The sequence below is a fragment of the Equus quagga genome, chromosome 21, assembly GCF_021613505.1.
Source record: "Equus quagga isolate Etosha38 chromosome 21, UCLA_HA_Equagga_1.0, whole genome shotgun sequence".
In the NCBI taxonomy this organism is placed as follows: Eukaryota; Metazoa; Chordata; class Mammalia; order Perissodactyla; family Equidae; genus Equus; species Equus quagga.
The window spans coordinates 36,734,074-36,805,404 of NC_060287.1; the positions used below are offsets into that span (position 1 = coordinate 36,734,074).

At 51.6% G+C, this 71,331-nt stretch overlaps 1 protein-coding gene across 1 annotated transcript; it reads right to left on the minus strand.

Annotated features, from left to right (window-relative positions):
* Positions 1-19,279: 19,279 nt before the first annotated feature.
* On the minus strand, positions 19,280-46,334 carry LOC124231465 (receptor-interacting serine/threonine-protein kinase 4). The gene is made up of 8 exons (XM_046648266.1): positions 46,104-46,334; positions 35,579-35,870; positions 30,318-30,466; positions 28,698-28,747; positions 26,336-26,494; positions 25,107-25,210; positions 23,664-23,925; positions 19,280-21,750 (listed from the first exon to the last, which is right to left on the minus strand). The coding sequence occupies exons 1-8, from the start codon at positions 46,283-46,285 to the stop codon at positions 20,591-20,593; spliced, it is 2,358 nt and encodes a 785-aa protein (XP_046504222.1). The 5' UTR covers positions 46,286-46,334; the 3' UTR covers positions 19,280-20,590.
* Positions 46,335-71,331: the final 24,997 nt, after the last annotated feature.

Below are 71,331 nucleotides of genomic sequence, written 5' to 3' on the forward strand. Positions count from 1 at the left end.
TGGCAGAACTACACTGAATTGTTAATAGCTCTTATCCCCGGCTAGTGGGCTTACAGGCGGTTTTTGTTTTCTTGTTTATATTTTTCTATATTTTCTCCTTTTTTTCAACCAACAGCTACTTCACAGAAAATATCTTAATGATTACAGTAAATAGTTGCTCTCTCCTTGGCACCTCGAGTCGAAAGGGCAGCTTCTGTAGCCATGGGGGAGAGGAGGGAGCGGACTTTGGCAGCTGTGGGTCCTCGGGCCACGTGAATGATTAACCTTGTCAGGGTGCCACTGGGGTCTGATGGGGACCTGGGCGCCCACAGAGATCAGGGCTGTCCCAGCAGCCTCTCTGGGGTCCTGCTCTGACCTCTGGGCTCCCAGGCTTGTGCAAAGTCTGGGTCCCCGGAATGGTCTCTTAGGTGGGGAAGGAATCATAGCTCCCCCATGCCCACCTCAGGTGTCTCTGCACACACTTTCCATGTTGCTGGATATCGGCCAGGCCACCTCCCAGTGTAGTTTGCCCCGCTCCCAACCCCAGAGGTATGTCCCATGATAGGTGATGTCAAGGTCGCCCACGACAGATGGAAACCTGGCCCCTGCCATTTCTATCACCATAGACCCGCTCCCCCCCCCCCCCGCCAGCCACCGGAACTGAGTCCTGGCTGCTCCAGCGGCGTCCCCTCCAGGATGTCCCACGGGGAGTGAGGCCGACGGTCCTCTCCCCAGCACCGGGGTAGGGGGTGCAGAGCCGGTGGGGGCACAAGGTTCTGAAGCCCCCCTGTGCCAGCAACAGCACCCAGCAGAGAAGACCCCAGTACAGTGAGTGGCTGGCCAGTACATCCTCAGCAGCCTCAGGCTCCTTGCCCCAGAATAGAGGCGAATTCCTGCCCACCTACTTCTAGGAGCACCACAGGACCCCACGCCGAGGCCCTGGGTGCTCCATGGAGATCCTGCTCACAGCACCTGTGAGGACATCCCAGGGTCACACGGGGTCAGTGACACCTGGGCTCCCACACAGGAGTTGCTGATGCTGGGGCCTTGGCTCCTAAGGGACCCACGTGGGCAGCACCACCCAAGATGGAGAAGAGCCTCTCTTGGGAGCACGGTGCCCTGCCAAGGTAGCCATTTCTGGGGCATTTGGCACCCACCCCTCCAGAACCGCGGGAGAGGACAGTCCCTCACTGTCTCTCCCAACAAACTCTGGGGCTGATGGAAGAGGAAGGGTGTCTCTCTGAGGAAACTGAGGCACAGAGCGTCTGAGCGGCTTCCCAGGGTCACAGAGCGGGAGAATTAACACAAGGCCCTCTCTCCCCCTGCACTCACCCCTCCCCAGCCCTCTCCTCCCCACCGGTGGCCCCCTTTCCGTTCCCCTCTCCCCCACCTCCCTCTCTCTCTTGCCCCACTCCCTACACTCTCCCCCTGCCCTCCCCTTCCCTCCCTTCTCCCCTTCTCCTCCTCTCTCCCCTGCCCTCTCTCCTTTCCCATCCCTGCCCCCCCACCCCGTCCTTCCAGACGGTGCCAGGAAAAGTCCTGGGGAGGACTGCGAAGACCCCCCACCCACCCAATCCCTGGGGCCCGGGCAGGGAGTGTCCAGTTGATCAGGCCTCTCTCCCTCCTATGTCCACTCCTGAAGAGGGGTCAGCCTTGCCCCATGGGAACCACACAGACCAAATGTGAGTGTGTGTGTATGTGAGTGCATCCATGGGGGAAGGTGATAAAGGCCGTCCAGTGCAGAAACTAGGCCCTCCAGGAAGCCCGTTGGTCCCTTCTTCTTTTTCTTCAAAGTGCCAAAATGTCCAGGAATGGCTGTGTGACTCAGCCTGGCCAGTGAGAAGTAAGATGAGGTCACTGAGGGCCTCTGGACAAAGTAGGACTCTGTGATCAAAGAGTTGTGAGAAGGAAAGGCCTTTTTGCTGCCTGCCCCTCCTTCTTGCACTGGATGTTGTCCTGAGAGGATGTGATGTCTAGAGCCCCTGCAGCCATCTTGTCACTGTGAGGAAAGCCAAGAAAATCTCGCCAACTCAATGCTCTCCCTCGACACCTTATGAGGCAATTGAGAGTATTGCTTTGGCCTCTGAGGGTTAGCAATCCTGCTGTTTACAGCAAAGCTTTCTAACCATGGCATCCAGGACCAGTCATTCTCCTGACAAAGAGCCAGAGACAGTCTCCTGATAGGCAAAGGGCCAGGAGGCCAGCTAGTGTTCCTGCTCTCTGCACGTGGTCATTCTGTGCAGAATTTGGCTCTGAGACCTGGCCGGACACCCTCATTCCAAGGTGCTATAAAGGAAAACTTTGCTCCTCGAGATTTCTCCATCTCCCCCTTCCCACGGGCCACACCTTCTGTTTGTGAAATGATCCTGGTTGCCGTGGAGACCAGGACACCTGCAGTGGAGCTTTTGGTGGGGTCCAAGGTTCAGTCCTGGGGGCAGGGAGTGGGGAGGCCCATTCACCGCTCTTCTCTTTAGTGGCCTAATTATTCACTAAATCTTTCCCTAAGCGAGGAGTGGTGACAGACCTGCCCAGGGTCACTTCCTTGTCTTCACCAGTCCCTTCCTTCTGGCTCCTGGCTGTGCCCCAGCAGAGGGTCTCCAGGCAAATCTGACCCAGGGTCCCCCGGGAAGGAAGCAGATGCTGGCACCACACCCCAGGAGCCTCGGTGGGCCCAAGCAGAAGCCACACGCAGCATTATCCCCCCAGGGCTGCGATGGGACCAGGGCAGCAAGGCCGGAGGGACACAAGTCCTATTTCCAGCCCGCTGACCTCCAGGTGCCGCAGCAGACAAGCAGGTGGGCAGAAGTAGCTGGGAGGCACCCATCCTGCTCCTCTGCAAGGAGATGAAGCTCTTCTAACACCTGCTGGATGGACAAGGGAGCCTGGACCAGGCTCCATCCGGTCACTGGGGTTTCATTCAACACGTGTTTATGGAGCATCTTCCACTCACCGTCTCTCTGCTCTCAGGTGGGGGCTCCTGCGGTGGCAGAATAACACCCCCCCCAGGTGAGGGGGCATCTGCTGCAGCACCGGGGGCCTCCTCCAATGCTCCCTAGTTAGCCAGACAGCATCTTTCCAGGCAGCTGCTGGGTCAACAGCTGCACTAACCGGGCTCACGGTAGCGAGAGGAGCGGGCAAGGTGGCTGTGGAGCTGGTATCAAGCGGCAATGATTTTTTAAATAAAAGTTTCATTAATATATAATTTATATACTATATAAGTCACCCACTGAAAGTGTACACTTCAGCGGGTTCTAGTATTTTCAACGGTATTTAGTATATTTAGTGTGTGCAACCATCACCACAGTCAATTTTAGAATGTTTTCATCACCTCAAAAAGAAACTCCCTACCCTTTATTTTTTTGACGCCATTTTTTTTTTCTTGATGAGGAAGATTGGCCCTGAGCTAGCATCTGTTGCCAATCTTCCTCTTTTGTTTTTTTTTTCCTCCTGAAAGCCCCAGTACATAGTTGTATATCCTTGTCGCAAGTCATTCTGGTTCCTCCATGTGGGATGCCACCACAGTATGGCTTGATTAGTGGTCTGTAGGCCCACGTCCAGGATCCGAACCTGTGAACCCTGGGCCACAGAAGCAGAGCACACGAACTTAACCACTTGGCCATGGGGCCTGTCCCAAAACTCCCTACCCTTTAGCCAGCATCCCAAAATTCCACCACATCCCCCAGCCCCTGGCAACCAAGAATGTCCTCTCTTTCTCTATGGATCTGCCTGTTCTGGACATTTCATATGAGGGGGATCATGTAGGATGTGGTCTTTCGTAAGTGGCTTCTTCACCACGTTTGCAAAGTTTGCCCATGTTGCAGCGTGTCCATACTTAAATTCCTTTTCATGACCAAATAATATTCCACTGTTTGGCTATGCCACCTTGTGTTGATCAGCTTGTCCTTGACAGACATTTGGGTTTTTCGCATCTCTTGCCGATTATGAACACGGCTGCTGTGCTATTCGTGCACGAGCTTTCTGTGGACACAGGTTTTCATTTCTCTTTGGTGTATTCCTGGGGGCTGGATGGCTGAGTCGTATGGTGACTTTATATTTCATCATCTGCAGAACTTCCAGATGGTTTTCCCAAGTGGCTGCACCATTTTCCATCCCTCCAGCCGTGGACGAGCACCCCCGTCTCCCCTCCTCCTCCCCAGCGGACTCTGCTAGGCGTGTAACGGTGTCTCCTGTGGTTTTGGCTTGCGTTTCCCCTCTAATAACGCTGAGCATCTTTTCAGGTGTTCACTGGCCATTTTTGCCTCTTCTTTGGGGAAAGCACCAACCATGGTAAAAATAATCAGCTGGACCTAGAGGCAGCAGGATTTGGGGGAGCAGCTGGGGCTTCAGAGGCTGGAATCCTGGGTTTACATGGATTGTCCCAGCTGGCTGGGCTCTGAGCCAACCAGGCACCTCTCTGAGGTTCCTGGTGAGTAAAATCAGGATAATAACACTAAACTCCCGGGACGTTGAGAGGGTCGAGGTAATGTTAAGTCCAGTCTCTGATGCTTACCAGATGCTTCATAAATGGCTACTATTGTTTATTACTATAAAGCAAATGAGGGCTGGGAGCGCGCTGGCGCTGGCAGGGAAAATGGGCAGCATGGGGAGGCTTCCTGGAGAGAGTGGCTGGGTGGGGCTGCGGGCTGGATGCCCCAGGAGGAGGCGGATGGATGTGCAAGCCAGGCCACTGAATGCTCAGGGGCTGGGACGGAGGTCCAGGATGGTGAGCTGAGAGGCGGCTGGCGACAGGCTGGAGGAGGGGCCTTTAATGGAGGGCCTGCGGAGGCGTCAGGCCTGGGAGCGAGAGGCAAACAGTCCTTTAGAGTCCGCTGGTTGCTGTGGGGAGAGAGGCCCAGAGGGGCGAGATGGAGGGAGGCCTGGGGCCCTGGAGCTTCTCAGAGAGGCTGTCCTGGCCGGTGTCTTGAATTAATCTCAAGAGCTAATTCACGCAAACAGCAGGGAAGAGGCCAAAGCTCCCGCAGGTGGGAAACAGATGCCCTGACCGGGGCCTGAGTGCCCTCTGCAGCCTGACCTTGTCCTTCACACTTTCCCCCCAGAACCACATCTGGCCAACATCCTCGTGCGCTCTGCAGTCTCCTGACCCCCTCCCGTGAGAGGTTCAGTAACTCGCGTGCCTGGGGGAGTCTGGCTGCACCCCCGTGCTTGGCCACATGTCTCTGTCCCAGGGCTCACCCTGGGGCTGGTGGCCTCACAGACTGGGAACGTGTCGCCTCGGGCTCCATCACCCTCGGAGGGCCCCCAAAGTCCTTGGTCCAGAGACGAGAAACCCGTGACTTACCATTTTGAGGAGAAATCCTGTTCCCCTCATTTCGTGTCTCATTTCGCAAATGACAAAGCACGTTGTCTTTGTAATGCACATAATGTAACCTTTGTTAATAGAGTCATGGTGTCTGCGGGTCGCTGTAAAACCTGGAGAGTACACTCCCTCGGGAGAAAATCGAATTCTGGAGCATTTAACAACAAAGTTTTAGACCTTTCAAATAACCAAGCATTGCTGGGAAGATGTCGTATAGGTGGGATTGTCAGATAAAACACAGGGCGCCCAGTTAAATGGGAATTTCAGATAAACAACAAACAATTTTTTAGTATAAGTATTCATAAATAATAAAGTGCAAGTATACATTATAAATAGTCATAAACTATGCATAAACTTATATACATCCCATGCAATATCTAGGATATACTTATGCTTTAAAATTACAAATAATTTTTAATAAACATTTCAAATAAAATGTTAGTTTAATTGAGAATTTTGAATTTTAATAAAAAATGAATAAACTGTATTCTGGACGACGTTTTCGTATAAGTCAGTCTCGTGTGATATTTGAGATGTTGGGGAGCAATGGCTTTTCCTCTATCCAAAGTGGGTTCGTCTGGCTGGAGAACGAATTAAATTCACATGAGACAGAATAGCAAGAGAAAATTAAACAAAGCTTTATGAGGAGCCATGGCCCAGGGCCTTTCTTCCCGAAGGAAGAAAGGGCACCGAAGAAGTGAGGTGCACATAGTGGTTATATACCCCCAAACAGGGTGTTTCACATGTGATTGAAATGTCCCTCCCACAACAGTCGCAAGATTGCCCTGTCAGCACAGCACTTGATGGACACAGCAGGTAGTGGTCTGCTATCTCAGTGGGCGTAGCCGGAGGCAAGTCTATTGTCTGGAGCTGGGTGGTCACAGGTGAGCGCAGCAATCAGTTCCTAGCCTAAGGAAAGGTGCTTAATCCTTAAAGAAATGCCAATGTTGGGAGGGGGAGGGAAGTCAGTTACAGGAGGTTACCAGAGAAGCACAATAAAATGCAAATTTAAGTCCTTGCCTTCCTCATTGATTAAGAGTTTCTAGAGAGAAGGTCATCTCCCCTTCCTCCTGGTACAGAGGGAGATATCTTTACAGACGGAGAGTTCCTTTACAATGTAAATGTCTCTTACAAAGTGTAAGTAAATTCTACTTTTCAGTTTCTTTCCTGTCTGCAAAGTAACTAGCCTCAAATAATCATCATCCCCAAGAGACATATCTTGGGGTGGCCATTTCCAGGTCCCCACAGGACATACTGAAAGTTTCCAGGCTAGTGCTGCCTGATGGGGTCCAGGGTCTCAGTGCCTCCCTGGGCCTCCCCCACCTGCCGTCTCCGTGTCACAAAGCAGATGGGCTGTGAGCAGCTGGGCCAACACCTGCCTCCCCAGAGAGATCTCGCCCTCCAACGGGGGCAAGGCCTTGCCCGCCCAGCAGAGGCAGAGGCTCCTTCCCCATGGGCCGAGAGGCCCACGCCCGAGAGCGGAGAGCCGGGAGCCAGGCCGACCTGCCCGCCTGCGGGCTGCTGGACGGCGGGATAAAATCAATTCTGTAAAATGCTCGGACTGAGGATGGCCCTGCAGCTGGTCCAAGCTCCGTGCTGTCCTCTCTCCTTCCTCCCTCCTTCTTTCTCTTCTTTCTTTTCAAGAGTAACCACAACAAGAAGCACAGTGAAATTCCAGGCTGTTCAGAAGTCCTGGCAGAACGCTGGGCAACCCAGAGAAAGGGGGACTCCTGCTACCAGACCCGTTCTGGGTGATTTCCCGGAGGAACATGGTGGGTGTCCTGAGGGGTGAGTGGCCTTTGCTTTGTTTACGGCAGAGAGGAAGTGAAGGGCACCCCAGGGGTGAATCCCAGGATCAAAGAGGGGAGGTAGGGAAGACCACAGCCGCCAGGACCAGGCGCCCCTCCCCAAGGGCTGGACGGCCACGGGGAGGAGCACAGAGCCCTGAGCCCTGCTGAGGTCTCTCTCCCCAGCTGGAGGACACGAAGGTCACTGGGGTTGTTCCAGGATGTGCTCTAGAGCGGTGGCCAACCGCGGGCTGAGACCTGGCGGGAAGGACAGAGAGCAGAGGGCAAGTTCTAGAAGTTAGGAGGCAGAGAGGCAGGGCTGGGGGGCGAGGAGGGAGACTGCAGTGTCCTGGCCCGGGTGAGGGGGCGCTGGTGCAGCAGTAGAGACTGGAAAGAAAAGGCCGGTGTGAGGGAAGTGGGCGGGGGAGAGTTTACTCTCTGAGTGAGCAGCATCCTGGGGTCCTGGGGGCGGACCCTGCAGGCACAGGACAGGACTCACCCCGGGTCTCCCCAACACCAAGGCCTGGCGCCTCTGACCTTGGGCCTCTGTCGGTGTGCGTCCAGAAGCCAAGGCCCGGGCTCCCACCGCTGCCCCTGCTCCTCGGTGGGGACGGACGAGATGCCCACCTCCTCATCCCCCAGGAGTGACCACATGGGCCTCAGTTTCAAGGAGCAAAGTCAGGGCAAATGGGCCCCCCACTGCGAAGCCCTGGCTTGGGTGAGCTTCCCCCCCCAGGGGGCGGTGGGACCACAGGGAGCCCTTCCCCTGGGCCATGAGGACCATGGGGAGGCCACCTGGAGGGTCGAGGCCCGCCTGCCCCGGAAGGCCGTGCCCAGGGAGGTCGAGGTGATGATTTCCTGTGGCAGGTCCTGACAAGCCACCGCTGGCGTTGATAAATAAAGGAAAAATGTGCCCGGATAAGTAGAAGCGGTTCCTGGTGACTTGGCAACCTCGGCATCGTGTGGTTGTCTGCGTTAACCCTTCTCTCCCAACGTTTCCTCTCCCGATCGGAGGAGCCGGCCAGCCCCTGAATGGTCCCCCATCTGCATCCCTGGAGAAGCCGGCCCCCTCAGTCCCCTGAGTTTACCTGGATGCCAAGTGGGGACAATTATGCTCATCCAACTGAAAGGGGGACTCTGGGCGGGGGGCTGGGTTGAGTAATGTGTGAGCTCGGCTGGGCCATGGTTCCCAGACATTTGGCCCAACATTATTCTGGATGTTACTCTGAAGGTGTTTTGGATGAGATCAACATTTACATCCATGGACTCTGAGCAAAGCAGATTGCCCTCCACAATGGGGGTGGGCCATGTCCAATCAGTTGAAGGACTTAGAACTAAAAGCTGCCCTCCCCAGAAGAAGAGGGAATCCTGGCCAGCAGTCAACCTTCAGACTTGAGCTGCAAAATCAGCTCTTCCCAGGGTCTCCAGCCTGCCGGCCCACCCTGCAGATTTAGGATTTACCAGCCTCCAAAATTGCATGAGCTAATTCCTTACAATAAATCTCTCTATATAGCTCCACATCCTATTGTTCTGTTTCTCTGGAGAGCCCTGTTGAACACGGGGAGCATCAGGCCATCGAGCTGCCCCTGCCCCCTGGCCAGGGAAGAGAAGGCCGAGCCCTGGGTCCGTGTATTGATGACAAGCATCAGACATACTGCTCCCCAGACTGAGCTGGGGCTGACAGAAGCTTTCTGCAGGGGTCACATTTGGGCCAAATAACCCGGCAGACCCCACAGAGCCCCTCTCCCCGCCGCCTGTTCCAGCCCCACCTCTCCATCCTCGACATCGCTGCACCACGTGTGGCGATCATTATTGCCGCTGCTAACAATGCTCTGCCGGGCCCCTGTGCCCGCCAACACAGCACTTCACAGCGCCCAGGGCTTTGCCGTGGATCTCCGCCGCCTTCCCGGGTGTATTTCTGCTCTGCCTTTTCAGAAGTGCTCCCACAGGAGGTGTGGTTTTGGGGACCCACCGCCTGGACCTCCCCTTTTCCCACAAAGACAAAGACATTTCCTTCATGTTGGGACTCCAGTCATGCAGGGGTCCCACTGTGGAGGTCTGCTGGGGAGGGGCCCTGCCAGCCAGGACGGGAAGCGGCAGGAGGATGGGGACCCCTGGAGTCAGGGTTCCTACCCGGCCTCAGCCCACCTCCCCAGCCCGCAGGAGCCTGGTGCTGAGAGCTCGTCCCTTCTGTTGGGAAGAGCCCAGAACAGACCACGACAGCCCCTCCTCATTCGCATGCTGGGGCCACAGGAAGGAGCAGTGTTCTGAGCCACTGCCCACCTGTCTCCAAAAAGTGTCCAGAATTCACTCGAGGAGACCCCAGGCTGCTCCCTGCGTCTCCAAACCCGCCGTTTCTGGCCAGAGTCGATATGACTCCCAGCACACTCATTCTTCCTCCATGGCTTTCCTGAAGGCACCGGCCTCACCCAGGACCGTCACCCAGCGGCCACCGGAGGGCTGACCCCTCAGGCTGGGACCTCTAGGCCTCTTCCCTCTCACTCTCCCAGAGGCCGGCTGCTTCCATCACCCACTGTCCTTCAGAAGGTGGGTAGAGGGACAGAGAAGACAGTGGAAGAAGATAGATGACTGGAGAAATGAATGAATGAATGAATGAATGCTTGAGCCTGACTTCTTCATACGGCACAGCTGGGTTCCATGACTTTAACACACCTATAAAAGCAACAGGGCAGATCATAAAACAAGAAAAAAAATCAATGTGAAAAATGGGGATACTCAATCTGGCTGGATTCCTGGGTGAGCTGCTCACCACCCACCTCGTTGGCGGGACTGGAAGAGGAACACGAGTAAGTGGCCATTTGCTCGTGTTTCTTCGGGTTCTGGCAGCCAGAGCACTTGTTTCTGTGGAGGAGCCAATAACACTGTTTTAAACTCGTTGAGCCGAAATGCACACAACACAAAATTAGCCATTTTGCAGAGAACAGTCAGTGGCACTGAGCACAATCACAATGTTGTGCAAAAACCACCTCCAGCTAGTTCCACATTTCCAGCCCTCAGAGTCAAACCCTCGGCCCATGAAGCAGTCTCCCCCACATTCTCCCCATCGCCCAGCCCTCGGCAACCCCCGGTGCGTCTCTGTGATCTGCCTGTGCTGGAGAGTTCACGTAAACGGCATCACACACCAGGCGACCTTTCATGTCTGTCATCTTCCTCTCAGCATGACTTAGAGATTCATCCACGTTGCAGCACGCATCAGGACTTCACCCCTTGTTATGGCTGAGTAATACTCCACTATATGGAGGGACGTCATTTTGTCCATCCATCCATCCCTTGATGGACATGCGGCTTCTTTCCCCCTTTCGACTGTCGTGAATGATGCTGCTAAGAGCAAGGTGTACGTGTCCTGATTTGAGCCCTTGTTTGCAATTCTGTGGAGTATATACCACCAATGATTTGTCATAAAACTTGGAACCCCCTCAGTTTTCAGGCATTATAACATGACCAAGGGCACCGAGTCAGGAACCGCAGGGCCAGGCCTGGGACCAAGTTCTCCTGATTGTGCGCCGTGCTCTCTTCCTGCAGCCGCCCCCCACGTTGATAAAGGTCCCCGAGGAAGGAAATGGAAAATGTGACCCACTCGCCTGCGTAGGTTGGGCAACACCCACCAGGCCAGGCCTCAAGCAGTGTTGTCAGGCGAGGGGCCCAACCGCCTTCCACCGCCCACCACGGCCACGTGGAATAGCCGGGATGGCCCACCTGCTGGGGCAGCTCCAGGAAATCTGGTTAGGGCCTCGGAGAGGGATCAGGGTTCAAGCCTCGCACGGTCGGAGGCAAGGCCTTTGCTTCCGTGGAGGGTTAATCCAGAGTCTGGGTGGAGCGAGGTGAGCAGGAGGAACGAGCTCCTTAGGGAGGCCCCACCCCGTTACTCAGCGCCAAGTAAACATCAGCTATTCCCACTCGGGGCTAAAGGGATGAAAAGGAAAGTTCCTTGTGGATGCCACCATCCCGAGAGGCCACCGAGAGCCTTTGAGGGTTTCTCTGCGTGGGAAGAGAAATCGGTGTCAGCTGATCAGTTCCAAACCAACGGAGCGGGTCTTTGGGGTCAACGGGGCTCCACGTCACCCAGGACGTCCCCTATGGGCAGCTTCCTGTTCTCCCTCACGGAAGCCGTGACATTCTCCGCACCTGGTCCAGTGGCTGGCGCTTCGGCGAGGCCGGAGAAGGTCTGTTGAATTGAAGTTGAAACTCAAGGCAGATGCCCTAAAAAAGTGAAAGCAGCTGCCCTCGATTCCTGTAATTCGGGATCCCTCAGAGAGAAGGGCCTCCCACCATTGGGTCCTCCCTCGTGCTCATTTCCCGAACCCCATGGCGCTCTCTCGTCAGCAGACACACAAGTGGTAGACGGCATTGTCCATCTCTTTTGTGTTAGTTTGTCTGCTTTTTAATCAAATCAGTAAAAATACACAGTGTAACTCACGACAAGGAAACAGGACACAGCGGTCCCCCGCCACCCCCTGTCCTGCCTCCCAGCCCTCCTGATCCAGCTCTGGCCCGGCGGGGCGGCCATGTCCACCTCGCAGCCTCTCCTTCTGCTGTTCACCATACATCACATGCTGACGCTGCTGTCTGTCTGCGTTTTCCGTTTAAGATTTTAGCTATTCATTTCCGACTGTGGAAGACGACGTGTAACTCTTTCACAACAACCCCAGCCGCACCCACAGCCACCCAGCAAAGTTATGTCATCGTCGTCGGTGAAATCAAATTCACTGCTCATCCATCACTACGACTCATTGATCTTTAGACCCCCCACCCCTCGCCTGTGTGGACCAAACGTGAAAACTTTCCCACTGCTCAGCTAGAAATGCTGCATAAAATGTGAAAATCCTCTTCAATGACTAGCAAAACATCCCAGGAGGAAAGGAAACACCATCTCCAGAAAGAGAAGAGAGACGTGAAGAGCGGCCTGGTGAACGTGGCTGCTCAGGGACCGTGAGACTGTGCCAGTCTCCATCCCCGGGGAGCTGGGGTTGACGTTCCAGAGACAGGAGAGAAGGCTGGGGGCCCACGGGAGGCAGCTGTTCTACGTGGGACCCTTGAAGGGCCCCTCCTGAGGGCAGAAATCCACCCACCAGCAAAGGGAGAGGATCTAAAAGCAAATCCATCTCAGCTCGCGTCGTGGGCGGGAAACAGTCTCTCTGGGAACTTGTGATGATGGGCCTGTCCTCTGCAGGTTTGGGACTCAGATGTGTTCCATCCGCATGGTCCGGGACCCACAGAGACCTGAAAATGCATAAAAGTGATCACAGGCTATACAATACAAACCAGAAGTCCTACAAATACCAAATCTCTCAGGAAAGACGCAGCCTCAGCCCAGGCCCAGGTGGTTCCCACAGGGAGAGCTCTGCTGAAATGAGCTCACAATCCAAAATGATGAACCACGAGCAGCCATCCACCAGCAGACCCAAGAAACGGGGAAATGAGGTCCCTAAGAACCTCAGGGAAGAGGAGTGTCAGAGAGCAGCTTTAAATAGGTATGTTTAAAACGATTATAGACGTAAAACAAGGAACTGAACACAGACACTACTGAGAAAATAAGGCAGATTTAGAAGAAATGAAGTAGAACTTTTAGGAATGAAAAATACAGTGAGTGAAATAAATTTCTCAGCGGGTAAGTTAACCACGGACTAGACGCAGTCTCATCACCAAGTCGGCTCCACTCAGTGACGAGAAGACACGGCTCCTATTTAGAGGTGAATTATGCAGAATTTAGCAGACAGAGATAAAAAGATGGAAATACGAACAGAAAGTTGGGAATTGAAGGAGAAAATTCAAAGGAGATGTAGATTGAAAAATCGCTTTCCTCGGCACGTCGACGGCATTGTTCTCTTGTCTTCTGGCTTCTCCTTTGTTGTCCGGAAGTCTGATGCCAGATGACTTAGAATCCCCCTGACCCCTGAAGCTTTTGGGATCATCTCTCCATCCCCGTTCTGACACTCCAGGGTGCTGCTCTGACGGCTGTCCCCTCTGTCATTGCTCTCAGCACACAGTGGCCTTCTCTGAGATTCGTGTCTTATTTGGGGATGTTTTTTTCTTTCTCTGTTTCTGGAACTCCTATCATTGGGATGCTGGGTCTCCTGGAACGATTCTGACCTTCTTTCCTTCTTTTAACAGTTTTATTTCTCTCATCACGTTTATAATTTTTTCAATTTCTGTTCTGGTTTCCACTTACGTGAAATCTTCTGTTTTCGCTCTGAGATGCTTGTAGATTTTTTTTGTTTTCTCCTGATCCATCCTTTGCCTTCTGATTCTTCTCTCTGCTCGTTGGGCTGGTTGGGAGTAGCATCTTCGGCTTTCTGGTGAGGGGCATTCTTTGTGTCCAGAGGGATCACTGTTTATTTTCCAGACATGAGTTCGTAACAGATGTCTGGAAACCCCGTGTGCACGGGTGGGGCATATCAATGAGAGTGTGTCTCTGTAGGATGATGGGGGCAGGGACCTTGGAGTGTCAGGCTGCAGATCTTTTCCTGCTTGGAGCTGCTGGATGCTGAGGGAAGGGAGAGGCTGGAGGGGTGGGGCGGTGAGGCACTTCTCACCTTCAAGTACACGGATTAGATCTAATTTCCTCCCACTGAGTTCCTTCCCCAAGCCAACTCCACACGCACCAGGAGTCATCGGGTCCAGGCACATCTGGTTCAACCTTGTCCCATCTGATGGAGTGGGGGCAGGGAGGGACCCCTGGCTGTGCGGGGCGAGAGGAGGTCTGCGTCTCCCCGTTACTGGTAAAGAAGAACAACCTTCTTGCGTCCGTCCCACCCTTCTCCTCGGCCTTCACAGTCGGGTGCAATCACCTCTGCAGGCTGACATTATTATTGTTAGATTCAACAGATTTGGTTGACTTTGTTCCTGGAGGCACAAGGAGAGGTCGGGAGGCGAGGGAGAATCCTGCTCTCCCCAGGAGTGGCTGGCCTTCTTGAATCAGCGAGACTTTGCCTGTGGGCAAGCCTCTCTCCCCACAACCACCCGGGAAAGAGAAAGAAAGAGGACGCCCCGTGGCCACAGCCCACAGAGGAGGCCGCTTTCTCCCTGAGCAAGGGCCACCTCCCCACCAAGCCCACTCACAGGGCTCGCCAGGTGCCACCTCACCTCAGTCTCGTTTTTCCGGTGGCACAGCTGGTCCAGGCAGTGACGCGGGAGGAAGGAAGACACCCACAGGGACACCTCATTCTTCTTGGTTGCCACAGAGGGACCAAGGCTTAAGGAGACCTCCAGGCTCCATTCCAGGGGCAGCATCTGACCCAGACGTTGTCATATAAAAAGCGGGGCTCCTCCCCCCGTGCCCTGGATCCCCACTCTCTGGGGCAGCTCTTACTTGGGGGAGCACCTTCTGAAGATCTTCACACAACCCTGTATTTATTCTTGTAACTGCACACGATCCTACATGTGAAATGCTAAGGCAGGGACATCGCCTGCCCTGGAGCCTGCTTGCTTATGTCCCACTGCACTTTTTCTCTTCCTAATCCAGCATCTGAACACTTTTTTTTTTTTTTTATTTGAACTTACTTCTTTTAGTGCAAACATTTTCACTATAGATCTTAGCACTTTCCACCAGCCAGGGAGACTCTGTTTACTCTTCGTTACTCTCTGTTAACCTCTTCATCATCAGGGCCCACGGCAGTTACCTGGGAGGCTCTGGAATGTTCTTTCCCTCCCGTGGAGAGCAGAGGTGGTCAGCCCGAGCAAGGGGGTTGTTCCTACAAGCCTTTCCCCATTATTCGGTGGCTTCATTCCTTCAATTAGGTGGGCTCTCTCTTAGGTCCCACTCGGCTTAGGGACGCTGGGGCGCCCCCACTCTCCTCCGCTGGGATCCTGGCTCTGTGCCTCCCCTTCCAGGCAGAGCTCAGTGGCTGGAGGTGGCTGTCCTCCTCACTCCAGATGTGGTTTGGGGCTTCACTGAGCTCTGGGACCAGGGGTTCTTCCTCCACCTCTGACACAGCTAGCGGGTAGCCCCTCGACTCTCTCTGACCCACCTGCTGTGGCTTTGAAGTCACTGGGTACCGTCTCCATTGCTGGGCTGACAGGTGGTCCTTCCAGAACACCCGCCGCCCTTCTCCCATGGTCCCGAGGGGGGCCGCCGCGGATCAGGGAGCCCCATCTGTATTCCTGAGAAATGCACACACACACACATTCCACGCACCGCTCCAGGTCGTTTGCAGGTTGTCCCAGCTGCTCTGTGGCTCTCCACAGAGGGTCCCCCACGTGAGAACACCTGTGGCTGCAGCTACCCAGGAACGAGTCCACCTTTTCCAGTAAGAGCACCCCTGATTTTCCCTTAGGAAACTACCACCCCCACTTTCAGGGATGAGATCCTCCAGCCTGATCCAGCCTGGTCAACCAGAACATTCTCTTTCCCTGGCTGCCACGATCGCTTTTAGGAACAGATATGGCCAGACAGAGGGGCCACCATATTGCATCAATTCTGAGATGCCATGAATTAGAAAATGTACCACTATCTAAAGCACTTCCAAAAGAGAAAAATGCTGCCAATTTCAATCATAAGATGCCAGCAACTTTCTCAAGTTAAAATTTGGGGATGGGGGGGGAGTCTAAGCATCTATGAATTATGTTTAATTTGGGAGTTAGGAAGCGGGAATTATTGTGAGAAAGAAGCTCTCTTTCTGCTGGAATCCTCGAGCAGAGGCTATTTAAGCTTGGAGATGTCGGGGCCATATTTTTGCAAGGGGCCTGCCCATTAGTGAAGCCAACATCGAGGAAAGGTGACATCATGTGAACGCCTGGATCCAGCCATTCCTGACACTGGTATTTCATAAGGCAGTACATTTTTTTTTGCCAGTGGGGCCTAAAGCACTGACTAGCACCAGTGCATGGAACAGACTGCACATCCTGTGTCTCTCCTCATGCAACAGTCACCATCAGTGCCACTGTCCCTCTGATCATGGATGTGTCCGTGCAGACACAACAGAAGGCTTGAGCTCCAGCACCTGAGAATGTTGGTGCAAGGCCTAGTGTGGTGCAGTTCTGAACTTCTGACTTCATGTGATAATTAATTATAAAGGGAGGGAGGGAAGCAGAAAGGAAGAAGGATGGATGGAAGGAAGGAAAGTGGGGGAGGTGATTGGTGAGGAAATCTTGTCCAGGGTTAAGAGTCTGTGTTTTCAAGAACTAGCCACGACAGTGAAATCTTAGGGGCAAGGATTCTCTCTCCTCTGAATACCGACTTCTGTGAATGCCAGCTCCCTTTCTGCTGCCGTGTCACCCGGAGGCCTTCAGAACACCACCCACCACACCCATGCTTTTGCAATAAGCAGCTAATGCTTGGCACGGTGAAATGCCTCTGGAAGACAAAGGCCCCACAGAACTGGAACCAGGCTCAATGACCTGGAAGAAGATGGTGACTCTTGGCTCATCAGTGCTGTGGAGTGGAGTGGTCGAGGGGTAAGCCAGCTGTTTGCTAAGGAAGCCCTTGGTACACAGGGACGTGGGCCACCAGCCGTCACCATGAGAGCTCCAGGAGGCTGACTGGCTGCCCAGCAGGGACTTCAGAAGGACGCTGCACTGGGGCCCAACATCTCCGAAGATTTGTAGGACACAGTCATGAAACCATGGAACCAGAAGGAATACGCCATTCATGGCCAGGCGGCCAACATGTGCTCTGAGACAGCACAGCTTCAGGCGTGTGTCTGTAAGATCTGCTGACAGACAATAAAGTCGTGGTGCACCTGAGCCCAGCGGGGCCCGGCTCTCAGTTGGCTGGAGGTGAGCAGAGATGGGCATAAGAAGGGTCACATGGACCCGGGTTCTCCGTGCCCGGCAGGGTGGAGGGTGGACAGTGGTGGGACTGACTCCGCGGCTGAGGGTGAGAGCTTTGCTAGTGGTTTGCTGGGTGGCCCCCAAGCTGGGTATCCTGGTCAGTAACTGGGGAATGTTTGGTGCCGACTCCCCCCGGTTCTGACCTCATCCCAGGCTGCTAGGAGGAATGCAGCGAGCAGATCATCTGTGGACCCGGATGTCAGGGCTTGGGGTGATGCCCTGTGGCTCCCCTTGCTCCAGCTCAGGAGAACCACTTCTCTTCTAGAACCTTCCATCTCCATCTCTCAGAGCTGCTGCAGAAAGGCTGGCATGGCTGACAGTGCCCGGGGCTAGGGGCCTGGAGGGACGGGCTGGGGGTGTCCTAAAGGACCCTCAGCCCCAGAGCAACAGCAGAGCACATGTAAGTGAAGACCCACTTTTGCTTCCTTCCAGGAACAAAGGGGCAGTTTTTTCCTAAAGTGGAAGAACTAAGAGAAAAGATCATGCGGTCCTCAAACCAGGGTGAAAAAGCATGGAACAGGGATCAGAGGGAAAAGGGAAAAAAACGTTCAAATTTTCTGAGAAGTGAAGGAAAAATGTAACATTGTTAACCTATCTCAAGACAGGAAGGGAAGTGACGGAGGTACCTAACAGAGAAAAAGCAAAGTTAAGCCAAATGGCAGAGTCTTAGTAAGACAAAGTTCATAGGTCTTGATTCCTGGCACAATAGGAATTTTAAAAGAATTGTCACTCCACAGGCTGGGGAACTTGGCTGGTGCACTGCTGGGCACAAGGCTGGGAGGAACCTGCTGGCTCAGCCTCTGTGAAGGGACATAGGCTGAGGTGGCAGTCAGCATGGCAGAGAGATCCACCACACACTCGGGACCCGGCAAATGTGCACATATGTTGAGGATGATGGGGACCGACCTTCTCCTTGTCAGAAGAAGTAGATGCAACATGGATGAGCTAGAATAAATCCTGGGATGTTCAATTCTAATTGAAGGCATTGTTGCAAAATCATGGTTCTTAAAAAGATGCAGAGATGTGTACGTGTATATATGTGCAACTTATGCACACACAGTTTCCCTACGTCTGTCTGCAGAGAGAGCACAGCCATGACGACACCCCCGGAACAACAAGTACACCTAAGGCCCAGATCTTGGTTTCTAAAGACCATTCTCCACTGAAGAAACTGTAGAAACGGCTGCTTCTGAGGCTGGGCTGGGGGAAGCACAGATGAGCCTGGAACATCTCATGTGTCAGAAAGGAAGATGTGCTCAAAGGACGATGGAGATGCTTCACAGGGACACAAGCGTGACGGCACTCGAACTGGCCAACTCAGGGATAATTTGAACATCAAAATGAGTGATAACAATGGAGTGGAACCTACGGATCAAAGAGGACTCCGTGACTGCACACTGATAGAAATAAAAAATTAAAAGGAAAGCTACACTTCATACACAACAGCCCATCTGTGGTATTTCTGCCCAAAACACACAGCCTAAATTAAATCCTTAGCAGAATTAAGACAAACCTAAACTGAGGACATTCTACAAAATAACTGGGTGTACCTCCCAAAAAGGCAAGGTCATGAAGGACAAGCCTGAGGAGCAGAGGCCTGAAGAGTCAGGATAACCGAATACAGCAGGGGCCCGGCCAGAGGCGGAAGGAAGACCCCCTTCGTTGCTGCTGGTGGTGGTTGTTTTTTCTACAAACAGTTTTGAGACAATCAGAAAATCCTTGAAAAGGATTTATAGATCAGGTGGTAGTATTGTAGCACTGTTAATTTCCTGATTTGGAGGGGCTATATAGGAGAAAGTCCTTGTTTTTAGGAAATACACACTGGAACATTTAGGAGTCCTGGGGCACATTGTCTGCAACCTACCCAAATAGATGGATGGATGGATGGGTAGATGGATAGATAGGTGGATGGATGGACGAGTAGATAAGTGGGTGGGCGGGTTGATGGATAGACGGGTGGATGGGTGGATGGGTGCGAGATGAGAAAGAAAACAGAATGATCAGGCCAATGAGATAAAATGTAAAAAACTGAGAAATCTAGGTGAAGGGTACCCCAGAGTTCTAGGCACTATTCTTATATTCTTTTCTATAATTTGTCATTATTTCAAAACATAAAGTTAACAAATGAAAATAAGAACTATAAACTTAGGAAGAAAAAAAAACCTTGTGTTGGGAGCTTCTTCCACCAAGACTAGGTCAGCTCCCCGCTGGTGCACAGTGTGGAAGCCGGGGTCCAGCCTTCCACCTCCATCGTGCCCCCAGGTCACAGGCAAATTCAGTGCACACGGACCACCCTTACCCAGGGCATCTCCACACCACAGAGGACCGTCTCAAACCGCTGGTTTTCAGAAGTCAGACGACTTGAGCTCATTTATATGAAAAAGCAGTCTCACTGACTTCAAAAAAGTAGAAGAGTACTTTGCTTTATTGACATCAAACAGAACTTTGTTTCTTCTACATGTTCTATATAACAGTAGCACAAGGGAGTTAAAAGCAGGAGGCATATTAAAACATAGCCACTTCTAAGCAGTCTGGATATTTCCTATCATAGAAAAGAAGAACCCTGCCCACAGATTCACATTAACATACACGGTACGTTAACATCAATCTCGGTACCGCACGCCGGGCAACGGGCGTGTGTGCGTGCGGGGTTGCAGGCTGCAGCAAACTCGCGAACAACAGTGTTCGGGGGGCACCACGTGGGACACACGTGACAATGAGGAATGAGGCTAATCTAATCTTTTACAGCCAGGAGTGTGCGGGGGGGGGGGGGGGGGGGGCCGGGGGGGGGGGGGCTCCTGTGTGGTGCGGCCGTCTGTCCGGCAGGTCAGACACGCCCGTGGAGCCCCCACAACAGGGGCGTTCAGCACAGCCAGCCAGCCGACCGAAAATCAGAGCTGGAAAGAAACCGACGAGGAAGGCGGTTCCTCCACCTCGGTAATACTGTTTTTAGTCCAAAACTGAGGTTACTGGCTCTGGAGTTCAAAAAGCATTTTATGCCGTAAGAACGGAATGAGAGCAAGAAGATAGGCATGTGGCCGCCCACGAGGACTGATGGAAGGACACATCTGGAGACATAAGGGCTGGTAAGATCACCGTTTTTTGTTTTAAAAACCAACCTTATTAATTTATACTCATTCCTCACAGACCAGACTATCCAATGATCTGAACATTTTGAACAGGTTTAAAGCAACAGTTGATACTGTGTTCATCTAGCAGAGATATTCTATTAAAACAAGAATCCCACTAAACTTTCTGGAACAGGCTGCGTGCCCTGCGGCCGCACATGAAGACAAAGGGCAGCTCCTCCGGCGTCTGCCTCCCCAGCTGGGGCCCCGAGCAATCATAGGTGGCTCAGCTCAGGACAAGGCAGACCCAATCCTGCCCGCGGTTTTGTCACCGAGGGGCCAAGATCAGGAGCAAGGAGCCCAATGAAATGACTCCGACCCATCGTCCCTCTGACACCAGGCGCACTGAGGGGTGGACGGGTCACACATCCTAACCAACTTCATCCAGGGGGGAACACGCCCAAGCAGACGCCCGGCACGAATCAGGAGTCAGCAACCCCCTGCCTCTTGACAGCCCGCTCGGTCAATGTTCCGCCAGGCCACTGACAAATGAGCGAAGCTGACCAGTGTGGTGTCATTCTGTCCCCTCAGGGGAACATGACGATGGGACAAGAACCCCGCACAGGGCCCCGGTCTCCGTGGGCAGCAGACTAGGTCTTGCTCCGCCGGAGGAGTGTGGCTGAGGGGCTGTGGCTGCCCTGGAACTTGAGGCTCTGCAGGTTGACGTGGGCCCCGTGCTTGAGCAGCGTCTCCACTGTCTTGGCGTGCCGGCCCTGGGCAGCCAGGTGCAGCGCGCTGAGGCCCTGCTCGTCGGCCAGGTTGAGCACGTCAGCGCTGACCAGCTCCTCCACCACCTCCGAGTGCCCGCTGGCGGCGGCCAGGTGCAGCGCCGTCTGGTTCCGGGGCCCCCGGGCCAGCACATCGGCCTTCTCCTCCACGAGCAGCTTGACAGTCGCCAGGTGCCCGTTCCGGGAAGCCAGGTGCAGGGCAGTGCAGCCCTCCGCGGTCACTGCCTCCCTGCTGGCGCCTCGATGCAGGAGCAGCCTGGCGGTGCTCGTGTGCCCCGTCTCCGCGGCGACGTGCAGGGGCGTCTGCGCGAGCAGGTTGCGGACATTGATGTCGGACCGCAGGTCGATGAGGATGCGGGCCACGCGGTAGTGCCCCCGCTGGGCGGCCAGATGCAGGGGCGTCCTCCCGTCCAGCGTCTGGGCGTTCACGCTCACCCCCGGCTGTTTCGCCAGCAGCTTGACAATGGGCAGGTGGCCCTGCCAGGCGGCGTAGTGCAACGGCACCCAGGCGTCCTTCCCCTGCAGGCCCACGTCAACACCTCGGCGCAGCAGGATGCGCACGATGCTCTCCTGCCCGTGCTGGCAGGCCACGTGCATGGGCGTCCGGCCCTCGAAGTCCACCTCATTGATGGAGGCGTTCTTCTCCAGCAGCAGCCGCGTGCTGCACTCGTCCCCATTCTGGGCCGCGAAGTGGAGGGCCGTCCACTGGTCCTCATCTGTGGCGTTGATGCTGATCTTCCGGGACAGCAGGAGCTCGACGACTCCCCGCACCCTCCTCTCCACGGCCAGGTGCAGGGGGGTGGAGCCCTTCCTGTTGGTCAGGTTGGGGTTGGCATTATTGAGGAGAAGCCACTTGACACACTCCTCCTGCCCGGCCTCCACAGCCAGGTGCAGCAGGCTGGCGCCACCGTCCAGGACCAGATCAACGTCCTGGGGCTGCAGGATCTTCATCAGCCTGCTGGTGTCCCCGTTCACGACGGCGTCCACGAGCTTCTTCTTCTGGATGTCTGTAGTGCTGAGATCTGCGGGCAGAGCAGACGCAGGGGTCAGGAGAGGCTGCTCGCCTGCAGGCTCCCCGAGGCCCGGCTGGTGTCCTAACGGGGCCCACACCTCCCCACGGCCGCCACGTCACTTTTCACCTGAAACTGCTTAAGTCTTGTGCTGTCTGCACTGATTTAATCTTGGGTCTAGCGGGGAGGGGGAGAGCTTGGGCAGGTCAGTTAACGTCTCCAAGGTGCTCTTTTGTCAATTTGCAAAACAGAAATCATTCTGGCCATCCTGTAGGGCCGTGATGAGATCAAGAATGTAAAACTCAGGCCCCTGCTGGTGCTCAGAAATGGCAGTGATTACCAACAGGAAGGGAGGGAGAGAGGGAGGGAGGGCACAGACCGGTGCAGCCCCCAGTCCACCCGAGAGCTCGCAGCTCCTACCCCAGCGACACCCCTCCAGGGCCCACCTGCCTGCTCCCAGCCCATCCTCCAAATGGTGGTTCTCGTCCCGGCAACACCACTAGAAAGTTTCCTGCGATAACCCTCAAAGGACTGAGTCTCCGATTTCAGGAGGACCCTTATTCGCCATGAAAAGGGTTTTTAACATAAAAACTCTCCTGCATTGTCTGGAGTCCTGATTCACATTGAACAATATGCCCTCGCAAGAAACACTGCCAAGGGGACTTGCCTGGGAGGGCGGGGTGCGGGGTGGAACTAAGAGAATGCCATCAACCCAGTCTGGACCTGGTGTTTTTACTGTGACTTCTGAGTTGGGCCAGGAATTGATCCTCCCTAAGTAGGAAGACGTCATCCAGACAGAAAGTTCTACATCTTTCTCCGAGGGAGACGGGGTATTTCTTTCCTTTTACCTCATCTTCACGGCTTACCTCCCGTCTGGCTGTCCAGCCAGAGCCTTCCCCATCTCTGTGTCTCCGTCTTTTCTCAACCCTAAATGCCCTCTTTCACCTCAAATTTTCCACTCTGAAAATCCCAGGAGGCCCACAGCATCCGGGAAAAGTGCTCCCTTCCTGGAGGAATTCCTCGATTCGTCAGGAAAAGCAAACATCCCCTCCTCCTGGTGTCTGCACCCCTTCCACGACCCTCCAGCACCGGGCCACCCCTGCAGTGCAGCCCCGAGCGTGAGCATCTGTCCTCCCCTCCCAGGGCTGCAGCCTCCTGAGAGGCAGGACGTGACCACAGCCCATCCTCGCAGGCAGCAGCGAGGGGCTACAGTAAGCACCAGCCCCCACACCCAAGGACCAGCGCTCAGGGCAGGGAAAGGGAAAAAAACACCCTCTAAAAAGAAAACCTATCAAAATTAACATCAGAAGACAGGATGAGCTAACTGAGAAGGGTCCCACCTAACAGGCAGCATAGAGACATATAGATGGGGCCAGGGTCTAATAACCTCCCAGGATAAGTCACCCCTTACAATGCACAGGTGTAGTAGATGGGGACCCCAGAAACGAGAAAGCATGGGGCTATTTACCCAGCACTGTCTGAGAAAGGGGTGCAGGGCTGATATCAACAGAGAGAGATCTCCAGGGTGTGGGGTTCGATTCACCCACTGGGCTCCCTTGATGCAGCTTGGGGTTTTCAAGCTGCAAACCTGAGGTTGAAGCCTGCACTGGGTGTGGGCACAGGTAAGACCCCCCTCCCCCCGCCACGCACAAGCAGGTGCGTGGCACCATTCCCTTACACTTACGTGACACCCCACAGAGCTGCCCAGCCAGTGTCCATCTGTGCTTTGTGCTCAGTGAACTAACTATGCCACTGACCCCCAAAACCAATTAGCGAAGGGAGGGAGAAAACAAAGAATTACTGCGTGGTCAAGAAAGGGGGTGCCTGATCCTTTTTAGTCGCTCACGGACACCATACACCCTGCCCGCGCGCCCCAGCCCCATGATGAAGCTCATTCTTCCCCAGGGTGTGGGGTCCTTGCTCACCGCCCGTCGAAGGCTCCCGCTCAAAGGACAAGGACAGCGACCCTCTGGAGGAAAAGGCGGAGTCGACGGAGGACACCCCTGAAAGCCGCTTGCCGCTGTTGGCCGAGGGCAGCTTGGACTCGGAGGAGCTGCGGCTGAGCTCTTCCGGGCCCTCGAGGGTCTGAGAGATGCCGGAGTCCAGCTGAGACAACAGCTCGGAGAGGCTGCAGTCGGTATCGAAGGTCGGGGCAGAGGCTCGCTTGAGGGGCGCGGGCACGGGCGCCTGCAAGGACGAGCAGAGGGAGGTGGCTGAGACCCCATCCACGACACGAGCGGGGAGGCAGAGGAAGAAGGGTGGATGGGAGGAAGGAAGGGGAACACGTGGGTGCACCGTAAGCCAAGCAGGGGACTCAACTCCCCGTTACCATCCGCGCGGCGCCAGGGAGCCCAAAGACAACGCGCTGGGTCCACCAACGGGAACGACATTGGAAGATAAAGTGGACTTGATAAAAACGGCAAGTCCAGCATCACGCTGCCAGGGCCCCACCTGCCCGGTGGCACGGCACAGAGCGCCATCCAGACAGAAGGCAGAACACAAATAAGCTGCCTAAGCGTGACGCCTGAGTGCTGGGCTGTGTCCGCCCAGCACGGGTCGGCAGGGTGAGAAACAGAGGAGGGAGCTGGGTCCCTGACCACCTGCGAGGCCTCCGTTGAGCCGTGCGAGTCTGGCTTGGGGGCCATGTGGACAAGGACAAGGAGTGGAGCCAGCACACGCCCCTCCATGTTCAGACGCTGAGTGCCCCACAGAGGTTTGCTTAGCTCCCAGCCTAACGCCAATGGCCTGGGACAAACGCCAGCACCAGAGAACATGTCAGGAAGTCAGCTTCTCAGGCTTCACCCAATGAGTCTCGTTACCTTACAGGTATTGGGTTAGGCCTGGCATAATTTCTTATCACATCTTACGTCACCGGTGTGGCACTCAGGGAACAAATCATTTATGAGCAGTTAAAAAGTGCCAGGCCCCCAAGCCATGAGTGCAAAGACCCCCAGACCCCACACCCACTCCCCCAACCGGGCCCAGCAGGGGCCTCCCATCCCCTGCTGCAAAGAGCAGCCAATGGCGGCATCTTAACGCCCAGCACAGGCCTGCACTGTTCATTTGTGACCACAGCCAGGGTGGGGATGGACGCAGTTGGGCAGAAAATGACTCTGGGGCCACCGAGGGTGGCCACAGGGCCTGCCCTCCTGCCACCAAGCACAGGACTCCCAGAACTGGTTCACCAGAGAAGCAAGCACGTGGCCTCCTGGCACAGGATGGAGCTCAGATGGCAGGTCCGAGCCACAGAACAGGGGTGAGGGGTCCAGGCTGGCAGGGGAGTGTGCAGAAAGGAGAGGCCCGAGGTTCGGAAAAGTCAACCCGAGGCCCATGCAGCAAAAAGAACGCCTGCGGGCGATGCCCGTTACCTCGCTCTTGGGCGCAGGCGGCGTTTTCACGTCCAGATCTCGGGTCATCTCTTTCACCTCCTCGTCAGGCTTTTCACACAGGTCCTCGGTTTCAGAAGTAATTTCTTTTGGGGAGAAAACAAGAAAGGGCACGTCACTCAGAAAAGGACTCGTGAGTACAGCTCTACTGAAACGTGCAACCTTGGGGATGGAAGAAGCAACACCCTAAGGGCACACGTCTTGGTGGACTCGGTCTGCACCGCAATTCCCACGCTGCTGGCCCCCCGCTGAACTCACAGACAATCGCCTGGGGCCTCCGAATGGGCCAAACCAGGCCTCCCACCAGCAACCATCTGCAGGGTCAGACTCAAGCAGGAGCCACGCTGTTGCAGTTTCCAAAAATCCTCAGGGAAACATCAGGGGACCATCTGCCAGACCCACCAGCGGGAGTCCCCCTGATGGCTAGGCTGCCAGCACCCAGCACCTCATTCAGGTTGTTTCCCTGAGTATTGCTGTTTTGTTTTGTTTTTTTTGCTGAGGAAGATTCACCCTGAGCTAACATTTGTTGCCAATCTTCCTCTTTTTTTGCTTGAGGAAGATTGGCCCTGAGTTAACATCTTGTGCCCATCTTCCTCTATTTCGTATGTGGGATGCTGCCACAGCTTGACTGATGAGTGGAGTAGGTCCATGCTCAGGATCCAAATTCGTGAACCCGGGCCACCACAGCAGAACATGCAGAACTTTGACCACTTGGACAGGGGCCAGCCCCTTCCCCATGTGTTTTAAATGCAGTGATCATCTTCATTTTCCTAAGGATCATTTTTCTAACCAAACAACACATCTGTTCCATGGGGACAAGACCCCAAGAGAAGTGCAAAGGAAGCCTCAGGCCAGCAGTCACAGCAGTCCCTAAAAGGCACATCGCTGCCTCGGACCCTGAACCACCAAGTATGGGTCCCTCTGGGCAGCAAGCCCAACCCCGGGCGGGGGGTAGGGGTGAGCGGCTGGAGCTGACCACGCAGTTCCTGTCACCCCATCCCAGTCCTGAGGGCTGGAGGGCCTCAGGCAGGTGCCAACCTGTTCGTGCAGGGCTCACCTGGGTGCACATGTCTCTGCACAGCCTTCCCCATCCGGCCTCCTCCCCACCCCATCCTGGTCATCAACTCTGTCCCCTGTGACACCAGCAGAACAATCTAACAGCAACATTCCAGGGAGCCCCGAGGCCGGGACCCCTCGGGTGGAGCGCTCACCTTGGAAGGTGGGCCGTTCGCGCGGATCCCCATGCCAGCATCTCTGCATGAGGCGTATGAGGTTCCCACAGGCGCGCGGCCGGGGTCTGCAGACGGGCGGCAGCTCCGGGCGGTGACCCTTCACCACTTTCACCATAATGTGCAGGATGTTCTTCTCATCTGCAAAGGAAACACGCCCGCGTCAGCACAGCTCTGCGGGGCTGGGGGCCGATTTCTCACCTCCGGGAGGAAAGGACGAGGAGCGCGCAGAGTGAAGCCCTCAATGTTCGTCCCCTGGAGCACTCCCCACCTGCACCCCACCACTGGGAGACCACGTGACTTCCTCTGCAAAGCACAGAGCTTTCTTTCATCCCTAGTCTTACAGGGCACGTGTGTTCTCTATTTTCCAGGTTTTAGCAACTACCTCTGATCTATCAAATGAAATCAGTGCATTGTATCACAGAGCAGATCTTTCTGGGCATGGAACTCAAAGGAAAACCGAGTTCAAAGGAGGAAAACATCGAATGAGACATGTTCCGCAGTGGGCAGTGCCTGCTGAAGGGAGAGGACACTTAGAAATCGTGGAGCCACATCATCCAGCCCCCAAGCGGACCCAAGCTCCCTGCAATGATGGACAAATGCCTGAATTCTGATGCCTACCTCTCCTCAGGGCACACAAATGGGGGCCTTCGCGCCCCACAATTCATAACGTGGGACCCCACCTGTCCTCCTTTCTAAACTCCATCACAAGCACGCCTGGACTCATTATTGCCGTCATCATCATCATCTTGGTCACAGACTGGGGGCGAAGGTGACCCCCGATGGGCCAGATTTCTGCTCTGCTCAGCCTAAAACCACACTGTCCATCAAGCTGCGTCTGAGCTCCTCGTTTCCAGCAGCCGTCCCCAGCCCCATGGTTCCCAGCATGCCCACGCGGGGGACCTCAGCGGGCAGCAGACGCAGAGCAGCAGGTGCGGGAAGTTGGCCCGGAGTCCCCGACGGCTGCCAGGACTGTATTCCCATGTTTTGTTTCACTTTCCCGTTAAACCTTGTGCAATAACCATCTGAGGTATCTACACATTATCTCCATGATAACTCAAGATGTCCAAAACCCAGCACGCCCTCTCAATAAAATCAAAGTAAATCCAACACCTGCAAGGCTTTCTACTGCCGAACACAGATGGAGAGAGTTCACGAGCCTCCTGTTCCTGCACCCTGCACTCCGCTATCTACCAAGCCACAGAGCACGCAGGCCTCGCCTCTTGGCCTTTATATCGTGAACCTGGCCTCGGGTGTTGCATCCGTCAGACAATTTCACGTCGGGCTGGCATGCTGCCACGCGAAAAAGAATTCAGACCACAGACCTCCATGGAGGAGGGCAGGGAGGGAGACGGGGGGTTGCTGGGAAGACAGTAGAGACACAACTCTACGCTGGCCCCAGTCTGCACCTCAACCAGCAATGGCACCCAGACCTGGGGGCCATGCATTTACTCTGATCTGCATTTTTAGGTATTTTTGGTCAAACCAGAAAATATCATGAGTAGCCCAGAGACGCCTGTAGAGGAAAAGGGAATCTTTCTCCAAAGAAGTGAAGAAGTGGTTGACTTTTACAATAAACCAAGTCAAGGCAGCAAAGCTTGGAGGACAGAAATCAGAACAGCGGCTGCCTGGAAGGGGGAAAGGATGCTACAGAGCTTGAGCCAGGTGGTGGCAACCTGGGTACACCCGTGGGTGTCAAAATCCACTCCACGATTCTAGAGACTGGTTGCCCGACCATGTGAACGTACTTCACATGACTGAACTGGACGCTTAGAAATGGTAATGATGGTCAGTTTTATGCTATGTGTATTTTACCACAATTAAACATTAGAAAATTAAAGAAGGACTAGCTAGGAAACAATCACAACGGGCAAATCCAGAGACAGAAAGCAGATGAGTGTTGCCAGGGGCCGGCGGTGGGGGAATGGGAGTGACTGTTTAATGGACGTGGGGTTTTCTTCTGGGGTGATGAGAATGTTCTGGATCTAGAGAGTGGTGATGACTATATAACACTGTGAATGTACTTAATGCTGCTGAGTTGTACACTTCCAATGGTTAAAGTGATAAATTTTATGTGATGTGTATTATATCTCACACAACACAAGAATTAGCTGGCACCTAAAAAAATAATCCAGTGAACAGACCCCTGCAGACCGGTGCCTTTTCCTGGATGGGAATGACACCACAGGAGCACTTTGTCAGCATATACAAAAGCCCACAATGAGGTGGGCTGTGGGTCTCCATGTGGACCTCTTGGGCAGGAGAGAGCAGCCTCACCACGGGAGAGAGTGCCCTCCGTGGCTCCAGGAGAGCCGGACCACTGCCCCAAGTCCAGGCCACTCACCTGCAAATGGCTTCTTCTGGGTCAGCACGCCCCACATCACGATGGCGAAGCTGGAAGGAAATCGGGCACGTCAGTGTCTGTGAACCTCTTTACATAAGGTCACGAGATCTCACGCTCAGCCACAAGCTTGAAGAAAACCACTCCAGAGTCTCGGAGAGAAAGATGACACCAAGACTTTCTCGTGAATTTTTTAAATGAGCAAACACTCTTATTGTGGGTCACACCACATCCATAGCTCAGAGGCTAAACAGACAAAACCCTGCCAACTGAGACCTAAGTTCCAGCAGCACGAGGGGTCCCCCAGAAGGATGCTGCTCTGTGACTAGACCATCGGCTCGCGGGAGAACGCCCATGCCTCCCGAATTCACCACCGTCTTCTCGCAAGCACTGAGCCTCAAAATGCTGACTACAGCTCTGGGTGTTGCGAGCAACCTGCTCACGGAGATTCCATCAGAGGGCTACTGAAGACAGCACACAGCAAAATGAGGTGGTGATCCCGCTGAGCCTCCCAAGGCCCTGTCTCGGTTGTTGGAAATTATCCACATATATGCGTAATATATAAAATCACTCGATACTACAAAAAAGAGCTCAATCTGACACTTTAAAAAAAAAAAAAACAAAACCAGGAGTGCACACCTTGAGCCAACACCCTGTGCTGAGTTGACGGTGGCTGTTTAGAGAGAGGCAAGAATTCTTCCTTGAAAACTGAAATCTGCAAGTTCAAAAGTTGAAACACTCAACTCTAAAATAAACAGGGAATCTTATTGTCCCCAAACTCGACAAGCTGTGACTGGCCCTTGAAGATCCCTTCACCAGCAGATGTACAGCTAAAGCCCAGCTAAACACACGCACAATGGTGACTGTCAAACCAGTCCACCGGGACTCCAGGCGGTGGGTGGCGATGACAAGAAAGCCGAGATCGAGTGCTCAGGGCTCAGGGTCACAGTTACCGTGTGTAAGACGAGAACCACAAGGAGGGGCTGAGGGCAGGCCCGCACACTCCCTCTCTCTGTTCTTCTCCTAGGAGTCTGAGTGACTAAGACCTTTACAATTTCGGAAAGGAAGGCATCGGATGACTCGTGGCTTATCCTCCAGGACATAAATCCCACGGACGGTGTTTTGTGAACAGTCCCCAGCACATCTGCACTCCTCTGTCAGAGGTAAGTGACACTTGGGAGAATAGATGCTGGCCCAGAGGGGACTGGATTTCAGAGAGCCCGAATCCACATGCATACAGACATGCAGACTGCTTAAAGCCGCAGGTTTTCAGCAGATAAGCTGTAAAAACCCACGTTTCTTAAAAATACTAGAGCTTTCACAGTGTGCAAGCAGCCAGTCTAGTTACATAACTGGCTCCAATCATTAACATTCTGCATCCTTGGCCAGCAGCACCCACAGGAGACAGCGGTCTCTTGTCTACCTGAGGTGGCCTGCAACAACCAGCTCAAAACCCCAAACCCTTTCATTTGGACTGAACCTCATGTCTGATGGCACCAAGGGGCCTCTGGGAAAAGCACCATTCAGAGCATGAAGAATCGTTCAGAGCTTAAGAATCGAGGTACAAGCCCCCCGCGGGGCCAGGCACGCAAGGGCTCCGGGGGCTGCACACCTGTCACACACCTGTACACATCGTGCTTGGTGTCGAAGAGCCGGCTCTTCTCTCGGATGCGCTCTGGAGGGAGGTAGGCGATGGTGCCAAAGAGGCCATCCATGCTGAGGTCGTGCGAGTGGGACAGCCCATTGCACTTGGCCAGCCCAAAATCGGAAATCTGTAACAGAGCAGTGGGAAGGAGGCTCAGCGAGCTGCTACTCTAGATGCTTTATTAACACCTCCCCTCTGCAGTGTTGGAGGGCGCACTCCCCAACACGTCCGTACCAGCACAGTCGGGAATCAGCCCCTGAGAGCCATCACCTGAGCTCCCCCGGGCAGGCAGGCAGGCAGGCACAATTGGCTTAGAAAGAACGAAGCCTGAGGCCATCAAGAGCTTGATGCATGGGGGAAAAGGTGACACTTTAAGGAAGGAATTCACTAGAGGGAGAGAACTCCAGAAGAAATATAATCCTACTTCTGTCAGGCACAAAGTCTGCCATTGTGGTCGACAGCCCCCAAGGGCACGAAGGGAAAAGGCAGCCCTGAGAGTTCTCAGACAACACGTGAGAAGCCGGGTGCTAGAGCAGCGGTTACACAATCGCCCCAGCTGGGCAGGCGGGCAAGTGGCAGCAGGTTCCTTAAGGGGAAGTCCAAGTGCCTTAAAGGGAAGGGCACCTTCAGAAGCCCTTCAAAGCAAGCAAAACACACCACACAACCTGGTCCTCCATCTGCACCGTTTCGGGATCTAGACACTTGCTGGCTCCTTCACCAAACGTGCATCTCCTCCACCACAGGCCCACCGCCTGAGGGGCACCTGGACCCAGCTGCTCAGACCCACTCCTCCGCCTCCTCGTCTCCTCTGGGCAAAGGTCTCCAGAAAGCTCCTGGAACCCATGGATGGGGGAAGCAAGCCATCCCGGACTCCCCAAGGGGCGCAGGCTCTGCCTCCAGCTCCCCACCTCCTGGTGTGAAGCAGGCCCCCGGAAGCCGCGTGTGTGGGATCGGGCCACACTTGCTGGCAGTAAGGGACTCAGGGTGCCCATGGAAAATGGCCCCTTTGGGTGCTCCTTCAAGGCTTACGCATTTTTTTAAGACTTCTAATTAACTCCGGGGCTCCTCCTCAAACACACCTACAGAGGGATAGGAAACGGGGCTGAGTCAGGCCCTGGGTTCTGGGCTCACGGTGCCCATGGGTGAGCCAACGGCCTGGCGCCACCACCACGGAGCACGGGGAGAACTTAGGACTGGTGACTCGGTCCTTCAAGGGCTCTCTGATCACATCTGCTGGGAGGTGATGGGAAGGAAGCTCGCCAGACTGGACCCGGCTTCCATTTCTGCAGCCAGGCTGTGCCAGGACTGGCGTGGGTCTACAGAGTGGTCTGGCCCACTCTGGGCCCCTGGCAAGGTCTGTTCTCTGGTCTTCAAGAAACTCCTCACACTGGAAGGGACATCACCCCGAGTCTGCAGATCGGTAAAGCAGCTCGGGGCTGGGGAATCTCAAAACAAGTTTCAGCTCAAAACTCTCAGCAGCTTGAACCTTTTAAGATTCAGAAATGAAGATGGACTGGAATGCAGGGATCCTGGTACCCACTGCCCCCCTTGCTGGCAGCTTTTTCTCTTCATTTCTGCCATTTTCAGACAAAGTCAGCCACTTGAAAATATATTTGGTGAAGGAAAATAAGCATGAATTCTATGTAACAGCTCTGGCATCAAAAAGCAAACTCGGAAATCAGAATTCTCTGATGGCTGCCAACTCCCGACCCTGCAGGGTGTCTGTTCCGTTCTCTCTCACCTGTCCTGCCCAGGGCCTGCCTCGTCTGCCCCCCGCTTCCTCGACAGGAGGACACCACACAATCCCTGGGAACAGCAAATGCCCTATAATTTACAAATGCATTTCCCTGTTAGCATCCGCCTCAGTAGTGCCCAGAGCTGAGCACTCACAGGTGCCCCCCAAGATGTGGGCCCTTCACCTTCCAGGTCCAGCTGGATGGGACTAACGAGGGGCATGGTCAGGGCTGTGCTGCCCCAGAGACAACGGCCATTTCAGACCCCAGGAGAACAGGACCCTCAGCATCCCTCTGAACATAGTCTGGTCTGAGCAAACTGGGCCAGAAGTAGCCTGAGATTTTAAGTCAAGTTATCTCATTTTCAACTTGAAATGGGTTTACTACCACTACGTGAAAATTATTATTTTAATATTGATATCTAGTACATTTAATATTCATATCAAGCATCAATCGATTATGAAGCATCTTAGTACACTTGGCAAAGTAGGTGGTTGCTGGGAAATTCTCAGTTCCGATCATCCTATCTAGGGACAGAAAGGGAGTCTTGAGAGGCACAAGGGATGGGGGTGGACTGACAACTGATGATTTCAAGATTTCCAATTACAGTTTTATTGCCTGAAATAACCACTGACTATCTGCCTAGAAATCCGGGAAGATCAACGGGGAGCACCAGCTGACCTGGAGCCCCCGCTGCCTCCCTGCCCCCAAGTCAGCTACTTCTGAGAAGGAAAGAAACGTGTTATGCAAATACATTTTCTGTTTGTCTGCAGCCGCGTGAGGCAGTCACCTAGGCACTGCTGGTCCTGGGCCTCCAGGAGCTCGGGAAGCCGGGCGGGTGTCTGCCTCTGCCCGGTCATCACTCTGCTTTCTGTCCTCGGAGACCGGTCCACACAGGCTTTGCCCCCTCCCTTTCTCAGCCTCCCAGGATCCTTCAGAAAGGGCCACTCGGCTCCCTAAGGAGTCTCCGCCATTTACTAAAACTGCCCTGACGGGCCAGGCCTGCCAAGTCAGGTGTTTATAACACAGGAGGAAGAGGAACGTGTTCCAGCTGGGCAATACAGAAATGACCGACAAGGAATGCAAGCCACCCGTGGGCCAGACAGAGAACAACACTCGTTTTCCTTTTGTAGTTTTTTGGTGAGGAAGATTGGCCCTGAGCTAACATCTGTGCCAGTCTTCCTCTATTTTGTATGTGGGACACCGCCACAGCGTGGCTTGATGAGTGGTGTGCAGATCCGCTCCCCAGCTCCTAACCTGCAAACCCTGTGCCACCAAAGCAGAGCACACGAACTTAACCACTACGCCACTGGACAGCCCTCAGTACTTGTTCTCCTAGTGAGCAAGTATTAAGTGCCTGCTGTGTACCCAGCCCTGCGGACAACTCCACAATGAAGGTTAACATCCTCAGCATGGAAAAGATGACTACCTACTGGCCACAAAATACCTACACCAACGGCACCAACCCTCACCCAGCACTTCCCCAGGCCAGGCACTGAGCTAACAAGCACTTTCTCATCACGGGACCCCTTACAATGACAGAGAGGGATTACCAGCAGGGGACACAGTGGGGGAGGGGGCTGTGCTCCGAAGGAGGACACCTAGAAGAAAGATGTCACTGTGATCCTCTCAGGGACCCATCTTCCCCCCCAACCCCAAACATCCCACACGACGCGTTAGCAGAGCAGCAGAGAGAGTGGAAAGGGAATGAACTGAGATAAAAGCCCAGCCAGGCCAATGTCCACCTGTGACTCTGGAGAGACACCTCAAAGGGACATGGCTGCAGACACACCCGTCTGAGGATCTGGTGAGCCTCCCACGGTGGCCTCCCTAAGCACGTTCCAAGCAGCCTCTATGACAACAGCAGTTCAGCATCCTTAAAGACGAGGGTAAGGCCCTCACGCACCCTCCATCCTAATCCGCCTATGCCTCCTGCTTGCCCTCCCCCAACACCCCAGAATTTCCCATGACTTTCGTTGGGCTGGTTCCTACACACAAAGGCTCTTCTCCTGCCCGCGCCCTCACTCCTGAGCAGGAAAGCTTGACACTCTCTGAAGACCCAGTCCCACCCAGTAACATCCCCCCAACCCCAAGGGGCTGCCTGGACACCTACTGCCCGCTACCCACTCTGCCCTCGTGACACCGAGGGCCACATGATATTTGTGAGCATCTCATATACGGCAGCAGGTCAGGGGGCTCTGGAGGGCGCAGACCCGGTTCTAACCTCTGCTCGATGACCTACAACTGGGGGACAGAGGCCCATGCGTTAACCCCTGTGAGCCGCAGGCCCCCGCCCCAGGGAACCTTGCTTTGCAGACTGGGGCAGCTCCTGAGGTGGGGCCCCTGGCACACAGCAGGGACCTGTCATTATCTCCTGTTTCATGTATATATTCAAGTCTGAGACCAAAGGCTTCACTCTCCACGTGGTGACCACGGGACTGCACACTCCTAGTGACAACTCTGTGATGTTTTCAGGGGTACGGGACGACCAAGCGGAAGGAGGCAGGATGCCCTGGAATCCTGGAACTCCAGCACAGACTTGGGACCACCACAGTGCCGACTCAAACCAAACCTTCAGAGCTTGCCTCCATTCTCTGGGTTTCCTGCTTCACTCAGCAGGAGAGCACTTCCGTCTTGCGCTAAAATCTTACTACTGAGGGACAACTTGTAACTACTGTCCGACATGAAAATGCACTTCCCTACCCACCCCAGGCTGGCTCGGCGGGCAGCGCTGCACCTGCTGCAAACTCCGGGCTCAGGGAGCGGCCGTGTGCATGTGTGCATGCCAGCAGGCCCCACCCCTCCTCTTACAGGTGAGGAAACTGAGGCCCAGCGAGAGCCAGGGGCAGAGCCAGGCTGAGTTCAGGCCCTGCCTGCTCCTCAGGCCAACAGGGAGGGGTCCTGCAAGCCGTGTGCAGCCCCAAATAGCCTGGTGTCAGAGCAGCGGGCGAGCCCCTGCTGAACCGGGAGGGTTTTGGGCCATCACTCCTGGGTCCTGCATGCACTCACAGGCCCACACACTCTCCTGAGCGGAAGGGAAAGGGCCGGGGCACCTCATCTCATGGGCCAGCACAGAACCCCGGGCCTCCCGAGGGTGCGAACGTCACGGCATGGGAAAAACCCCTGTCGTGTGCCCCCCAGGGTGTGGGCAACAGGACAACCCTGGACACAAAGGCCTCCCAAAGGAGAGACATGTTTAAAGAAATACAACCTAACGACATTAATAATTGCCAAGTGCAGGTGGCCACCCCTGGGAGTGACCCGTGTTCATAAGGGTCCGTGTTCCAGATGCACATATTGGGGTGTTTATAGCAAGCATGATAAGACTGGGGAGTCCTGTGCTGAGAGAGGCCTTTGCTTCAAGTTCTTCTCGCAACAACTTTCCCCTCTTCCACCCTCAAACTGACCTTAAGGTTCGACCCCTCAACACCATGTTTCCCTGCCTTCCGAAAGCACTCCCCACGCCGGCTGCCCGGTGCCCACCCAGGGCACCATCGAGTCCCTACCTTGACATGGTAGTGGGCGTCCAGCAGGATGTTCGCGGGCTTGAGGTCCAGGTGGAGCAGAGGCGGGGACATGCAGTGCAGGAAGTTCATGCCCACCGCGGTCTCGTGGACGATGCGGAAGCGCAGATCCCACGGCAGCGGCTCGGAGGCCAGCAGCTTCTCCAGGGAGCCCGTCTCCATGTACTCCATGACCAGGCCCACGGGTTCCTGGCAGATGCCGTACACGGGCAGAATGTAGCGAAACTTGGCCATCTCCATCTTCTTGGCTTCCTCCAGAAGTTCCATGCGCTCCCTGGAAAAGTTCGAAGACATGAGGGACACGCAGTGGTCACCTGGCCACCAACGCAGAGCACCGTGGCCAAGGGACAACCAGCTCCATACGGCTGAGAAAATTACTAAAAGGCACCCATGTATGTGCAAGTGCACGCACATGCACGCACACACAGAGCTCACTTTAACGTCAATCAAATTCTGGGTCTTCCAAAGTCTTCATTCCCACAGCTATTCAAACACACGTGTGCACGGTGGGGTGATTATAAGAGAGAAGGAAAGAAATTCTAATGATTACCTGAAACCCTCAGGGAGCACTGAGCCAGTGCATGACCCGGGGCCTCAGAATGAGGAAGTCGACGCTGACAAGCCCTTTTCTTGGGTTGAAGGAAGAAAAGTTTAGGTTCAACTAAAAGTTGTAACAAATTATCCATCCAGAGAACCCAGCTCACCTTCTTCATTAAGCCCAGCACTCTAGCTGGGCCCCCATTCCTGAATCCAACCTCACACTTAAATTAACGGCACGTTAGTCTAAATCTGGGGTCTGCAGACTGCTGTCCAAAGCTACCTTTTTTTTAAACCATTTTTTATTGTAGCAAAATATACATAATATACTATGTCTCATTTTAACCATTCCTAAGGGTCAAAAGCATCATGATCATTCACAATGTTGTGCAACCACCACCACTGTCCACACCCAACACTTTTTCATCATCCCCAACAAAAACTCTGCCCCCCTTCAACAATCACTCCTTCCTCCCAGCCCCTCGTAACCTTTCTTCTGCTTGCAGCCTCTATGAACTTGCCTCAGCATGATGTGTTCAAGATTCATCCATGTTGCAGCCTAATCAAAACTTCATGTCTTTTTATGGCTGCATAATATTCCATTGGATGGATGGGCCACATTTTGTTGATCCATTCGTCTGTTGACGGACACTTGGGTTGTTTCTACCTTTTGGCTATTGTGACTAATGCTGTACATTTGTACACAGAGGTGTATGAATAACTGTTCAGGTCCCTGCTTTCAATTCTCTGGGATAGAGACGTAGGAGCACAATTGCTGGGTCATGTGAGAGTCCCTATTTAACCTTTTGAGAAGCTGTCAAATGCTGTCCACAGCCCACCTCCTTTCTGTAAAGAAACTTCAACTGGAAAACAGTCTCCCCCACCCACGTCCACATAGGCTGTGGCTGCTCTCCCACTCACAGCAGAGAAGAGAGCTGCCACGCAGACCCTATGGCCTGCAGAGCCTGAAATATTTACCCTCTCGCCCTTCACAGAAAGTTTGCCAACCCTGGTCTAAGGTCACTTCCTGTTGCAGCCCATGGATTTACAAAACCAGAATCCCAGTGTCATGGTCTGTGTTAGCATCACGGGTCAAAAGTCCCACAGTGCATCCAGGGAAAAAGGCTGAATCCCAGAAGACAGGGCTCGACCACGTGCAATCTAGGTCAGCAGATCTCAAACACGGGCACAGGAGAAAACACCCCGGAACCAGCTGAAATGCAGATTCCCAGGCCCCGGGGCTTGGCCAGTATCTCAGCCCCTCTGCCTGCCTGTCCAACCCCTGTAGCTGGGAGCCGAGACCTTTAGGAGCACACACTAAGGGGCTGCACAGTGGTGTCTCAGGGATCCCTGGGTGTAGACCAGTGATCGTCATATACAGGTAACTTTGTCCCCCAGGGACACTGGGTGCTGTCTGGAGACTTTTTGGTTGTCACAGCTGGGGGCTGCTCCTGGCATCCAGCAAGTGAGGCCTGGGATGCTGCTCAGTATCCTAAAGGCATAACACAGGCCCCAAGGCAAAGAACCATCCAGCCCAAAATGACAACAGTGCCAAGTCTGAGAACCTCTGGTATAGACTGAGCTAATGCATTTCAGCCAAATTTAAAATAAACTACGACAGTCTAGAATCACCCACTTAAGTACTCCCAGAGTTTACTTTAATTTTAACCTGTTTCTACAATCAACTAATATTCGACAAGGGAGCCAAGAACACCACAAACAGTGCTGGGAAAATGGAGAAACACATGCAGAACGACGAAACTGGATCCCTCTCTCACACCACTCACAGAACCTAACTCAAAATGGATCACAGACTCAAACATAAGCCCTGATACCATAAAACATAGAAGAAAACATAGGGAAGAAGCTCAGTGACATTGTTCTCGGCAAAGATATTTTGGACATGATGCCAAAAGCACAAAAAACAAAAGCAAAATTCAACAAATGGGACAACATCGAACTCAAAAGCTTGTGCACAGCAAAGAAACAATTAACAAAATGAAAAGGCAGACTACGAAACGGGAGAAATGTTTTGCAAATCACGTTGTCAGATAAGGGGTTAATATCCAAAAATATATAAAGAACTAACACAATGACAACAAGAACAATCCAATAAAAAATAGGCAGAAGAACTAAATAGGCATTTTTCCAAGGAAGATATCAAACAGCCACCAGGCAGATGAAAAGATGCTCAACATCACTAAACATCAGGGAAATACAAATCAAAACCACAATGAGCTATCACCTCACACCTGTTAGAATGGCCACTGTCAGGAAGACAAGAGATAACCAGTGCTGGTGAGGATGTGTGAAGAGAGAACCATTATACACTACACGTGGGAATACAAATTGGTGCAAACGTTAGGGAAAACAATATGAGCATCCTCAAAAAATTACAAATAGACCTACTGTACAATCCAGCAATTCCACTTCTGGGAATATACCCAAAGGAAATGAAAAAAGGAATTCAGTGAGATATATACATCCTCATGTTTACCGCAGCATTAACCACAATAGCCAAGATATGGAAACAACCCAAATGCCCATCAACAGATGAATGGATAAAAAAGCCGCGCTGTATCTATAATGGAGTATTATTCAGCCACGAGAAAGGACAAATTGTCATTTGTGACAACATGGATGGACCTTGAGCACATTATGCCAAGTGAAATAACTCAGAGAAAGATAAGTACTGTATGATCTCACTTATATGTGGAGTCTAAAAAAAATCAAACATAGTTAAAAAAAAAAAAAAAAAAAACCACCACCACGGTAAAACGGTGGTTACCAGGGGATGCAGGTCAGGGGATATGACTGATGGTGTTTAAGGAGACAAACTTGTAACAAGTACTAAAATGGCCACAGAGATTTAACATACAGCTTATTAAACATAGAAAATAATATAATATGTACTGTGATAAATATCATTACAATGGCAACCATATTACAATATAGAAATGTATCAAAGTAACACGATGTGCACCTTAAGTTTACACAATGTTACTTGTCAAATATATCCAATTAAAAACATTAATTTGTTTCTTCTGGAGATCGGGTTTCTGGTGGGTGCTGAGGAACCTGCTTCCTAATAAGCTCCTACAGGAAAAGTCCTGAACCATATGCCCAGACATGCCCTCGTCAAGCTGGGAACCGCGTAGCTCCACTGTCCGGACACTGCCATGCAGGCAGCAAGCTGGGGTGGCCCCGGGGACTCCCCCAGAATGCAGATTCCAGCACAGGCAGCCTGTTCCCACTGCAGGGGCTCTTCTGGAGCCTGGATGTACCTGCCCACATCCCCCACCCAAACCTGCACCTGCTCCCATTTCCCAGCCTGCTGGAGAGTCCAAAACTGCACCAACAAAACGAGTCTGTTTCTTACTGATTTGATCTCCTCTTCGAGACTACAACATGCTCCCAGCTGCCCTTACGGTTACGGAAACATTTTCCAGGGAGGAAGGCTAGCGGGCAAGGAGGAGCCTCAGATTACACTGTTTACGGCACGCTGCAGCACCTGAGCTCTGCTTGCACTGAGCACAAAGCACTCAGGGTGGGCACCCTCCCCCGACCCCCCGCTGGTCGATGTGGAGAAGCAGGAAGCCGGCAGACACAGAGCACATTTTCCAGAGAGAATCATTAAGACTCCATGACTGATTGGATGTGGAGGAGAGAGAGGCAGCAAGGACGACCCTGGATCTCCACCAGGAGTCATTGGGTGGGGGTCAAGAGCTTGGTTTTGAACAGGCTCAAGGAGCAAAGAATCCCACTGGCCTTAGAAATAAGTGAAACAAGAATCAAGAGCGAATCATGACATGATGATAAAACAAACCTGAGTCTAACATGGCTTGCTTTCTTAGCATCTGGTTAAAGGGCCAATTAATGGAAAGCAAGACGTCCACAAGAGTGCCACGCCAGCCTCTGGCGGTCCCTGGACAGGGCCAAAGAGCTGCTCCCTCCCTCGGGTGGAAACTCTGGACTGACAGGTTCTAGTACCTCATCCTGGTGGGCCAGCCCCTCCCCACAGCCTCGGCCCGCTTGGCCAGGCCCCGAGACCACATGGAGGCAGACCTCAACCCTGTGCCCAGTCTCCAGGCATCTGGAAGAGGAAAGGGCTGGGTGCCAACGTCAAGCAGCCTTTAAAACGAAGCCGGTCATTTAAGAAGGAGAGAGAACATGACACCCGTGGGCCATCTTCTTTCTCCTACACTATACTGCTGCATACAACCGCCGCTTCTCACAACAGTCACTCACTCCCCAGCTGTTGCAATTGGGGCTCAGTTCCAGCTGTTGCTTCTGCTTCCTGTTAAGTATCAGTTTTGTGACTTGTCTTTTCCTACTGCTTTTAGTTTCTTTTAAAGTGGCCAGCACCCCCCCCCCTTGGGGCTGGCCCCGTGGCCGAGTGGTTAAGCTCGCGCGCTCCGCTGCAGGCGGTCCAGTGTTTCGTTGGTTCGAATCCTGGGCGCGGACATGACACTGCTCATTAAACCATGCTGAGGCAGCGTCCCACATGCCACAACTAGAAGGACCCACAACGAAGAATATACAACTATGTACCAGGGGGCTTTGGGGAGAAAAAGGAAAAAATAAAATCTTTAAAAAAAAAAAAAAAAAGAAAAAAAAGTGGCCAGCACCCCCCCCCCACCAGTGTATGTCCTTCGAGGGACACTGCGCTCACATGGCACTGGCATGTGTCCTGCTGCAGGATGGAGACCCACTTCCAGTGGGAGACAGTGTGAGGCTCCCCTCCCGGTCCTCAGGTTTTTGCGAACTGACAGTTCAGGTGTTTACAGCCTGGCCGTGCACAAGGCTCATTTTCCCCTGTAAGTAGACATCCTGAGAACGAGCCTTCCACACCAACCCTGACTGATAACAAACACGTATTTTACAATTGCATTAAGTGGAAGCTCTGAGCCACTCTGCAAATAAAGTGTTTCCTTCCATTTGCCCAATGGGCTTCATACATAAACCCAGGGTGACTTCTGACTGCCGAGCTCATTAGCGACTCCAGAGCCATGCTGGCAGATCGCTGGTCTCTCCCCACACCGCATCGAGGTAGGCAAGTCCGCTGCTCTCTCCCAGGCCCCAGGTCCTTCCACAGAACAGACCCCATTTACCTTAGTCAAAAAAACAAAAGGGCCGGCCGGTGCTGGTCTGCTCCGGAAAGCTGATCAAGGCTGGAACGTTCTGAGAGAGCCCAGACCCTCACCGGAACACATGCCAGGCAGGCTTTGCACAACTGATCATTTCGTCGAGGAAAACCAGCTATCCTGGAAAATCAGTCATCGTTTCCAGGAACAAAATTACCTCCTTCATGACAGCTCAATCAGAAATGCCTCAGAGCAGAGAGGACCCCACCCGCCTGTTGCCAGGCCTCCCCAGTGTGAGAAAGCGGGTCCCTGGATGGCCCAGCGGGAAGTTTAAGGGGACAGGAGGTAAGCTGCTTGGCACAGGCCTGGGGAACAAGGTTGGCCAGGGCCCCCTAAATGCCAGTACTGGTTGTGTTCAGAAAGGTGGGCACAAAAAAAAGGTTCATCCTGTTTCGATTTTAGTAATCCCTGAGCTCAAACCCAGCCGCCTCCATCCTCTGGCCTTTCTTCAATTGCTCCTGGACACCCCGCTGGGACGTGCCTCCCCCAAACCCTCCCTGCTGGTTGCCAATGGCTTCGGGCAGCCTCAGCCTTTCCCCTATTGATGTCCCCGGCAGCATTTGCAATTCAATAAGCCTGAACCGGGCCCTCTCCAGGAGCCGAGGAAAAAGACCGAAAAAGACTCCTGGTGCAGAAAGCAACCAGCAACTGTTTTTTAGTCAATGGCAATTATTTTTTTTAAATACACTTTTCCTCGAAGCCGTGTTTCTGGTTCACATTGATGACAACACAAAAGGAACTGTAGATCCATGACTATGATTACCATTATTATTTTAGGACCTGGAGAGATTTTCCAGCAGTGCCAGGGCCCAAGTGCTGGGTGGGGACCCTGGAGCGCACAGTCCTGGTCCTGGTGGCACCATCATCAACTCCCATCCTTTATTGTTAGGAGGGAAGTTCAAGGCCACTCGAATCCACTGACATCAGTCTTCATTAAAACAACCTAAAAATCATGACGCGCTAAAAGCGTCCCTACAATTAGGCATAATTCAGTAGGACTGGCGTCACGGTTCTCTTCGGTCATCATTTCAGAAATGTCTCCTCCGCCCGCTTGGGGAGAGTCATTAATTGTGTTTCCCAGCAGGAATGGAGAAAGCGCCCCCACCTCTGGGCCCCCTCTTGGTCCTAGATGGAAAATATCTGGGCATTAACAGGACCAAGTTGGGGTTCCATGTGTTAAAGCTACTGTCTCAAGAGCACTTACATTATTCCACTTTTCGTTCTCATTTAGGGCTGTATCTCCCCCATCCCAGGAGGGCATCGGGGGTAGGGAGAAACATCAGAAATATCACCAGACCGATCATTTCTAAGAGATGCTTTCTGGAGAAGCTCCGGGGTTCTCCTCCCGGCTCAGTCACAAATTCCAAAGACAGTCCGAGCGCTCAGCAAGTCGAGGCTTCCCCTTCTGGAAGCATTTCTCCGGGAAAAAAGGCGAGAACGGGCCCAGGATGCAGTCTAGGAAGGCAGAGAAGCAGTCAACTGCAGGGAGAGGAAAGACTCGGTGCAGAGAGAGCTCGGAAGGTGGGGGACCCAGAGGGAGAGCGGGTCCCCTGTGGGAGAGGCAGAGGGAAGTGGCTTGGCCGTCTGCTAGCGGAGCCTTCGGCAAGGCCTGCCCGGCGCGCGCCAATCCAATGACGTTCCCTGGGAGCCTCCAAGGGGTTCCCACACTGCTATTTTTAAAACTGACAAGAATCGGGCTTGTCCGATCATCAGCTTGTACTTACAAACCCTGGGTTTGCTCAGGCTCGTCCCGACCAGCCGGTGCCCATCTCGCTGGAGCTGCTGGGGCCGCCGCCTGGGCCAGGCCCTCAGCTACGCAGAGCCTCCTCTGAGCCCGAGGGAACGAAGAGATGGGGCCTCTGGGGTCACCTGTTCTTGTCTAAATGGAATGTCCCCACCCCTAGACTCTGCCTTGGCCCCCAAGACCCCCTAATGAGGGCCAGCCAGGGAGCCACGTCTCCTCAAAGCCAGCAGACATGCCCTTAAGGAGCAGGAAACAGATCAATGGGGCGTCTCTTGTGGACTCTCCGAAGGTCCCCTTGGAAGCCCCCCTGGCAGGCGTTTCTCTGCTCCTTGGGATCTTTGAGAGGTGTAGGGTGCTGTGCAGCCCCTGACGTTTCCCACACTGAAGTACATGCTCACATGGTCCCGGGCGGCTGCTGGGGATCACGCCCCGCTGTGCCCAAAGGGTGGCATAAGGCCGAGGGAAGGGCAGGAGCAGGGGACCAGGGGACCCCGGCCTGCCTGGAGGGACAAGCAGCCAATGAAAATCAGCCTGGCCTACACCTGTACCTGCGGTGGGTCCCCAAGTAACACATGGAGGGGGCCACAAATGACTCCATGTGCCCTGGGAAAGGAAAGGCCCAGCCCTCGTGGCACTGGTGAGAGATGCCATCCTTCAAGACAGCCAGGAGGGGCCCACAGCCCCGGGGGGCTGCCCCCAGGAAAGTCCTATTCCCCACTCCAGGGAACATCTTGCAAACAGCGGGGTGACGATGGGAGGCAGCTCCCTGAAAGCGCACTGAGACCAAACTGCCAGAATTTGGCAGGATGAGCAGCACAACTCTTCCAAGGTCTGGATGCAACCCTGCAGGATTGCGATGCGACCAGTTTCTCTTGCCCTGCGGCGGGAGCGACACAAATTCCTCTCAGGACCTGAAGCTGAATACACTCAATAATTAACCCAGTTTTCTTTACAAAGAACCGAGGTTTGACCATCTTCTCAAAAAATCACCCACTGCTGCCAACGCAGAACTCCAGCCCGCCCTACCCGGCCCGGCAAAGTGCAGGAGGTGGATTGCTTCCTGTTGGGTGATGGTGACCGGGACCTAGCCACCCAGGACAAGCCACCACCTGCCTAGTTCGGGCAGGGCAGGAAAAGACTTCCAATTAAAGGACAAAACACTTTTCAACCAGACTATGCAACATCCTAAGTGACGCGCCTCCAATGGAGAAACCCTACCTGCCACTGGGCCACCCAAGAAACAAGGGCCTGGTGGCTGGAAATAACAGATTCTGAAGATGCAGGCTGATGAGTCAGCCTGGGGCCAGGTTTGTTTACTTTGCCCTTCCAATACCAGAAATTGGTGTTAAAACTGCCCCGATGAATAAAACTCGCTTGGACTGGAAGATTCCATCAGACAAATGTCCCGGGGAGTGTAAAAATACCCCTAGGGCAAGGTCTTGCCTTTCAGGATCTAACCACTGGCTGGTATTCAAAGTGGTTTGGATTCCATCAAAACAACCACAGTGCCCCTCCCGGCATGAGATGTTCCCAGGATACGTGGCACAGCGAGGGGAGGAAGGGTTTGCACAGCTTCACAAGCATCTCACCTTTGAGTTACTTATATTTTTATGACACTTGTCACCACTCTGATTAAGTTTCCAAGGAACACAGGGGTTGAGGCTTGTAACAAAAACTGCAATAGCTCTACCGTGTAAGCGCCTAGGCCAGGACACAAACGCAAAGGCAGAGAGTGCGGGGGCCTCTTCTCCCCAGGGCCTGTTCAGTGTTGCTGGCCGTGGCAGCACACACTGCCATCCTTCTGTATACCTCAGTCCTGGGGACGCACACAGCCACCCCAGAGATGGGCATCCCCACCATGCTCCAGGGGAAAAGCTGGGTTTTGGAGGCCCCATCACTTAACAAGCTGCGGATCAGAAATCGGGTCTCTGAGACAGCAAAGGCTATGTGGAGTTTAAAAGGAGCTGCTGCTCTGAGTCTGTGAGCTTCCAGGCCTGGCTGTATCAGAGGGATTTCCATACTGAACGCAAACACAACCTAACTTCTAAGCAGAATACAAAATCACCATACAAGTAATTTAAATGTGCTCCACTGAAAAACTCACACGTAAATTATTATTATTAAAACGCAACCACATACGGCGAAATCCAAAAAAGGGAGCTGCTTCTGGACACCATCCTCCCAGCGCTACCCCTAAATCACGCACAGACCATGATCGACCGAGGGAATTTAACTGGAGCGGCTCTGCGTCCTTTGCAATTGTCTTTATTAACTTGAGCACCCCCGTTAGGAAGGGATAGGCAAGTTGCGTCCAGGCTTTCGGACAGGGAAACTGGGGGTCAGGAGGGCGCCATGGCACGGCCACGAAGCGGGTTAACGCAAGGCCCCTCCCCAGAGGCTCGGCCTCGAAATTAAGCCAGCTAAAACGAGGGCGTGAGGCGAGGAAGCACTGGGCGGAACGAGCCCCCCGGGCCACCTCCCCGACCCCACGGCCAGGCCCACGGCCCGGAGAGCCGACGCGCAAGTGCCCGGGCGCCGAGGGAGCCTGGGCCAAGCAAGCCAGCGCTTCCGACCGAAATAATTACCGTCTTACACCAATTTGTGTTTCAACGCAAATTACTAAGTAAGTCGAACGGAGTCTCACTCACTCACAAAGCCCAGATCCCCACACGGCAATTTCTCTAAGCCGGGCGCAGACCGCAGCGCCCAGGTGGGTCCCGGGCGGGCCGGACGCGCCTCTGGTGGCCGCGACCCTGAAAATCTGGGGCCTCACGGGAAGCCAGGTGGCCCCACCAGGCACCCTACAGCGTCTCGGCCAAACGCGAGCCCCCGAGGTGCCCCCCAGGAGCCAGAGCCCGGGGACCGGAGCTCACCAAACCAGTCCCCGCGTCCCTGCGGCCGCGCAACCCGCGCTGACTCCGCCTGGGGCTCACGGCCGCGCCCGGCGCTCGGTTTGCCTCGGAGACCACTCAGGAGGAGAGAAGGAGAACCCCGGAATCCAAGTCCCCCGACCCCGGCCCGCCGCCGCGAGGCCCTCCCGGCCGGCCGCCCAGCGCCGCGACGCCCCGCCCGGGCCGCTGACCTGTCGTCGACGTGCAGGCTGGGCGAGCACTTGATGGCGAGCCACGTCTTCCAGTGGACGTGGCGCACCTTGTACACCTGCCCGAAGCCCCCCGAACCGACCTTCTCCCAGCCCGCGAACTCGCCCGCGTCGAAGGTGCGCAGCAGCCCGAGGGCCCACGGGCTCCCGCTCTCCCCCTCCATCGCGCGCGTCTCGCCGCCGCCGGCCCGCCGCGGCCGCCCAGGTGCCCAGGTGCGCGCCCCGCCCGCCGACCTCACTTCCGCCGCGCGCCCCGCCCTCCGCCGGGCCCGCCCCCCGGGGCCGGGTCCCCGCACGCCGACCCACGGACGCCTGGGGTCTCCGCGCTCGCTCTGGGGGCGCAGAGCGTGCTCAGGGCCGGGCGGCGCGCGCACCTGCGGGCCTGCGTGTATTCGCGCGTGCGTGTGTATATGAGTGGGTGTGCGTGTGTAGGCCATTGTAGTCGCAAGCAGTTGTAATAATTCACTCTGCCCACTTTTCCCCAGTGCTATCACTTTGCAAAACTTTGCAAAAAAAAAAAAAGTATACTCTCACAACCAGAATACTGACTTTTATACAATCCACCGATCTTATTCAGACTTCCCCCGTTTCATTTGTCCTCGTTTGCATGTGAGAATTAAGTTCTATCCAATATTATCGCTTGTGTAGGGGCGTGTATCCACCACCAGAGTCCAGATAGAAAACATTCCTTCACACACGGACCCCTCCCTGTAGCCCTTTTATTACCAAACCCACAAGCCCTCACCATCACCAATCTTTCCTTTATTTCTGAAATTCTATTTCAAAATATATTTGTACGCAGGAATCATACAGTACGAGATTAGGGGGAACTGGCTTTTTTCACTCAGCATAATTTCCTGGCGATTCATGTCTTGCTTTTTAACACCCAAGTTTCCACTCGGGAAGTAACTTTTTTTCATCATCCCAACAGCAAATCTAAAGTCCCGTTACAAAGACAGCCAGGGGTTCCCCCAAGGCTTTGCTAGAAGACATCTTTTCACATGCACAACAGATTGCTTAAAAAAGGAAAGATATTTTTCCACCTTTGGGAGAAAAAAAATTCCCAGAGTGAATGTACTGAGCTCTTGGAAAGATATCTGGGTCAGAGGTCGAGAAGAGTAATCACAAACTTCCACGCCCCCAAACAACTCATTCCTGTAGGTCTGTAGGTGAGGGAAGGGTTATTTTTGGACAGATGAGATGAATAATGGGGGCAGGATGGGGAAGACAAAGGAGGGAGCATTTTAAGGACATTAACTGTGTTTTTGTCTTAGTCACCTGAATAGAGAGGCTGATGCTAGCTGGCGTATGGAAGACTGTGACCGCTGCTACACAGCTTCCCTTCCACGGGGCACATGATAATCTTATTTTACAGCCAGTAATTGAGCCCCATTTCTGCTTTGTAAACAGCCCACTGCCTCCCGTCCCCCCCTGGGGCTTCTCTTTGGAGAGGGCTCACAGGTGGGAACATGACCGTGCTTGCTCCAGGCCCTCTTAAGAAGGGCAAGCAGCCACATCCTTTCCCACATCATCCTGAAATCAAAATTAATCTCCTTGAGCCCGGAATGGCAAGTGGTTATTTCAAGCTTGTCGGTGGCAAAGGTAACTAACATTTAAGCTAACATTTAAAAAAAATAATTGGGATTTTGAATCTATAAAGATAACTTGAAAGTAAACATAGTCATTATTTTAGTGGGAAAAAAATGAATTGACTAGAACGTGAGTCATTGGCACTGTTTCCGGGGTTCTGCTGGAGGGATCTCTCTTAGACTCCGTGAAGATTTCTCGTCTCACCTGCGTGCAGTTTAGCAGCCCAGGTGACTAACAGTCCACCCAGGTCCAGTAATAAAACACACCAATTTCATTTATTTAATCATCTGCTTGCTTCACTCGACAAATATTTATGAAGCGTCTGCTGCAGGCTGGGGGCTGGGCTCCTGGGCCAAGGGACCAGAGCTCACGAAGCCTGTTACAGCCAGTCCCCAGCAGCAAGTGGAGGGGGTGCAGAGATGGCAGGGGATGCTGGGTGGCCTGGCCGGGCTCCTCCTCAGACTTGGCTGTGTTCCTTACGGGGGCACTCCGCCCACTCTGAGGGGCTCCATCCTTGAATCTGTAAAAGGCAAACCAACTTCCTTGTAGGAACTGTGAAGACACAGAGGTTCTAGAACCTCCGGGATTACGAGAGAGCAATCGTTATTTGTGTTCATGGCTATCGATCTTTGCCAGTTAAGGTTGGCATTTCCAAGTATAAAAGTAACTTCTAGTATCCATTTTTTTAATGATTATTTTAGCGTTGTTTATTTTATGACAGAGGAGATAAACCTTTGTGGTTACTCCTTGGCCATCCAAGAAACCCCAAAGATAGTTTAAATGTTCAAGACATCTTACTCTTTTCGACAGAGAAAATTTGGTCTGACATTAAGATAGGAGACTAACGAGTCTAAAGGGAAGAAAATATTTGCAGTCTTATTCTGTGAAAATATTTAACAGAAATACAATAGCAAGTAACAGTGACAAACTAGCAGCACAGATTTAAAATGAACACCGGAGCAAATTGTTTTGTTAAAATGATTTAAATCATTTAAAAGGCACAAAATATAAAGATCCATCTTTTTTGAACTGTAGGTATTTTATCACTTGTAAACTTTGAAAAAAATAAATCCTAACACACCATTTTACATATGAGCGTGTCTCTGCTCCGTGAGCATTTGCAAATTGATATTTAATGCTTTCAATGTTAGTTTTAAAATACAACAAACCTATATAATAAAATTAAAAATAACCAAAAATACAAAAATCTATCAGAATATTAAATAAGACGAAATGTATATTAAATTGACTTTTTCATCTTAATGAACTGCGGCAATTTTCTTACTATACAGAGAAACTTTATCCATAATTTTTTAAGCATCCATATTCTCTGAAATGATTGAACCCACTAACCATGTCAATAACTTATGTCAATGAAAGCTTTTAACCGAAGCATAAAGTTTCTCTTTAAATACATTTTACCTAACTATTAAAGTGGACCGATTTAAAGAAAAATATTAGGGCAAGTTTTGCATCTGCGACTTGGGAGGTGACCTTCGAAAGGATTAATGCGACCATGTCTGGAACGTGCCAGGGTGGACCACGCGCGCGAGGAAAGCGGTCCGCCCAGATCGTGGGCGCGCGGCTGGGGCAGCGCCAGGCCAACGCGGGGCTCCGGGTAGGGGATGTGGGGGAGGTGAGCCCGGAGGGCGGGAAGCTCAGAGACGTGACGCCTGACTCCGCCCGCGAGCGCGCGTGATGGGGGGAGGGACCGCGGGGAGGGAAGGGCGAGCCCCGGGGGCTTCTGCTGGCCTCCGGCGTAAGATTTCCCAAGTCCGCTTCCTCCTGCACCGGGCCCTCGGACGGCGCATCTCAATAGGCAGCACCTCTGCTTCAGGTCCTCCGGACATTCCTGGCCCCCAGGGGATGTCCCCTTCTCCACGTGTCCATTTAGCACCGCTCGCTGACCCTGCACGCCTTTGAGTCCCACCGTGGGGACAGCCCGACCCTGCAGGCCCGGGAGAAAGCGGGTGCGAGGACTCTCCTGGGGCGAGGTCCCAGCACCGTGACCGTGGGTGCGTTTGCGGGTCCCAGAAATGGGGGCGATAGGGGTCCCTGCCTCAGGATGGCCGTGGGGCTCCAAGGAAACAGCGCGCCTGGCAGGTACCAGGTGATGGATAAACAGCGCTGGTTGTTTGTTACCTCTGGGGCATGCGTCTGCTCTGCGAGGTTTAAACCCATCTTTGTCCTCCGCAGGGTCCCCGAGCGGCGCGCCGCCCTGACACAGCCCTCCCAGGCGAGTGGCTCACTTAGGTCCTGGGGCCAACCTGGGACTGGCCGAGCTCTCCGGGGCCCAGAATGAAGCCAGCGCCCCCAAGGTCCTCCCGCTTGACCGGCCCACAGGAAGGGGCAGTGGAGCCCCGGCCGCAGATGGCGCCCTCCGCTTCCGTCCCCTCCCCGCCCCTCCCGGTGACTCCTCCAGCCCAGCCTCTTTCTGCTCGCAGGCTCCTCCCCAGGAAGGAGCCCTTGCTCTCCCACTGCAGCTCCTGCAGCAGCTTGCAGACCATTTTTTGAGAATTCCCTGCAAAGTTGAATGCTATTTGCTAAAAGAACATAACTTGTTCACTGCTGCGATTCTGCCTGCATTTACTCTGGAAAAGTGATTTGGGAGGAAGATTCTGTGGCAAGCATTTCCAGCGCCGTCCCTGGGGGTGGGGGGAGAAAGGAGGTGGAGGGACCGGCTCCTGACTTCTAGCTTTTCTCAAGCAAATATTTTCTTTTACACAAACCTCCCTTTTCAGAGATGCCACCTCCTTTGACTCCAGTGGTCCCACTTCTGTCCTCCCAGGTGGGTCTTGCTGTAAGATCCTTCATCACCTGCCAGCGGCGTGGGGTGTTATGCAAGAGCCGGCATTAGGCAGACGCTTGTTGAATTACACTTCCACTGTCGCCCGTCATCTCCTCTGCACCCTCATCCTCCACTCCCTGGTCTTCAAGTGTTGGGCTCCTCAAGCCCCGGTCCAGGCTCTCTTCTCCCCCACTGCAGCCTCTCCTCTTTATCCCTAGTGATCTCGTCCGAGCCCACTGCCTCAGTTTCCATCTATTCAGCAAAGACTCCTACATTTATATCTCTAGCCCAGACTTCTCCTCGGAGCGCCAGACCCCAAAATTCAACATGGCGCCCACACTAGGATGTCCCTAAGATGCTTCAAGATGTTTGAGATGAGCCTATGATTTTCGCCCCCAAACTGGTTCTTTCCAGAGTCCCCCATCTCTGTGAATAAACTGCCTTCGGTTCTGAAGGTCAGGAACCAAGAGGCGTCTGCTGTACCCCATGCCCCCTCCATCCCAGGAGATCCAGTCCACTGCCAGCAGCCCCACCCTGGACCTGCCTCGGCCCACTCTCCAGAGGGCCCCTGTCTGGCCTTCGGTGGGCCTGCCCGTCTACACAGGGCCAGGAGGTGCCCACCGTCCTAGATCAGGCTCTGGGTACCTGTGACCCCGGAATTCCCAGCCCAATGTCCCCAGCTCATCCTCCAACCCCTGCACAGGTCCCTCCTCCAGGGGGTGACCCCACTGCTAGTATGAGCACCCTAAGGCCCAAGGCTAGCTGGAGGAAGCTGTTTGCAGGGGATATGGGTGGAGCTGAGGCATGGAGCTGGCATGTCCCCCAGTGGGCACACGAGGCCTCTCTCCGTGTGCACAAAGCTGGAGGTGGAGAGCAAGCGCTAGAGTCTGAGAGCTCTGGCTTGGGACCTGGCCCTCCACGCTGCTGTGAGGGTGTATTTGTCAAAATGGGAGGATGAATGCATTTTATTTAACATTTTGTCCGCTTGATTTATAATTTTCAACAAGTTAGATGCCTGGCATGTAGGTCTCAATTTACGCCCTTCCCTGGGGGGAAATGTCAGCAGTCTGAACACCAAGACACTCGCTCCACCCTCCTGAGAATCTCTTGGCGGAACTCCGTCTCCCGTGCCAGCCCTGGGCCTAACTCACGGACAGTTCCGGGCTGGGTCATTACAGCCCTGCTCCAGCCTGTTCCTCATGCTGCAGGGGTGATGTTTGGAAAAGGCACACACACACCCCCTCCCCTTCTCATTGTTTTAGGATGGAAATAGGCCTGCCTCTCTAGCCTCATCCTCTAGTCTCCACTGCTCTGGGTCCTCCAACCACCCCACCCCCACCCGGCTTCTCCCAGGTCCTTCCTCTGGGTTCCACAGGGCCTTTGCACAAGCCATCCTGTCCATCTGGAAAGTTCAGCTGATGCCTGGTTAACTCCCACTCAGCATATCGTGTCTTCTCCCGAGTCCTAGACTGGCTCAGATTCCTCTGTTACAAGCTCGAGGGCATGTGGCCGGGTGTATCATCATGTTTACTGGGGCCTGCTGATTAATACCTGGCTCCTCCCCTCTGGGCCCCGTGAGAGCAGGGTTTCCTCTGCCCCTCCGCTGGCAGAGGCGGTGGTATGACCCTGCCCCACTTGCCCGTCCAGGTTCATGCTGACTATCACCCCCTCTCTGTTAGCAACACACTGGCCTTTTATTCTTCCACAACCTGAGCGCCTTCCTTCCTTCCTCAGACCCTCTGCAGTCCGGTTCCTCATCCTGGGATGTTCTGGCACTGATGCTCCATCAGCCTCACCTGCCTTCACCTCCTCCTGTTCAATGTCACCGCCTCACCGACATCTTCCCAGGTGACCCGTCTAAAACAGCACCGATCCCCTCCACCTGGACGCCACCCTGCCCTGGAGCCCCGCGGGAGGCTGGTGCTTGGTTACCTCTCTGCTGACACTCACCCTAAGACGCCTGGTGGTTCAGGTACTCGGCCCTCCAGAGCACTCCTGGGGTGCCTAGCGGTCCAGCAAGTGCTCCCTGAGTCAGAGGTTCCTGAACGTCCTCTGCACACAGCACCCTTAGCATCTCAGTGATGTTTCTGCAGCTTCCCTGGGCCCAGAGAAATGCCGGCAGTTTCGTTTACTTAGTTAGGATCGAACAACTTAAAAAGTATTTCTGGGAGACAGCCTGGCAATTCCTCAAAACGTTGAGCATAGAATTGCTGTATGATCTAGCAATTTCACTCCTGGGTATATCCCCCAAAGAGCTGAAAACAGGAATTCAAGCAAAAACTTATACATAAACGTTCACAGCAGCATTGTTCGCAATAGCAAAAGGCTGAAACAGCCCAAGCGACCATTGATGGACAACTGGGTAAGCAGAAGGTAGGCTGTCCACACGGGGGACTATTATTCAGCCATAAAAAGGAATGGAGTGCTGACTCATGCTACAACGTGGAGAACACCAGAAGACGCTATGCCAAGTGAAAGAAGCCAGACACAAGATGCCACTTATTCTAGGAGTTCATTTATATGGAATTTCCAGAATAGGCAAAACCACAGAGACAGAAAGCAGATGAGTGATTGCCAAGGGCTGGGGGGGAGGGGAGAATATGGAGCAGCTTCTTAATGGGTGTGGGGTTTTGTTTTGGGGTGGTGACGATGTTTTGGAACTAGACAGTCGTTGTGGTTGAACACCGCTGTGAATGTACTAAATGCCACTGAACTATACACTTAAAAATGGTCAAGATGATCAATTTTATATTACGCATATTTTACCCCGATAAAAAAGGTTAAGTTTATGTGATGTGAATTTCACTTCAATTTTTTTAAAATTTATATTCTAACAACTTAGTAGCATTTTTTAAAGAAACGATCCACACAAATTGAAGAAAAAAATTTCTTTCATTCTTAAATAAGCACAGTTATGCCTTAAGTAAGCATAGTTGTGCCTGTTGGGCACTGCACAACTCCTCAAACCTGGGAATCATTGGCCCCTGCCCCCCTTGTTTCTTGTCCCACACTGATTTTCACACAGTAATTGCTTTTGATGACAGCAGCCGCCAAAAGCCCAGCTTTGCCAAGATATGACATCATCGAAAGGAATGTAGCACAATCTAATGTTGAAAGGGTGAATTACATGGAGTTAGTTCACATGGTTTCTGATAGATTTTGCTGGTTCTCTCCCAAATTTAAAACATCCGCCTGCACCCCTGTGAGTTCTCGGCGCTACTCCGGGGCACCACAGCACAGCCTGGGACCCGGGGTCGTAAGTATATGCTAAGTTAAGTTAACTGTAAAGTTAACACTTAAATGTGTCCTTAAGATGTCCATCCTTTGTTTCTTCTTCCTCTCTCTTTTTATTTGTAATTAACTTTTCCTTCCAAACCTCTGGCCTATTTCTTCCAAAAAAGTGCCCACTTCTGGAAGAAATATTGCACACCCTGGAGGATTTCTTTGCACTCACACCCACTCCTGCTAGAGGTGGCAGGAGTTTGACACGTGCCGGCTGGTTCGCATCACCAGACGCATCAAGAAATGCAATGAGCCTGGAATTTTAAAATCGTGACACCAGCAAAAGGCAACTTTGTCCTGTTGCTCTGAAGTCAGAAGAAAGAGGCGACAGACCAATTATGGTCTGTCCAAAGGGACCAACTATGGGTCCCGTCCTTGAAAATGTTACAGAGCTTGATGGGAAGTGTAGGCCCCTTAAAACCTCTGCCGAGTACTGTACCAACTTCATGCCAATGCGTGTTGATGACGAAACCAACTGAGGAAGTGTGAAGCTCTAAAACCTTGAAAACCAGCTTTCCTTCTTTTGAGAGCAAGATAGAAAGAAGAACAGGACCTATTTTCTGGACCTGCGATGTCAGTGTCACTGACCAGGGTCCGGGGGCCCCTGTTTGTTTCTGTAAAAGGAATTTGAAGTTAGGAACAGTTAGTGAAAACAGTGAGTGGTGAGCACCTTAGAGCTTTAGAATAACCTGGGGCAGGGGGGTGAGTTAGGGGCCTCTGATCCTGAAAAACCATTTTATTTTCCACGGTGGGCGTGGGCCTGGAGCCCGCAGCTGAAGATGAAGTTGGAATGACCAGCATCAGATCTCGCACCGTTAATGGCGGTCTTAGTGACAAAGCAGGCTCTGGACCCATCTTGTCTACGGCTGGGGACGAGGCCCAGAGAGGTCCAGAAACAGCCAAGCCATCCCTTCCGGAACCTGGATGCCTATTTCGGGAAGTTTCCTGAAAGCAGGTCAGCAGAGCCCAGGGACAGAGCGGTTCAGGGAGCAGAAAGTGACCGGCAGCCCCTGGTGTATTTTTTTTTTTTTTTTTTAAAGATTTTATTTTTTCCTTTTTCTCCCCAAAGCCCCCCGGTACATAGTTGTATATTCTTCGTTGTGGGTCCTTCTAGTTGTGGCATGTGGGACGCTGCCTCAGCGTGGTTTGATGAGCAGTGCCATGTCCGTGCCCAGGATTCGAACCAATGAAACACTGGGCCGCCTGCAGCGGAGCGCGCGAACTTAACCACTCGGCCACGGGGCCAGCCCCAGCCCCTGGTGTATTTTTACGAGGCATGTGGGGGAAGATCTGACCGGTTAACTTGCCCACTGGGGACAGCTCGTTGGCCTCCCTTGTCTGGAGCTCACAGCTGGCACAGACGGCATGCCCCCCGCCCTGCGAGCTCTGGATGACAAACCAGGCAGAACCGCAGGAAAGGGCCCAGCTGGCAGGGCCTGCGCTTGGGACCCAAGCCTGTCCTCGGGGATGGGGCCCCTGGGGGTGGGCCAGGGCCAGTGAACAGGGCACAGATGTTGGGCAATGCTTGCTGCAGCCGGCCCCAGGGACTCACCCAGGGAGAGAGGGCTGCCAAAATGGTCAAAATGTTCCACGACCTCCTCGAGGGAAGCGTTTGACGTTTTGTCAGCATCGTCTTAAAGCCGTTGAGTTGACTGCGGCGTCTTCACAGCTGTTTCAAGAGTCTTGGCAGTTCAAATGGCAGATGATTCTGCAAGGATCAGAGGACAGAGGTGAGGAAAGCGGCCGCATCAAGTGGGTGGTGGAAACCCTGGGACTCCTCGCCTCCCCCCGGAGTGGCTGGGGGGGCGGGGAACTTGGGGGCTGTGCACCCGCAGGACCTGGTGAGACTCACTGTTATGGGCTGAATTGGGCACCCCTCCCCAAAAGATACGTTGCAGTCCTAACTCCCAGTATCTGTGAATGCAACCTTATTTGGAAATAGGTCTGTGCAGATGATGGAGTTAAGATGAGGTCATGAGGATGGGCTCTAATCCAATGTGACTGTGTCCTTAGAAAGAGGGAAAAATTGGACAGACACGTATGTGCAGAGGGAGACGATGTGAAGACACAGGGAGAAGACGGCCATGTGGCCGGAATGATGCATCTATGAAGCATGGAGCACCGTGGATGGCTGGCAAACACCAGGAGCTGGAAGAGGCAGGGAGGACCCTCCAGAGCTGGGAAAGGATGAATTCCTGTGGTTTGAAGCCGCCCAGTTAGTAGGATGTTGATATGGCAGTTCCAGGAAACTAATATACCCACTTAGATCAATATCTTTGTCACATTTACAGGGATCCTTATTTTGTCCCAAAACAAGAGACACGGAATTTCTCGGTGTCCACTCTGGGCCTATGACTGTAGCTGGTTAATAAGCTCATCTGGGGGAGGAGGGTCTATGATAATTAATTTTATGTGACAACTTGGCTGGGCCACATGGTGCCCAGATATTTGGTTAAACTTTCAGAGCATTCTGTGAGGGTTTGTTGTTGTTTTTTGGGTTTTTTTTTTTTTTTTTTTTTTGCTGAGGAAGATTAGCCCTGAGCTAATATGTGTTGCCAATCTTCCTCTTTCTTGCTAAGGAAGATTTTCCCTGAGCTAACATCCACTGCCAATCTTCTTTTTGTATGTGAGCTTCCACCACAGCATGGCCACTGATAGACGAATGGTGTTGGTCCACTCGTGGGAACCGAACCTGGACATCCGAAGCAGAGCACACCAAACTTAACCACTAGGCCACCAGGACTGGCTCCATAAGGGTGTTTTTAGACGAGATTAACATTCAAATCAGTAGACTGAGTAAAGCAGATTACACTCCCTAATGTGGGTGAGCCTTGTCCAATCAGTTGAAGGCATAAAAAGAAGTAAGAGAGAACTCCTGCCTGATGGCCTTTGAACTGAAACATGGGCTTTTTGTGGGTCTTGAGCCTCCCATTCTGCAGACTGGAACTAGACCATTGGCTCTCCTGGGTCTTCAGCTTGCCAGTTCACCCTGCACATCTTGGGACCTGTCAGACTCCAAAATCCTGTGAGCTAATTCCTTATAATAAATCTATTTTTCTATCTTCTATCTGTCTAGCCATCTGTCTATCTACCTGTCTGTCTATATCATCTACCTATCATCTGTCTGTATCTATGTCTGTCTATATATTATCTGTCTGTCTATCATCTATCTATCTCTAATTTCCTCTTGGTTCTGTTTCTCTGGAGAACCCTCACTAATACCGGGCCTTAAAGCTTTCCTGTTTCCTTTTAACCCTATTTTCTAAAGCCAGGCAGTCTTTATCTTGGCAAAACTGGTAGACTCACACCTTTGCAGGCTGTTTCATTTTTTAAAAGAGTTATTTCTAAGCCACTACCATGAAGCCTGATGCTGCTGTTTGAGGTCAGTAAAAAGAATTGTCAGGGCGAGAGCCCTCACCTGTCCGGACAGGTCCTCCCACAAAAAGGAGCAGAGAAATGAGGTGCTCTTTCTGGAGCTGAACCGGCTGTATTAAAATGATCTCAAAACGGGGCGTCCGCAGGTTGGCTGCCCCCCTCCCCCGCCCCGTTCTGATCCGGCCTTCCTCTCGCTGCCTCCTCCCTCTCTCCCGGAGGGAGTCCTACCTGCCCAGGGGCTGTCTGCGAGCCCCGTATGCATGTCGCTCTGCCAGCGGGGTCTCTCCCATCGCTGCTCCGGATCAGACCTCGCCAGCCAAGACGCTTCTCCACAAGGGGTCTATTTGGAAAGGAATCTCCCCGGTACTACTTCTCACACTCGCCCGGGGGCTCTGCCAAATTCTCAAGGGAGCCTTTCCACGAGGGGACCCTCTGCCACCTGCGGGCCGAGCGTGGGAACTGCAGCCGTGGCCTCTGGGAAGTCGAGAGCACCCAGGGATGAGCCTACCAGACCCCCACCCTGAAGGTCACTCATCCGCTTAACAAATGTTTCTGGTGCACCTGCCTTGCGCCAGGCGCTGCTGTGGGCACAAATGGCCATGGCCGGCTCTGCCCCCTGCGTCCCTCAGTGAAATCCCGGGGACCCAGCCTGATGGAAGCGAGCAGCACTGCTCAGCAGCCTGGGCCACCCCTCCACCTCCCCCAGCAGGTGACCTGGGCCCTCTTGCCTCAGTTTCTCCCTCTTTAGAATGAGGAAGGTGAGACTAAGGGTCCCCACTTCACAGAATTGTTGTGGGGATCGAATGAATGAATGTGTCCTCAGAACAGCATCCTCCTGTCTGTGCCCTGTGCCAGTGTCGGCTCTGCCCGCCTGTCTTCTTCCAGTCTGGGCTGCTGTCACCGGCTCTCAGGTGTGCACTGAAAATGTCTAACCTACCGTTAATCCCGTCTGGCATATTCTCCCATTGATGTGGACAAATATAACGCATCAAATTGTATTCAATGAAAGAGCAAGTTGTAGGCGTTTACCTAATGAGACCGATTTCTGTTAAAATATTATACAATCTGTAAAAGTAAAAGATCAGAAGCAACCCCAATTCGCGTTGGTGGGGCACTGGGTGGATTATCATGACTCATCCACGTGGAGGAGTACTATGCAGTCGTGAAAAGGGAGAAGGATGATCTCTACACACGGCTCTGGAGAGATCACAGAGATCTCTGTGAAGAGAGCAAGGTGGAAGAGAGTGTGAAGTGAATGTTACCATTTATCCAAGACAGACAGGTGACAGGAAGGCAGCTGCCTATCTATCCACCATGTCTATGTATCTATCTATCAACTATTTATCTATCATAATTTGTCAATCAACTATCAACTATTTATCTATCGACTATCTACTATCTCTCGCTCTCTCTATCTAAGCTGCTTCTGTCTTGAAACTAAGCAGTGGGAGAATACTCCGAAAGTATTTCTGAAGGACCTCTAAGCGGAGGGAGAGCGGAAGGCCCACTGGGATGGAAATGCAGCTTCTCTGCGTGTGCCTTGTTTTATGCTCTGACTGGGGAACGACGCAAACGTTTCACAGACCTATGAAAACAATGAGCCTTAAAAAAGCAATCCCTAAATATAAAAAAGAAAATAGGACAGACAGACCAAATGGGCATCTATTGAGTGGCCTGACCAACCAGAGGTGGGCTATTCCAAGTGACTTTAACACGTGGAAATTTGGAAGTCTTCCTAGTGGGAAATACCCCAAGGTCAAAAAGAACTGCAAGAAAGGAAGAAAAATCGTAGACCTTTTCCAATAATCGTGCTGTGGGCGTCGTTGTTCAGAGGCTGGTGTGTGTGTTGAGGAATAAAGGAAATGTGATGTTCAGGTTCTGTCGTCACCTGTGTCCTGGGGTATGAGAGAATGGAAGTTAAGGAGCTCTGAATCTGAAAGGGAGATAGGAGCACAGAATAACCAGCAATGCTAATGAGCACTGATAATGCAGGCGCGCTGGAAGTCGCGCTGGTTCTCCCCCGCAAGGTGAAGACGTATTTAGGGGGCTCGCTCCTCCAGACAGCAATGCTCTTTCTTCCTCCTCCGCCCTGCCTGCCCACTAATTTTGTATAAACACTAAGCTCCCATTTCTACCCAAGTGCGTTGCGTCGTACTGAATGCAGTGAGCCTTTAGGCTATTCTAAGAACAAAAGATAAGCTGTATTATTCAAGTTTACTTATAGTTTCTTAAAAGGCCACCCCCCTCCCTAGCTGGTTAGTTACTTCTATCCTTAAGCAATAGTGAGATTATCATGAGTTTTCATTTTTTACTCTTAATTTTACAAGTCAGTAACACGTATTTCCTTTTCTGTAATAATCTATCATTTACAAGGTATAAATCAACAGTAGGTCCGAGTTATACACGCAACTAATAATTCTGCAGAAATCAGGGTTTTCATGTTCTCTGTAACTGGTTCCAGTTCTGACTCCTCTTCTGAAGGTCTGGAAGGGTCGTGCAGAGCGGTCACATACACACTGTCCTAGCAGAGGGGTCGTGGGCGCTCCCGGGTGCTGACTTACGGAGGCGTCCGCGGTTTCAAAGCTCGAGGGATCTCCCATGAAAGTGACTTTAATTAACGTAATGTGTAAATTATTTCCAAACACACCTCTGCTTTGTGACTCCTCATTTCATTTGTAATTTAAAGCTTAAACAAACGATATGTTATTTAAACACATTTTTAATTTGTTGAAGGAAAAGTCAATATTATTAAAGATACGGCTCAAATGTAAGACCTATTTAGTGGGAAGCTGGAAAAGATCAAAGGTAGGACTGCAGAATACGTGAAAAGTTTACTAATTTTTATAAAACTCTATCCTTATATGGCCTTCCCTCCTAAGGTGTGAGGTGCTTTTCTTTACCGTGTGTTTGCGCACGTGTGTATGCATGTGCGTGCATGTGCGTGAACCTGAACCAGACTCTCCTGCTCAGCTGCACCAGAGCCCCCTCCCCAGAGCACTGTCACCAGAACCACCCCCACCCCCACCGCCCACCACAGAGAAGAGCCGCTCTGTCTACACCGGGGCATTGGGGGCCCTCTGTGGAAGTGACCCGCGACGCTGACGGGTCCACCAGCCCTACCCAACCCCAAAGAGCCTTCAGGATTAGCGGGGATTGGGGAAAGGCTCCAGGATGAGAAAACACAGAAAACAATCAGAAAATGGGAACAAAGAAAAAACAGAGACAGTTGAGAGACGAGGCGGGTGGGTACTTAAAACGAAAGACCTGTGTGTCATCTCAGAGGAACAAGATGTTGCACCAATGACATTGGGTCAGAACAGGCGACAGAAAGAGGACTGGGAACCAGAAAGAACTCTTGGAAACTAACACATGATGGTCAAAACTAAACATTTTAAAAAGCCAAGGAAATCCTCCAGAGATTGCAACAAAAGGAAAAGAGAGAAAACATTGAAGGAAAAAGTAAAGTAGATCCACAGAAGAAGCCCAACATCCGACTAGCAGGAATTCCAGAAAGGGAGAGGAGAGAAGGCGGTAGGGTGCGAATCATCCAAGAAAGCGTGCAAGGAGTTTCCCAGGACTGACCGAGGACCCGAGCCTTCGGTACCCACGGCATGTGCATCACGTGGATAGAAGTGAAAATGTGTAAGAAAAGGGAAACAGCGATGAGAAGGCCACATAGCATCCTCATCTTCTCACACCCTCACCTCCCGCTGCCATGGGTGTACCCACCTGAAGGCGTCCCATAATAGGATGCCATTTCTCTTGGGTAAATACCAGCTGTGGAATTGCTAATTTGTGGGGGAGATGCATGTTCAACTTTAAAAGATACTGATGAAGAGCTCTCCAAGGGAGCTAACCATTTTGATCTCCCACTAATGCTTGCTCCTCCCTCTCTCTATACACACACACACGCACACATATATACATACGTGCACACACATGCACATCACACACAAACGCGTATGCATATATGCACATATATACACACATGGTCATATACACACGTATATTATTTTATATATATACATACATATATGTATGTCTCAACAAAATTAATAGACTTTTTTTAGAGCAGTTTTAGGTTTACACACAGAAAGCAAAAATTCTCGGGTACCCCTTCTCCCCCTGCAACCGCCCCCCCATAACTTCCCCGATTATTGACACTATTATCAGTGTGGCACTTTGTTACAATTTGTGAACCAATAATGATAAATTACTGTTAACTAATCATTTTCAATTAACATTCACATTGAGGAGACTAACATTAGCAGTTAAGCTCATTAAACATTTAAAATATGTGGGTGATTATTTTAAAAGCCTCCCATTTTTCCAGTTTTTCATCACTTTTTAAGTGCTTTCGCTTTCCGTGGAAATGACTTTTTCTGCGCCCACCCGGTGTGCGCGGACCGTCAAGCGGTGGGCAGACAGGGCGGAGGCCGGTGCGTGAGAAGGGAGCCTGCTCTTCCCTGGGTAAATATTGACAGGCAGGCGCCTGGGGGAGCCACCCCCGCCGGGCAGCTGGTCCCTGAGAGCACGAGGCGCCTGGGTCTAGAGCTCACGAGGGGTGACCTGCTCTCATGCCAAAGGATTCTGTAAGCTCCACTTGGACAGTGTTTTGAACCTATTACATAAAAAGTCAGCCACTTACTTTTCTCCAAGATGGTGAAAGAACTGGTATTACACTGAAGTCTACAACACCCACCATATGTCTGTGGTCCAGGCTTACCACCGGCGTGCCCTGATTAACACCCAACCTCAGTGACTTTGCCTAACTGTCTTCCAATTTGTCTGACTCTTACCTGTTATCACAGACACCAAGATTGGAGGGACGTTACTCTCAGGGACGAGACATTTATACAAACCATGGTGCACAGTGGGCAGCTTGTGTGGCTAACCAGAAAGAAATCGGTAGAAACATTAAAACAATATGGTTTTTCTGATTCAAGATTTTAACTCTTCAATTTGCAAAACAAAATAAAAGCCTCTTCAGGCAACTGCCAAGATATTTGTATTACTTATTAAAAGCACAATTTAGGGGGCCAGCCCAGAGGCATATTGGTTAAGTTCATGTGCTCTGCTTCGGTGGCCCAGGGTTCGCAGGTTCAGATCCTGGGCACGGACCTAGCACTGCTTGTCAAGCCACACTGTGGCAGCATCCCACATAAAGTGGAGGAAGATGGCACAGATGTTAGCTCAGGGCCAGTCTTCCTCACACATACACACAAACACAAAGCATAATTTAGTATCAAAGATTTTTAAATATTGTCAACTGTCTTGAATAAATTTATATTTGTCTCCCACAAACCCTGACTACTTGCAGGGTACTTATGGCATGGTTTTTTTCTTCTTCTTCTTCATTTTTTGTGAGGAAGATTGGCCCTGAGCTAACATCTGCAGTCTTCCTCTATTTTGTATGTGGGACGCTGCCACAGCATGGCTTGATGAGCCGTGCACAGATCTGCGCCCAGGATCCAAACCTGTGAACTCTGGGCCGCCAAAGTAGAGAGTACGAACTTAACCACGACGCCGCACCAATGGGCAGGCCCCACTTCTGGCATGCTTTAAAGCAGTAGTTTAAAATATTTTAGCCTACAATCCGAATGGGCCTATATTTCCAGGATGATCTCTGGAACAATATTCCGGGGTGGGCATAGTGGCCCCTCTGTGCTGGCTTCCTGTTCCCTTCCTTGCACTGGCAGGGGAAGGCCCGAAGCAGGAGGGAAATACCAGCTGGCAGGGGCTCTCCCTGGTGCCTCAGGGGTACAGAGAGGATGGAGTGCCCCACACACTACAGGCAGGCACAAGAAAATGCAAATAGCCATGGGTCAGAGGAAGAAATGGAGAGAAATAGTCATTGTTGTGAAAACCACACATTTCTCTGTGCCAAACTATTCAGCACAAATCATGGGATGTGTGCCAACGAATGAAAACCACCTTAAAAACCCTCATTACAAGGAAATTCAGAATATAAAGAGTCAATGTTTCTTTTTTAAAGATGAATTCTTCACTTTCTTAGGGATTTATCTTAGGTTTTCCTTCCTTGGCTTTGGTAAACGCTAATTAATCAAATTATAAAATGTGACTTATTCATACCTTTTTTGGAATAGACTATTACATTAGAAAGTGACATATCTTTTTGTATTTAAGTCTCAAAATCTCCATAAAGTGTTCTGTGCTTATAGGAAAAGCAGAAAGAACTCTCGTCTTACTGTGCATTCTAACCTGGCTCCCCGGAATTCTCTTACTGGCAAAGTGTTTGTTGCTGCACTGATAAACATGTGCTCCAAAGTGAAACATAAAACTCATCAGTAAAGTATGGTTTAGTGAAAAATTCTTAAAGCATGTCTCTCATAGTTTTCCCTGAAAATCGACATGAGATGAAAGTAGACATCAGTGAGGCCCACGTGCAAACCGAAGGGTTGAGCACAGGAAGAAATAATTTAAATAAAATTAAATTGTAATAAAAAATTTAAAGATAAAATCGCAATAATGATCAGCAAATTTAAATATTTCAGGAGACCTGTGAATGTGTGTGTGTGAAGGCATAGAAGAAAATATTGTCTTATTTCAATTGACATTTCCTATGAGAAAAGCTCCCTATGAACAGGGCCTCAAATCTTGAAAGCAGAACTGAGCCAGGGGCAGCTTTTACTATGGGACATGAGAGCCCAGCCATACACTGCCCGATCTTAAAATGTACTACTCCTGCGTTCTTACCATTTAGCAATGGACAACTCAAGGACATTCTGGCTCATCCTAATCCAGTAGAGATATTTGGGACCCAGGTGGTTTATAAGCTTATGAGGCAAGGGCCTCAGGCTCCCCACATCAGCACAAAATGAAGAAGGTTTCTAAGAGTTAATGCTGCAGGAGAATAGTGCTAAATTCTTTTCTCGTTATTGTACCAACAGCCCCATCGCTCTGATTCCTTGTATAATCAGACACTACCCCAAATTTGTCAGCACAAGAGAAGTTTGTGTCACCCATAGGTCACCCAAAGTTATGATAAGATGTGAAGACAAACACCCTTAGAGACACCTTAGATTTTTGGTAAAATGTCTTTCCTTATCCTTATATCCAGAAAAAGATCTTTAATAACATAAAGACATCAAGGAATTTTTAAGCTAGGATGAAGCTGTCCATTGGATGGCTATCCAAATGTAAACACATCCGACTGCTAAATTAAAAAAAGATCTATCCATTTAAATGAATTAAAAACCAGAGCTATAGAAAAATACACTATTCTCTTTAAAAAATCCTAAACCTTTCTAAAACCTCCAATTTCTGAACTTCCATTTTTTCCCCGAGTCTTAAGAATAAGTAATGCACTTTTAAAACTTTTCTTAAAAGAAGTTCACATCGAAATACACTTAACTGGAAAAACCCATTCCTACCAGGTTGCACACAGTGTGTTTTAACAGTGGCAGCCAGGAGGAAGCCGGGCTGTGAGTTCAGCCTCCGAGAGCATTTGCGTGGATTCTGAGCCCATTTGATGTCAGCATGAACGTCCACAGTCTGAGACCTCATTGTATAACAATGAGACAATGACGCTGATGTCACAGTCTTGTCACTTCAGTCCAACTCTAAAAGAAGTCATTAAAGACCTATTAAACTGCCAAGATTAATTGAGGGGTTATCTGCCGATCTGTCCAGAACAGTTGTCTGTCCTGTATACCCAGTCATCCCCTAACTTCAGATTCAAAAGGAAGTCCCAATTTAAAGCATATTACGATGGTTCAAGAACCTTCAACACGTCATACTTTCAATGTCCTCGTTAAATCCGACCACAGAAAAAAATTTCTTGCAAGAGTGTTTTATTTATTACAAGAAAAGAAAACGGCAATTGACACACTGTGTTCTGGGATCCATTGTTTCACAAAGATCAAAACCTTATATTTTTGGAAAACATTCCTGAGCAAGAAGGACAGGCCAGAACGGTTTCCAAGGGTGTGTCCTGAGCGCTCCCTCAGTCGGTGCCTACTGTTCTACCTGGCTCGCACCCTAAATGATGCCCTGAAGGCATATCCTTGTGGATTATAAAAAGAGCTCCTTTAACTGGGTCTTGTGATAAAAGCAACATTACTTTTTGCAAGACATTCTAAAAATGAAAGGTTATTAACTTAACATTTACGGCTTTTGTCTAGTGGAGGATTCTATTTACATCAACTTCAGAAGGTAAAAAACACCAAGCATTGATGCAAGAGAGTCTGCTGCCAGCTACAGAATCCTGAGCTTCGTTTCGCGTCTAGTCATGATGGGACCGTAATGAACTGAAATTGTCACTACCGCTACCTGCTCTTTCAAAGAACAGGAGAAGACTAAGAACGACTTCAGCACTGGGGCATCCAGGCTCTCAATAGGTGTGACCCAGTTTAATATTTAAAGTTTGTAAAATACATTCAGATTTGATGTAACCACCAGGCTCTGGATGCTGGATAGATTCCAAATTTAAATTCCCTTGGAAAACTGACCATCGAAGAAATGAAGTTCAAAGTTTCTATGGAGTAATGTGCTTAGAAAATAAAGCCACAAAATGTACAGTAATGAACTGTTCTTGCGCAAGAACAAGAGATGGAGCTCAGATTGCATACAAATGGGCATATTATTCATGCGCATTAAAAAACAGAAGCAATAGTGAGCAGCGAGTGGCTTTCCCCTTAGCCTTGTCATTGCATTTTTGTTAAGAAGTCTGTAAGAACTCTATTTTGGAGCATTGCTCTTGGTATAGGATCCTCCAGAGGAACGTGCGTTCTCCCCTGAGCTTCTCTTCAATTGCCCCTACATAGATCCCGCCACCACCACAGCTTAAACATGTCCGTTTTTCTTCATCAGGTCACAGGAAATTGGTTCAGACACTCCCAGGAAAGGGAGGGATTTAGAAAGGTTATCATCTCAGTGACATTTGTCAAACATTATTGCCAAAGACAGAACAAAACTTGTCATGTTTAATTGGCGAAAAACAACTCGGGGTTTCTAAGTGATTGGAGCTAAATCACTCACACAGCCCAAGTCAGAAAGACCCTCAGGTAGAAGGCACGAAATAATACTTTAGGGTTTTTTGGGTTTTTTTTTTAAAGATTTTATTTTTTCCTTTTTCTCCCCAAAGCCCCCCAGTATATAGTTGTATATTCTCCGTTGTGGGTCCTTCTAGTTGTGGCATGTGGGACGCTGCCTCAGCTTGGCTTGATGAGCGGTGCCATTCCCCGCCCAGGATTCGAACCAACGAAACACTGGGCTGCCTGCAGTGGAGCGCGCAAACTTAACCACTCGGCCACGGGGCCAGCCCCTACTTTAGGGTTTATGATCAATATTTGGAACCCTCGAAGGTTCAGAGGAGAGCCGGAGAGGAGAAAGCGTCTGGAGAGAATGCTGAAGGACTGCAGCACGTTAAGGAGTCAGTTTGTGGGTTTGAGAAGTGAAAGGTTATTAGACACACGCCTATGATCAGCTCTTCTTAATCTTTACCTCCAACAGAAAAAAAGAGGATACCCTCCATGATCCCACACGACGAGTTTTTTTGGATAGGAACACAGGCGATGGTGTGAAGTTGAGAAATCTCTTTCACTTTCTTCATTAAGAATAAAACAAGTCATGTCTGGGGCGGTCTAGCCGTGTTTCTGTTCTTGGTTTGAAAGAAGGGTGGCACATTGCAGCTGAGGGCTGTAAAACTTGAGTTGGTCCCAAGTGGAGGGAAAAAAACGTTCGGCTCAGCTCTGAGTCACGGGAGCCAGGGATGGGCTGCGCACCGGGAAGAAGTTCCCACGCGATTTGCACGGCAAGCTGGAGGTGGCGGTCAGCCCTGAAGAGTCAGGAGTCTGACTGCGGCTGGTGACTAAGCAGTTAAAATACTTAGGCTTTGAGTCCACCTGAAGGCAGGTGTGGGGTGGGGGGTTAATTACAGCCAGAGTGGGAAAGCTCGCCAGCGGGAGCCATGGACGACAGGCAGTTAGCAGCCAGTAAACTCATTTAATTTTTCCTTGTTGCCTTTTAAATTAAAAAGGGGGAAAACATAGGTCTCCAGTTAAAAAAAAAAAAAAAGTTTCTGTATTATTGGGTGCCTCACTCAGACAGTGGTTATTTCGGGAACATTCTGACGAATCCTGGTGGGATGCTGTTAATCAGGAGCCTAAGAATGTCACCTTAGGGTGGGATTTCTACACCAACATCGTTCTTTTCTTAAAAGGAATTATTTGGCCCAAGTAGGGGACTAGCAGATGCTCAAAATTCACGGTTTCTCCAAAAGTACTGACACTGTTCTAAATACCAGAGAGGAAACTCAATTCTACAGACATGGTATTACAGACTCATTAAGACAAACTCTAATGATCACGTTTTGTCACCGGCAATAAGGTCAACCTTTTTTTGTTTTTTTTGAGGAAGATTAGCCCTGAGCTAACATCTGCTGCCAATCCTCCTCTTTTTGCTGAGGAAGACTGGCCCTGAGCTAACATCCATGCCCATCTTCCTCTACTTTATATGTGGGTCGCCTACCACAGCATGGCTTGATGAGCGGTGCCATGTCCACACCTGGGATCTGAACCGACAAACCCTGGCCACTGAAGCAGAAGGTGTGAACTTAACCGCTGCACCACGGGGCCGGCCCGAGGTCTTCCCTTTTGACAAGAAACCCCAACCATCTCACAAGGGCATGACAGCCATCTCTGGGGGTCATGGGAGTGATTAACCGAGCTAATGTTGGTGGAGCTCCTGCCCAAGCAAGAGTCAGTACATCAGACTATCACTGGTCTCGTCCTAAACTCACAGGTTGGCTATTTAAGTACAACTCGTTTCAGTGATATATTTTCTCTCATGCTTACAAGACGTACATAAAAACTGAAAACCTAGCAACATGTATTTCAGCTCTCAGTTTCTAAGGAACTAGATCAATCAATGTCCAACCTACCAGAAGGATAACCATCTGCAGTAAGAGATCTTTGCTTGAGATACTAAGATACTGAGAACAAGAGGCAGGGGTATTTTTTTCACAATGGTGTTTATTGGAAATTTCCCCTGTTCTTTTATCTCATCCATCAGGACTCTCTAATAGATTGCTATAGGGCGGGTACTAGAAAGTTCTGTAGGAACAATTGGGATGTGTGGGGGCAGCCTAGGGAATATGACTTTTGAAAACCGACTGGGGTACATTTATATTTCACCAGCTTCTGTGTTTGAACACTGCTATGGACCTCAGAGTCTTCAAAAATGGACCACAATTTAGACGCACACGATTGTGTCAAATAAATGTCTTTTTTATTTGCCATTTCCGTTGTGTGATCATTCAACACAATGAAGATCACTTTTCATAAAGAAAGAACCATTTTCTACTGAACGGTCACCTCCCTTAATCATTAGATAGTGCGAATAATCAAAAGGCTTGAATGATCGTGTTTTACCATTTGCTAACAAGGGACAAAAATTATAACAATAAACAAAGTCGAAGAATTAATTAATAATCTTATTAATAAGATTGACTCATTGGAGATCAGGATTTCCAAGAGTCTCGTGAAGACTTAGAAATTTCAAGTGATAATTCCAGCTGGGTAAAATAAACTCAGGGTTTTTTTGGTCATTTGGCGGCCAAGGAAGTATGTTTTCCCCCAAGACTTAGGAAAAACGTGGTTGAAAATGAAGGCGTTGGAGTCCTCTCTCTCCATGAGCCATCTGAGTTGGCCAAATTCTTTTTCTTATTTCCTGAACCCATGTATCAGATTTTAAGTTTTGCTCTCAGAATACAGCATGAATAATTTTTGCCACCTCTGCACCTTATGATACCAGTTACATGGAAAATCCAAACCACACTGGAAACAACTAAAAGTTGGTTATCAGGTGGTTCCACAATTTCTGCCCAGATCAGTTCGTATACTGACCTGACAATCCAGTCATCGCGCTCCCAGGCACTTATGCCAGAGAAGTGAAAACTTACGTACACAAAAATATTGTACACCAATGTTTTTATTCGTAATTGCCCCAAACTGGAAACAACTCAAAATGTCCTTCAATGAGAGATTGGTTCAGCAAACTACGGTATATCCACACAGTAGACTCAGCAAGGAAAAGGAATGAACAACTTGGGTGGATCTCAGCGTGAAAAAAGGCTGATCTCAAAATGTGACATTCTAAGTATATTGCCTGTGATGGTAGACACACAAACTAACACAGGCGAGGGCATTTAGTGCATGTGCTCACACACACACACACACACACACACACACACACACACACACTCTGAGTGTCTCAGTCCATTCAGGCTCCTATAACAGAATACCATATGCTGGGTGGCTCATAAAACAGGATTTATTTCTTCACCGTTCTGGAGGCTGGAAGGCCAAGATCAAGGTGCTGGCCGATGAGAACCTGCTTTCTGGTTCACAGACAGCATCTTCTCACTGTGTCCTCACGTGGCAGAAGGGGCAAGGGAGCTCTCCGGGGTCCCCCCCTTTTTTTTTTTTCAGAAAGACTGGCCCTGAGCTAACATCCGTGCCCATCTTCCTCTATTTTATATGTGGGATGCCCGCCACAGCATGGCTTGATAAGCGATGCCATGTCCACACCCAGGATCCCAACTGGCGAATCCTGGGCCACCTAAGCAGAACACACAAACTTAACCACTATGCCACCGGGCTGGCCTCTTTCATAAGGGCACTAATCCCGTCGTGGGGGCTCCGCCATCATGGCTTAATCACCTCCCAAAGGCTCCACCTCCTATTACCCTCACATTTGGGGTTAGGATTACAACATATGAATGTTGGTAGGACAGAAACATTCAGTCCATTGCAATGAGTAAACTGAGGCAATCTGAGCAAGATCAGTGGATTATATCAAAGTCAATCCCCTGGCTGGGATATTGCAATAGTTTTTCAAACCGTTACCCCTGGGGGAAATTGAACAAAGCGTTGGGGATGTCTCTGAATTATTTCTTACAGCTGCATGTGAATCTACAGTGACCTCAGTAGAAGTTTCAATTGAAAAAAAGATCATGTTGGATAATACGTAAAGGATAATACCCTGATGGACAAATATACCATACTTTTAAAAAGTTGCATTCCGGGTGACTCCATTTTGTGTGACTTTCCTGGAATGACAAAATTATAGAGGTGGAGAACAGAGGGCGATTGCCAGCTGCTAGGAACTCGGTGGGGGGTGCGCAGCTGTAAAGCGTCAGTTCTGGATCCCGATTGTGGTGGTTACACTAACGTATACCTGTCATAAAACTGCATGAATCACACACACACACACACACACACACAAGAGTGTGTTAAATACATGAGGTGAGACGTGAACAAGGTCTGAAGTGCAGGTAACCGTCCTGAACCAGCGTCGATTCCTGGGGTCTGCTCTTGTGCTCTGTAATGCACGTCGCTCCCACCAGGGGAAGCTGAGTCAAGGCTTCATGGGACCTCCTTGTCCTTGGCAAGTTGCTGTGGGTCTATAATTATTTCAAAATCTTTTCAGAAATCACTTTGCCTACCACGCCTAATAGTTCTGAAACACAAGATCATCTTTCCGTTTCTTAGTTCCAGTACAAGAAAACCTGAGGCGGCCGGCTCTGTAGCCAAGCAGTCAAGTTAGCGTGCTCTGCTTCAGTGGCCCAGGGTTTCGCCGGTTCGGATCCTGGGCGCGGATCTAGTACCATTCATCAAGCCATGCTAAGGCGGTGTCCCACATTGCGCAACCAGAGGGACCCACAACTAGAATATACAGCTATGCACTGGGGGGCTTTGGGGAGAAGAAGGAAAAGAAAAAACGATTGGCAACAGATGTTAGCTCAGGGCCAATCTTAAAAAAATAAAAGAAAAGAAAACCTGCGGTAGAAAATTGAAATGGCCAGCATTTTGCCCCTGCGTAGAAACACAGTACTCTGTAAGTACGTGCACCTTTCCCACCTCATCCCTGGGGCTTTTGCTTGAGCACGTGCTACTCACGACCCTTGTCATCAACAGGAAAGGTTCTTTACAACCTTCAACAATACTTAAATCCTGCACTTCCAGATTTCAAACCTTGAGAAAAGTAAATTGGCAACAACAGAATGTTTTCAGGACAGCAGACAACCACATTCTTTTGAGCCACATGAAATAACCAATTCTGGACAATTCTGGGCCTACAGAAATGACAATTTTGTATGATTCGACTTACCACGATGTTCCTTTGGAAGACTTCCAGGCAATATCGCCTGGA

Bases quoted from the DNA above. Each gene is read 5' to 3' on its own strand.
- LOC124231465 (XM_046648266.1), bottom strand. From the start codon at position 46,285: ATGGAGGGGGAGAGCGGGAGCCCGTGGGCCCTCGGGCTGCTGCGCACC. The intron at 26,495-28,697 runs GTGAGTGGCCTG...TTTCCTTTGCAG, and splicing joins CCAGAAGAAGCCATTTGCAG to ATGAGAAGAACATCCTGCAC. The intron at 21,751-23,663 runs GTGAGCAAGGAC...CTCTGCCCGCAG, and splicing joins GCGGGAGCCTTCGACGGGCG to ATCTCAGCACTACAGACATC.